This window comes from Gekko japonicus, unplaced genomic scaffold (genome assembly GCF_001447785.1).
Source record: "Gekko japonicus isolate JY-2015 unplaced genomic scaffold, Gekko_japonicus_V1.1 scaffold2220, whole genome shotgun sequence".
In the NCBI taxonomy this organism is placed as follows: Eukaryota; Metazoa; Chordata; class Lepidosauria; order Squamata; family Gekkonidae; genus Gekko; species Gekko japonicus.
In genome coordinates, this window is record NW_015163671.1 from 106,750 (window position 1) to 178,838 (window position 72,089).

The 72,089-nt window shown below is 41.5% G+C and overlaps 3 protein-coding genes across 4 annotated transcripts in view; 2 read left to right on the forward strand and 1 right to left on the reverse strand.

The window, feature by feature from the left end:
• ASB14 (ankyrin repeat and SOCS box containing 14) overlaps nucleotides 1-3,948 on the forward strand; it is a 19,941-nt gene extending 15,993 nt beyond the window's left edge. The window contains exons 8-11 of one of the 2 annotated variants that reach the window (XM_015407754.1): nucleotides 1-109; nucleotides 442-982; nucleotides 1,701-1,854; nucleotides 3,549-3,945. The exon at nucleotides 1-109 is cut by the window's left edge and continues 63 nt beyond it. In XM_015407754.1, the coding sequence (XP_015263240.1) occupies nucleotides 1-109; nucleotides 442-982; nucleotides 1,701-1,854; nucleotides 3,549-3,727 (983 nt within the window). In that variant the 3' untranslated portion in view covers nucleotides 3,728-3,945. Of the gene's footprint in view, nucleotides 110-441; nucleotides 983-1,700; nucleotides 1,855-3,548 lie in introns of both variants that reach the window. The other variant, XM_015407755.1, reaches the window with a different exon arrangement.
• Nucleotides 3,949-14,174: 10,226 nt separating this feature from the next.
• Nucleotides 14,175-53,054, reverse strand: APPL1 (adaptor protein, phosphotyrosine interaction, PH domain and leucine zipper containing 1). The gene is made up of 22 exons (XM_015407753.1): nucleotides 52,923-53,054; nucleotides 38,957-39,055; nucleotides 38,162-38,221; nucleotides 36,562-36,633; nucleotides 34,428-34,515; nucleotides 33,828-33,869; nucleotides 33,049-33,107; nucleotides 32,103-32,249; nucleotides 31,429-31,511; nucleotides 31,174-31,332; nucleotides 29,258-29,446; nucleotides 28,012-28,054; nucleotides 26,280-26,336; nucleotides 24,666-24,757; nucleotides 23,705-23,887; nucleotides 20,755-20,804; nucleotides 19,094-19,268; nucleotides 18,961-18,997; nucleotides 17,810-17,956; nucleotides 17,633-17,683; nucleotides 16,588-16,677; nucleotides 14,175-16,113 (listed from the first exon to the last, which is right to left on the reverse strand). Exons 1-22 carry the CDS (start codon nucleotides 52,974-52,976, stop codon nucleotides 15,967-15,969), a joined length of 2,124 nt encoding a protein of 707 aa, XP_015263239.1. The 5' UTR covers nucleotides 52,977-53,054; the 3' UTR covers nucleotides 14,175-15,966.
• Nucleotides 53,055-66,892: 13,838 nt separating this feature from the next.
• On the forward strand, nucleotides 66,893-70,241 carry HESX1 (HESX homeobox 1). Its single transcript, XM_015407757.1, has 4 exons — nucleotides 66,893-67,082; nucleotides 67,266-67,465; nucleotides 67,817-67,918; nucleotides 70,143-70,241. Exons 1-4 carry the CDS (start codon nucleotides 66,893-66,895, stop codon nucleotides 70,239-70,241), a joined length of 591 nt encoding a protein of 196 aa, XP_015263243.1.
• Nucleotides 70,242-72,089: the final 1,848 nt, after the last annotated feature.

The following is a 72,089-nucleotide window of genomic DNA, read 5'->3' on the forward strand; positions in this document are numbered from 1 at the left end:
GAAATCCAGATTCTGTCTCACTTCTCCTAGAATATGGGGCTGATGCCAATGTTCCAAGGCACTCCGGTCACCTGCCTATCCACAGAGCTGCTTATAGAGGACACTTATTGTGAGTTAGAAAATGTGGACTCAGTTTATGAGCTTTGCAAATATCAGTTGGAGTGGGGGGAGGTGGCAAAACAGAAAGGAAAGTCTTGGTAGTAATTTAATCAGTCTTGCGATTTGCCATATATGTTAAGAAATCAACAATGCCTTGTCAATAAATACCTTGCCAGATCCCCTCCCCAAGTTTCCCAGTGACACACAACCGTGTCCTGGTCATGCTACTGTTAATCTACAAGTATGTTGTAATCAGTATGAACAAACTAGAATTCCTATGTGTAAGCGCAAGAGAACTGCATGTTTTCTGATGAATCATGGTTTGGTTTTGCTCCTCCCTAGAGTTTTACAGATCTTGGTTCCTGTGACCGATTACTCTGCCATAAAGGAGAGTGGAATCAGTCCAGTTCACTCAGCAGCTGCAGGAGGCCATGCTCAGTGCCTTGAGTTCCTTCTCAAATCTGGATTTGATGCCAATTTTATGTTGCATCAGAGAGTCCGCAAAGGTTACGATGATGAAAGGAAGTCACCTTTGTATTTTGCTGTCTCTAATGGGGATATTAACTCTGCTCGGCTGCTCCTGGAAGCTGGAGCCTTACCCAACCAAGACCCTGTTAACTGTCTCCAGGTGGCCTTAAGAATGGGCAACTATGAGCTTGTGAACCTCCTCCTTCGCCATGGGGCCAACGTGAACTACTACTGCAGGGTTAATACAACACATTTCCCATCAGCTCTGCAGTACGCACTGAAAGATGAAGTCATGTTAAGAATGTTGTTGAATTATGGCTATGATGTCAACCGTTGCTTTGACTGTTCTCACGGAGACAAGAATTCCCAGTACATGTTTGAAGGATGGACCTCTACGGTTATTAAAGACAATATGGTAAGTACTCCAAATAGGTGTCTTACCTCTTCCATACTCAGCCACTTGCTTCCCCTCTGGCTGTGTTCCTACTGGTTTTCCTCAAAAACCAGAAGCAAGCTTGACTAGTGGGATGAAACTTTCCAAAAAACATAAGGGCACAGTTGCAGGGGAAACATTGGCTGGGAGGCAGGCAGAAGGACTGAGTAGCCCCATCTGCCCTATTTTCCCTTGTGAAAAAACCCAGCCTACTATTTGTGTTGCAAAAGCAGCACAGGATTAGGAACCCTCTATATTTCTTCTAACATGTCTTTCGAAATTGTTGTTGTTGTTAGCCATTCAGTCGAGTCCAATTCTTGACAATTCTATGGGCCAGCTCTCATCACGTTTTCTGATCTTGTACTGTTTCTTTGAGTTGTTCCATGCTCAGGCTAGTGTTGACTTTTATGGTGTCTAGTCACCATGTTCTTTGGCAGCCCCGTTTCCTTTCGCTGCTAACCAATCAAAGCATAATTGCTTTTTCTAGTGAGTTGTTCCACATAACATGGTCGAAATAAGAGTAAATGACAACTATCTGTTCTGATAGTTTTACTAAATTGCACTGCTGGTGTCTGACTTTCATTAAAGGAATTTTGCTTTGTGGATTAGGCTGAGAGTCCATTGGATTTGTTCTTTGGGGGAATCTGCATAATGTTGAATTCTGTGGTCTTAACAAAACTTTTATTTTTCTCTTTTTTAGTTCTGTGAAGTGATCACTCTAGCATGGTTAAAGCACCTCTCTGGAAAAATAGTACGTGTGATGCTAGATTATGTGGATCATGTAAGACTCTGCTGTAAACTTCAGGGTGTTCTTCAAGAGCAAAAACTGTGGCCAGAAATCAATACAATTTTGAGTAAGTATCAGATATAGTTATGCTGCATAGAGAAATACAAGTTTTGTAGCCCTCCAGTCACCAACATCCTCACCTTTAGCCCAGCATTGAAATCACTGGCTAATGTGGCTGAAAGGGTCCAGCACATTTGGATTTGATAACTCAGAGCCACAATAATTTCTATAATTGATCTGGGGTTACATGGGAAGCAGAACTATCTACACTAAACTTATTAGTATATTGTAAGATACCAAAACAAGTTTGTACATCTGCATTCTTCAGATGAAGTATGAGTTAGTGTAGCTCAGTAATTGTTGGCTTCTCTGTTAGCTTTTCTTCTTCCCATAAGCAAAATTCAAAATAAAATATTAACTGACAGAGCACCAACACAGTAGCCAGAAACTTCCAGGCATGGAAGCATGGCTTCCCCACCTCCTGCTGCAGACCAAACTTCTACCTGAAATGCTGCTCATGGAAAATGGGAAGCTCCCCAGGAGCAGCTTGGGAGGTAGAGTCAAAAGGGTGCCACAGGAGAACAGATGTAAGGGGGAGGGGACCTTGCAGGCAGGGATTTTTTTGACGGGATTCAACCCTTTGAGTCTTGCTGGCATTTTGTTTTACTCCACTACAGTACTTTTATAGCTTAGTGTCGTTTTATTCCACTTGAAGCTGCATACTTCATTGGTTATTGTAGTCAGCTACAGTTAACCAATAAGCGCACTGTTTTTGTACTGGAGTTTATATAATAGAGACTCCAACCAATCAGTCCTTGTCCACACTTCTGCATTCAGAATAGTCATGTGTATAACAGTGAAGAGATAACACTAACAACTGGGGCAGCATGGATCACATACAGTGGGGGAAATGGACCCAAATACAATCCACCAGTTTAGAGAAATTAGTATGAACTCTGACAAGGAGGGGGATCTGAAAGTGCGCTTCTGTTTGCAGAAGTATTTTTCACTGAAACGTTTAATCACAGGAAGACCCATTCACATTCTGTTAGTGGAAGGCTATACTTAACCCTCTGTTGGGCACTATATACGCAATCGTATAGCAGTAAGGAGTACACACATGCAGCTCTGACTGCTGAAAGCAGTTTTCACTCTAGGCAGAATACTTCTGCACTTAAAGGGTCTGTTGAAGAATGGGCTTTATATGGTGAGTCCTGCTTCCCTTTGTAAAGCTCCTTGAAAGATTCAAAGGAATCAACTGTCTAGCTAAGGTTATCCTACAAGAGAAGAATGTTGTAGCGTATTTAACTAGTTTTCAATTGTGTAAAGCTTGCATTTTATAAGCTGCCTTGGGCACTGTGGAAAGGTGGGATATAAACATTTTAAATGTTATCCATTAATAGAAAACAGATTCCGACCATTTGTGTAGCTCTTAAAACAGCAATTCAGATTGTAAAGTGCTTATTAGCTCAGAAATAATCTCCTTGATTTCCCTTGAATCACTCTATAAACTCTTCTTATCCTGAAAGCTTTGGAGAAGTAGATTTTTTATATCATTAAGGCCCTCGTCAGAATTCTGTGGGGGGAAATCATTCCCATTTTACAGATGAGAATTGTTAACACGTAGGGAATTCTACACAGCCATACAGACAGAGGTCCTCAGGACTAATGTGAGATTATAAGGTGTACACTTTGTCTAAAGCAGAAGTTCCAAGATTACCCTACAAAGTTTCTTATATTGTTATGTTTCTTCATTTTAAGCAAACATCCGCCCTTTGAAGCACCTTTGCCGTCTGAAAATCCGGAAGTGCTTGGGACGCTTGCGTCTACGTTGTCCTGTCTTCCTGACATTTCTGCCACTACCAAATCGCCTGAAAGAATATATACTCTATAAGGAATATGATCTCTATGGAGAAGGAAATCTGAAAGGCAACTGTTAATTCAAGATCATAAATTAGTTTTGGTTAATATCTTACAGCTATGTAGATCTTATGTAATTGTTTTCTCTATGTAATATTGACTCTGTTTTTTATGTAATGTATGCACAAGCAAGCAGCTTAAAAACTCACTGGATATTAAAACAAAATCTGTTGCAGAATAAACTCATAATAATCTCAAACTTCAGTGAAGAACAAAGTTTCTGGAAGGGATTTTTGCCACTTTCCCTGACTATCCCCCCACCCTCGCACATAAAGTCGGGGGGGGGCTGCTGCACGAAGAGGAAGGATTTTCCATCGCTTCCAATGGAAGTTATGGTAGTTATGTAAACTGAGCTCACACTCCCACAAAAATGAAGGATGCTGATTTCAGTCCTGTCTCGTTACGTCTTATTCCAGATTCTCCTCAGTATTCGGTGGGCAGGTGGTACAGGGAGCTGCAGTGGGGTACAGAAAGAGGCAAAACTTGCAAATAAGAACATAAGAGAAGTCAATGTTGGATCAGGCCAAAAATACCAGGTGCCATCAGGAGGTTCACCAGAGGGGCCAGGACACTAGAAGCCCTCCCACTGTTGCCCACCCCCCAAGCACCAAGAATACAGAGCATCACTTGCCCCAGACTGAGGGTTTCTATCTATGCCTTGTGGCTAATAGCTACCGAGGGACCTCTGCTCCATATGTTTATCCAGTTCCTTCTTGAAGCCGCCCATGCTTGTAGCCACCACCACCTCCTGTGGCAGTGAATTCCATGTGTTAATCACAGTTTGCGTGAAGAAGTACTTCCTTTTATCCGTTCTAACCCGACTGCTCCGCAAATTTATTGAGTGCCCACGAGTTCATGTACTATGCATAATCTTGTAAATCTCTATCATGCCACCCCTCAGTGATCATTTCTCCAAGCTAAAGAGCCCAAAGCGCTTTAACCTTTCCTCATAGGGAAAGTGTTCCAACCCTTTTAGCATTCTAGTTGCCCTTTTCCCAATGCTATAATATCATTTTTGAGGTGTGGTGACCAGAATTGCACACAGTATTCCAAATGAGATCACACCATCAATTAATACAAGGGCATTATGATACTGGCTGATTTGTTTTCAGTTCCCTTCCTAATAATCCCCAGCATAGTGTTGGCCTTTTTTATTGCAGTCGCACACTGTCTCGACATTTTCAGTGAATTATCTACTACAACTCCAAGATCTCTCTCTTGGTCAGTCTCTGGCAGTTTGGACCCCATCAATGTGTATTTATAGTTAGAATTTTTGGCCCCAATGTGCATCACTTTGCACTTGGCCACACTGAACCCCATTTGCTGCATTGATGCCCACTCGCCCATCCTCAACAGATCCCTTTGGAGTGCCTCACAATCTTCCCTGGTTTTCACCACCTTGAACAATTTCGTGTCATCCGCAAATTTAGCCACTTCATGCTTACTCCCAACGCCAAATCATCCTTCGGTAAACCTTTTATCTCTGGGTCATCCAATGGCCCCACTGCCTCCCTGTCTGTTTTCCTGCTTCTAATGTATTTTAAGAAAGTTTTACTGTTGGTCTTTATGTTTTTTGCAATATGTACCAGAAAAACATCTACTTCTGCTTCATTGACTATGCTAAAGCCTTTGACTGTGTGGATCACAACAAACTATGGCAGGTCCTTAAAGAGATGGGAGTACCAGACCACCTTACATGTCTCTTGAGAAACCTGTATAAGGGTCAAGAAGCGACAGTTAGAACCGGATACGGAACAACTGATTGGTTCAGCATAGGAAAAGGAGTACGAAAAGGATGTATATTGTCACCTTGCTTATTTAATATATATGCAGAGTACATCATGCGAAATGCTGGCCTGGATGAATCACAAGCAGGAATTAAGATTTCTGGGGAAAAGATCAACAACCTCATATATGCAGACGATACCACTCTAATGGCAGAAAGGGAAGAGGACCTAAAGAGCCTCTTGCTCCCGAGCGCCGAAGAATAGATTCTTTTGAACTATGGTGCTGGAGAAGACTCTTGAGAGTTCCTTGGACTGCAAGGAGATCAAATCAGTCAATCCTCAAAGAAATCAACCCTGACTGTTCCCTGGAAGGCCAGATAATGAAACTGAAGCTCAAATACTTTGGCCACCAAATGAGAAGGGAGCACTCACTGGAGAAGACCCTGATGCTGGGAAAGATTGAAGGTCAAAGAAGACGGGGACGGCAAAGGATGAGATGGTTAGACAGTGTCATAGATGCAACGAACATGAAATTGAGTGAACTTCAGAGGACAGCAGAAGACAGGAGGGCCTGGCATGACCTGGTCCATGGGGTCCTGGTCCATAGAGTCGCGAAGAGTCGGACTCAACTGTGCAACTGAACAACAACCACCTCATATTCCCTTTTTGCCTGCCTGATCAGACTTGCATTTTATTTGCCATAGCCTATGTTTCCTTTTATCAACCTCACTGAGACTAGCTTACCACCGCTTAAAGGAATCCTTCTTACCTTTTACAGCTTCCATTACTTTGTTTGTTAACCATGCAGGACTTTTTTTATACCTATTTGTGCCTTTTCTAACCTGTGATATATATTTTATCTGAGCTTCTAGGATTGTAGTTTTAAATAGTCTCTAAGCTTCCCCAATGGTTTCGACCCTTCTTACTTTTCCTTTCAGTTTCCTCCTCATATGTCCCCTCATTTCAGAGAAGCTACCCCTTTTAAAGTTAAAAGTGGTTGTGTTGGTCTTTTTGGGCAACTCCCTATTTATACAAACGTTAAACTCAATAACATTATGGTCACTGTTCCCAAGTGGTACAATCCCTTCTACATCTCTCACCAGGTCTTAGGACCAAATCCAGGATTGCCGCCCCCCAGGAGGTTCTGTGATCATCTGCTCCATAGCACAGTCATTAAGAATGTCTAGAAACTCAATATCTTTTTCCCGACTTGAAGACATATTGACCCAATCAATGTGTGGGTATTATGATAAAGTTATGTCGTCTAGCCGCTATGTTTAACTGATTCATCATTTTATAATCCTCCTCTACCTTTTGATCTGGTGGGCGATAAACTCCCAGTGTTAAGCTTCCTTTTGGGCCCACTATTTCAACCCATACGATTTCCAGAAGTGAATCAAATTCTCTTACTCTCTCAGTCTTAGTGGACTGTATACCCTCTCTGACATACAGAGCCACCCCACCTCCAACCCTTCCCCCCCTACCCTTCTGATATAATTTATAACCAGGAATCACCATATCCCACTGATTTTCCTCATCCCACCAAATTTCTGAAATACCCACAATGTCTATTTCCCCCCCACACCAAGCATTCCAACTCCCCAATTTTACCTCAGACACTTCTAACATTTGTATATAAACATCTATAATTTCCCATGCATGTTAAGCCCGCAATATTCCTCCTGCTGCCTCGAGACCTTGCTGGGTAGTCCATATTGTTTGCCACAGTCTCAGTGGACAATTTTAATCCATTTCCCTGTAGAAAAGTAACAGCCACCCCTTCATCTCTTTGAGATGAGCAATCCCGAACCAGAGACTTTTCATCTGCTGGCTTCCCCCCCAATATTCAGTTTAAAAACTGCTCTGCCACCTTTATGATTTTAAGCGCCAGCAGCCTGGTTCCGTCTCAGGACAAGTGGAGACAGCTTCCTATTGTCTCAAAAAGCATCCCAGTGTCTGACGAACGTGAACCCTTCCTCCCTACACCATCGTCTCATCCACGCATTGAGACTCCTCATTTGTGCCTGTCTCTCCGGCCCTGCTTGTGGAACAGGTAGCACTTCTGAGAAGGCTACCTTGGAGGCCCTGGCCTTGTGTCTCCTACCAGCAGCCTAAGTTTTTCTTCCAGGGTCTCACGTCTGCATTTCCCCACATCATTGGTGCCAACATGTACCATGACCAATGGATCCTCCCCAGCTCTGTCTACCAGCCTATCTAGAACACACATAATGTTCACTACCTTTGCACCAGGCAGGCAAGTCACCATACGGTCAGTACGTGGATTTGCCACTCAGCTGTCCACCTGCCTAAGGATCGAATCACCAACTACCAAGAGCCCCCCGCCCTCCCTGTACAGGGATGGTTCCTTGGTGTGAAAGGATACCCATTCACCAGCTGAAGAAGAGGTCCCTCTTGAGGGCACATTCCCCTTATACTCAGCATGGTGCCCTGTTTCCTCTTGACCCTCATGCAACCTGACAGTGGTGGGGCTGCCATTTTCAGAGTGGGACATATCCAACAAGTCCCTGAGCGTCTTCTCCATGCGTCTGACTGTCTCTGCTTCTCCAGGTCAGCCACCTTCGTCTCAAGGGTGCAAAGTCGTTCTCTAAGAACCAGGAGCTCCTTGCACCGGGCACACACCCAAGACTTCTGTCCAGTGGGCAGACAGTCATACACGTGACACTCCGTGCAAAACACTGGATAGCCCCTAACCCCCTGCTGGCATTCTGCCTTCATAATTGCTTTTTAAAAATAATTATATATAATCGCCTTTTAAAGCTCTTTGTATTTATGTGGCTCTCCTTGTGGAAAGTCTACTTACCTTACAGGGAACACAAGGAGACTAGGGCCCTGGCTTTCTGGTCCTTCCTGGGCTTTTTACAGAGCCCCTGGGCTAAGAGCCACAGGCCAAGAGCTCGTGCCTCTGGCAAGGTGCAGCCTTAAATAGAAGCCTCACCCAGTACAGGGCATGGCTAGCAGCTACTCAAATTACACCCAGGCAATCCAATTACAGTCAAACACCTTTCTCACCCTTTCTCAAGCAGCCAGGACTCTGCAACAAGTTAAACTCACCCACACACTTCCAAACACTATCCTCCCACACAGTACCCTCAGCTAAATCTCCTCAGCTGAAAGCAAATAAAAAACACTCACCCCTCTAGCAGCTCTGTCTCCTGCTGCTTCTCAGAGCTCAGCTGGGTCAGCCAAAATAGAACCTCTTACAAGTGGCCTGGCCAGGAGATACAATAATCTGTAGCAGTACTCTTGCTGATATTCTCTGTTCTAAATCAAACACTTGCTTTACATTCCATTGGCTCAAAGTAGCTTTGTTCTGCAGATTCATCAGTTCTAAAGAGTATTCACACACTACAATTGCATAGAATAGTACAAGTGTGCACAGGATTGTTATTTAGTACTTACCAAATGATCACAGATCTCACAGTAGACTATAACAGGCAGAAACAAATCTACATAAATCACTACAAATGAGACATGTTTGATTACAAAGCATTTTAAAGGCTGTAAATCAAATGTACCACAACATTGCCATATATACTCACCTCAATTATATCCCCCACCCCCAAAAAAAGCAATGTTTTCCTTGTATCACCAGGGACATGGGGATCAAATTCGCAGAGCAAATGCTGCTCTGCCATTCTATTAAATATAAAATAGACATCATTCCAGCTCTTACTTTTATTAAGTATAGTAAGTGATTCTCTGACTATATCATATATATGTAAGATTCTTGAATGACCAACAGTTAAAATAACAAGGATTTCAGGGATGTTTGAAAATTTGGGTATGGTTAGAAACAACTGTAAACAAACTGTATTCATATTATTTACTACAGAAACTCATACACTATAGTTATAACTAAATGTTGCTTAAGTCCTCTTATTTTATTAGTATACAGGTTTCAGTCTGCAATTGAAAATATCGTTGACAATCATTAGAAATTATTAATACAAATATTTAGGGACTTAAAAACATTGCAAAAATTACAGTCACGGAACAGGACCAAACCATTACATTACTGTAAGTATTTGACCGATTTACGACATTATAAAAATCACTCAAGTTAATTTTACAAACTTCTTGCCTTGCTTGCAGTTATGCAAAGTTAGTTCTTTAAATGACAATTTGGATTACTTTTCCTCTGAAATGAGGGCACATTTTAACTTAATTTATTGTTTGAGTAATATATTTGCAGGATGTCTAAAACATGACCACAAATAGTGATTAAAACTGGGAGAACAAAAAAAAAATTTGATCATGTTTTGTGTGTATATCATGTGCAAACAAGAAACAGTAATGCCTGCACTAGATTAGGGGGAAAAGGAAAGCTTGGTAGGATTTAAAATACCGTATTTTTCGGACCATAAGACGCACCTGACCATAAGACGCACCTAGTTTTTAAAGGAGGAAAACAGGGGAAAAAACATTCTGAACCCTGGGGCTGTCATTCCAGTTCCTGAACACTCCTGGCCCTGTCATTCCAGTTCCTGAACACTCCTGGCACACCCTGGGGCTGTCAATCTACTCTGTGGCCTGTCATTCCAGTTCCTGAACACTCCTGGCACACCCTGGGGTTCTCATTCCACTTCGTGGCCCTGTCATTCCAGTTCCTGAACACTCCTGGCACACCCTGGGGCTGTCAATCCACTCCGTGGCCCTGTCATTCCAGTTCCTGAACACTTCTGGCACACCCTGGGGCTGTCATTCCACTCTTGGCCCTGCCATTCCAGTTCCTGAACACTCCTGCTCCACCCTGGGGCTGTCAATCCACTCTGTGACCTGTCATTCCAGTTCCTGAACACTCCTGCTCCACCCTGAGGTTGTCATTCCAATCCGTGGCACCACGATTTCTGTGGTGCAGGCCTTGGCCATGGACAAGGCATATTATTTAATGGTGATGTTGGGTTGACACAGTGCAAAAATCGTAAGGATCCAAGAGGATCCGTGGGTAAAAACCATGTTTTTGCAGAATGGTGTTGCCACAGAGCCGTGGCACTGTGATTTCTGTGGTGCAGGCCGTGGCCATGGCCATGATATGTGATTTGATGTTGTGTTGGGGGTGACCCAGTTAAAAAACCCTGAGGATCCATGAGGATCCGTGCTTTGGAACCATGTTTTTGCAGAATGGTGTTGCCACAGAGCCGTGGCACTGTGATTTCTGTGGTGCAGGCCGTGGCCATGGCCATGATATGTGATTTGATGTTGTGTTTGGGGTGACCCAGTTAAAAAACCCTGAGGATCCATGAGGATCCGTGCTTTGGAACCATGTTTTTGCAGAATGGTGTTGCCACAGAGCCGTGGCACTGTGATTTCTGTGGTGCAGGCCGTGGCCATGGCCATGATATGTGATTTGATGTTGTGTTGGGGGTGACCCAGTTAAAAAACCCTGAGGATCCATGAGGATCCGTGCTTTGGAACCATGTTTTTGCAGAATGGTGTTGCCACAGAGCCGTGGCACCGTGACTTCTGTGGTGCAGGCCGTGGCCATGGCCATGATATGTGATTTGATGTTGTGTTTGGGGTGACCCAGTTAAAAAACCCTGAGGATCCATGAGGATCCGTGCTTTGGAACCATGTTTTTGCAGAATGGTGTTGCCACAGAGCCGTGGCACTGTGATTTCTGTGGTGCAGGCCGTGGCCATGGCCATGATATGTGATTTGATGTTGTGTTTGGGGTGACCCAGTTAAAAAACCCTGAGGATCCATGAGGATCCGTGCTTTGGAACCATGTTTTTGCAGAATGGTGTTGCCACAGAGCCGTGGCACCGTGCTTTCTGTGGTGCAGGCCGTGGCCATGGCCATGATATGTGATTTGATGTTGTGTTTGGGGTGACCCAGTTAAAAAACCCTGAGGATCCATGAGGATCCGTGCTTTGGAACCATGTTTTTGCAGAATGGTGTTGCCACAGAGCCGTGGCACCGTGCTTTCTGTGGTGCAGGCCGTGGCCATGGCCATGATATGTGATTTGATGTTGTGTTTGGGGTGACCCAGTTAAAAAACCCTGAGGATCCATGAGGATCCGTGCTTTGGAACCATGTTTTTGCAGAATGGTGTTGCCACAGAGCCGTGGCACCGTGCTTTCTGTGGTGCAGGCCGTGGCCATGGCCATGATATGTGATTTGATGTTGTGTTTGGGGTGACCCAGTTAAAAAACCCTGAGGATCCATGAGGATCCGTGCTTTGGAACCATGTTTTTGCAGAATGGTGTTGCCACAGAGCCGTGGCACCGTGCTTTCTGTGGTGCAGGCCGTGGCCATGGCCATGATATGTGATTTGATGTTGTGTTTGGGGTGACCCAGTTAAAAAACCCTGAGGATCCATGAGGATCCGTGCTTTGGAACCATGTTTTTGCAGAATGGTGTTGCCACAGAGCCGTGGCACCGTGCTTTCTGTGGTGCAGGCCGTGGCCATGGCCATGATATGTGATTTGATGTTGTGTTTGGGGTGACCCAGTTAAAAAACCCTGAGGATCCATGAGGATCCGTGCTTTGGAACCATGTTTTTGCAGAATGGTGTTGCCACAGAGCCGTGGCACCGTGCTTTCTGTGGTGCAGGCCGTGGCCATGGCCATGATATGTGATTTGATGTTGTGTTTGGGGTGACCCAGTTAAAAAACCCTGAGGATCCATGAGGATCCGTGCTTTGGAACCATGTTTTTGCAGAATGGTGTTGCCACAGAGCCGTGGCACCGTGCTTTCTGTGGTGCAGGCCGTGGCCATGGCCATGATATGTGATTTGATGTTGTGTTTGGGGTGACCCAGTTAAAAAACCCTGAGGATCCATGAGGATCCGTGCTTTGGAACCATGTTTTTGCAGAATGGTGTTGCCACAGAGCCGTGGCACCGTGCTTTCTGTGGTGCAGGCCGTGGCCATGGCCATGATATGTGATTTGATGTTGTGTTTGGGGTGACCCAGTTAAAAAACCCTGGGATGCACAAGCCCTGCGACTCACACATGGCTGGCTGGCTGAGCGTGGGAAGGAGAGAGAGCCCTGCTGGCTGGACGCTTGCAATACTCTTAACTTTTGCCATGGGCATGTCCCACATTCGGTTCATAAGACGCACACTCTTTTTCCATCACTTTTTTTTGAAGAAAAAGTGCGTCTTATGGTCCGAAAAATACGGTACACATTTTAAAAAAAGATGTTTACCACTGCTAAATCTCTCATTTCCTTCTCCAATTTTGTACTAAAATTGGATCAATACTACTTTACAAAAACTCATAGTAAACATATGAGCCAGAAGTTGTGTTCTACTCTTCAGCTGCGTTAAAGCACTGATGTAGTCGGAGATGGGGGAAAAACCCTTAATTTATTGTTAAAATACAATGGAACATACTTTCATGAATACCAGAACAATGTTTCACATACAACAGTTTTTCTACATGAAGAATCTCTGGATAGGAAAATACATATTTACTATACAGCATTAAATATGGCACGAGTGGTTCTTTACCATCAGTGTCCCAATCAGACAATCAAATTACATGCTTCTCTGTTCAGACACTGGGCTGCATCCTGCATTTCCCTTCCCCAGCAGTCCTTTCCAACCCTCTTCCAGAGCTGCTCTGAGAGAACTGGCGGAAAAGGTGATTTTGCTACATGCATGGCTGTTAGACCCTGAAAATAAACTTTCCCAAGGTCAGAAGACACTGTCGGGGAAAGAGAATGCAGGAAAGACGGTTGCCAGCAACATCCACTGATGGATCCAAACCACTATATCCAACAGAAAAATAAAGATAGAAAGCACATGCTCAGATCTTGCATATCTTTCTAACAAGAGATGGAAAACCTCAGCCCTACTTCCAGGACTAGATTTAGTAAAATGTCCCCTAATATACAAGCCATTAATCAATGCAGTGGTGGCACATTTATACATTTTTTTAGCCCCAGAAACCATGTATATTCTTGTTCTACACACACTCAGAATGGTTATGGCATGTGCATATGTTAACTCCCCACTAGTTTAACGTTTCCAAAGACAAGGTTTGAGTACGCAAATAACTGACAGCTTCCAATTCCATGAACAGCAAATGCGAAAGCCCTTCTAAAACTTAACTGACAATTGGTAGAGGGGTAAAACCCATCAGTTTTATTATTGAGGAAATACAGATATTATGCACATTATAATACAGTGTATGAACATAACATCTTTACATATATACACACACACACAAAGATTGCAGGCAACAACTGGCAGAGGTTAATCTGAAAACATAAGACTAAACATTGTCTATCATAGAAACTGATTATTCACTTCAACACAAATTTAAAATTCACACAGTGTAACATTATATATGGCTTTATTAAGCTAAAAAAGGTAATATAATTATGATGGGCTTTGCCAAATTAGAAAGTAAGCTGCCCCCCGATATAAAACTATGGCCCCGGTCACACGGAGCATTAGGCACGCTAGAGAGACGGAAGATAGGCGGATTTTCCGGGCGCAATCTCACCGCCATATCTGGGAAGCGTAGAGCTCCCATGGCGCACCCGAGGCTTCCCGCCGAAGATGCGGGGTAAAAAACTAGTACCTCGGAGGTAGTAGTTTCCGGAAACCGCGGGGCAAGGGCGGGCGTCTGGTCGCGTTTCTGGTGGTAGTTCTGGCGCCCGCCCATGTCCCCTCGCAAAAAGGTTTTTTCCCCCCAAGTCTCCATGGATGCACACAAGCACCCAACGGAGCGTGCGCACATTTCAGTTTTAAAAACAAAACACAACCCCGTTTGCCGCGCTGCTCCACTTCTTTGCTGCGTGTGATTGGCACCTCCCCCCTAACCATGGGAGCTCGATAGGACCTCAACCCGAAGCCTGATCGTGCAGTCGCGCGTTAGTTTGCTCCGGGGCAAACAGCCACGCCTCCCCCCCCCCCGCATTTTCCTGCCCGTGTGGCCGAGGCATAGTTTAGTATTCCTTTACCACAAGTAAATGAAGCAGCATTAAATGTATTTCATCAGCTTTATGCATGACTTGATAATTGCAGAAACTCAAGGTGGTGGTGGAAGGGGGAGAAACTGCTAACAGCTGCAGCCCCTAAATTTACTGGCACCATATCATCCAGCCCCTTTTGATAGATACTCATAGAGCTTCTTGGGAAACAGTATCAGAGTTCTATGGGAGAACTTCCTCCACAGGTCTCAGGAGTGGGTAGCATAATGGATACTTCAAAAGGTCTCAGATATCTAATGATTCATGATGCATTTTTGTTTTTTCCTTCAGAGTGGTTTTTTCCCCATTTCAGCTACAGAAAGTTAGGTATGTCAAGGCAGTTTTTTGAGCAATCCTTACGGCAGTTTTTAAAAAAATATAACCCTGCTTGGATGAAAGGGGATAGGATATAGGCTTCCTTTGTTCACATTATAAATGATACACAGAGCCTGCAGCAGAACACACAGGAGACTAAATGTTGGCCTCTGATATTCTGAACAGCTTCCATGGATTAAGCCCATTTTACAGATTGCTTTTAGTGAAACTAACAGCTCGATCATTTCGGATGTATGACGTTATAATTTCTAGTTGTTAATGTATGGGAGTCAGAAATGGAGTTTCCTAGTTACTGCAATTAGTACAATATAAAAGCTAATCATTTGTATTAAGAGTCCTCTGGTGCAGGAGGAAAATGCTGACATCTGATATATTTTAAGACGTTACTTTTTTTCTAAATAAAAACAGAGATCAGCCTTCTGTTCTCAGCAGTTTAGCAGATTTATGCAAGCTACACAAGCACTTATGTGGCACGCCAAGCTGTTTAGCAAAGTTGTCCAGCAAAACAGCTGTCAACAAAATTAGACAGCTGTATATCTGATTTTAATTCATATATCTCAATGGTTAGTTTATAAATTCTTTGAGCAAACAGTTCTATCAATATTCTCAAACCTAACTCCAAAGATTTACTGAATGCCACTAACGCATTGCAAGCTCATTGTCAATTACTTGGACACACATATACTGTTCTCATCTTTAAATGGAAACATTTGTTACATGGACAATTACACCCACTCCAATTGCTAGCCTGCATTAGTTTTGCAGTCACCATTCAAGGAAGTCATCAAAAATATGTTGAGAAGCTAAGGCCAATAACATCCATTGCAATTTCAAATAAAAGTGACGAAAATCATTTCATCTAAAACACTATCGTGATTTTTCTGGTTTTGCACTACTTATTTTCCCCGGGCCATTTAGAATCATTTAGCAGCAAATAGCAAGATACCTATTTAAAGCACATTTTGAAAATGAAGAGTAAACTCATACTTAATTTATGCAGATATTTACGTCATTAAGATCGCCCTGGTAACCAAAAAAAGTCCATAAACTCCAATTCTGCTACAACCATTAAACATTATTCCTTACAGTATGAAAGAAAGTCCGTATCTACATTATGCAAGTGCAGGAAAAGAAAAATGAAAGTTCAAAATATGAAGTCTCATCTAATAAAGGAAACCCTCCACCTTTGTTTCTTCTGCATTCTATGCCATCTCATCTCAGACAACATGTCCAAAGACGACTCCGGAAGTCAGCTCATGCTTCAGATTCAAGTTTCTTCTTCCCTTCTTCTCCCAAATCACTGTCTTCTGACTGGCTACTAAGGACAACAAATTGGCCCTCTCCAGCACTCTGATTAGATCTACTAGAAGCAGCTATTAGACGGCTTTGCTCTTCCAAGTCCTGAAAGGAAAAAAGGTATTGACTTGGATACTCTCTATTTAAATAGGTTACCCAAGTACCTCTCATTATTGTGTGCATCTGAACAGCACAGTTATTTTCAGCAGCAAACCCCCCTAAATCTCCAGGTATTTCCCAACACAGAGCTAGCAACCCAGCCTCAAATCTACTACAAGTCAGATTCGTTGGGGAGCCTAGGGTTCTGATATTAGGAAAGATAAAGGAAGTGCTATCCATTTTTCCCCACCAGGCATTATTTTTGTAAGTCTACTGCATGTGACCAAGCCCAGATGTGTATAAAGGAGTCTCTGAATGACAGACAGTATTTACCCACACTTCCCATCAGCTCTATTCTTTTGATACAGCCTTAGGACAAATCTTTTTCCTTCATAACAGCAGTTCAAAACAAGCCAATAAGTGTAATGTCTCCTGAAGAAAAAACACGAACCTGAAAATTAGACATTAATGCTAACATACCTTTTCAATTTGCTTTTGTTTGCTGAGCTCCTTTTGTTGTTTCTCTTTCACCCTCTCTATTTCTTTCTGTTTTTCTGAGGTTCTGCGATCCTTATGAAAAAAAAAGCATAATGAGGGTTAATAACTGATTAAATTCACATAATCAAATAGGTGGAGTAAATTTACATTATGGTATGTTTTGCTACTGAAAAAGTCTTACCATCAAAGAAATGATGCAAGTAGCCAATCTTTTAACAAATGTCTGCCGATGCCCTTCAAGACTAACTGTATGCAGGATCTTGCCAAGTGACACCCCAATCAAAGTACAGAAGAAAAATAAACCACCACACCAACCACATTTTTACACCACATACTGCAGGCCACACTGCTAGTTTACAAGGGATATTTTGCCCTCTCTGCACTGCTGTGATATTTTCTACAAATCTTTTATTAGACATAGAGTTTATGCTCAGAGATGATGGCCTTCATGTCTATAAACCACTGAAGTACATGAGAATCTAAAGAAGCACATTCTCAAAAGACATCTTTTGGATAGGGATTTTTATAAACCTGAAAAGTAGTTGCAGGAAACTTGGTTTTTCTAGGTAAGGGAAGATTAAAAACAATATCCTGTAATGGCCTAAGGAATTCTAAAACAATCCTCCAGGGGTCATTTCGTAGAAAAAGAGCTAGGGGAACTCATTAGCATAACTCATTAGCATATGCCACACCCCTCACATCACCGGAAGTGTGTCATAAGGCCACACCTCCTGACATCACCGGAAATGTGTCATAAGGCCACACACCCCGCCCCCAACGGTCCCGGCCGCTGGTGCCGGCCTTGCAGCTCCACTGCCGAGCCCCATGAGGGGCCCGGCGGTGGACCTGCAAGGCCGGCGGGAGTGCAAGAAAGCCCCGCAAAGGCCCTCCCTGGCCCCAGGCAGGCAGGGGTGGAGAGTCCCTTAAGGAGGAGGCTTAGCTAGGTGGTCTTCAGATTTCCTTTAGCTCTACAGTCCTATGGTACGTTCACAAAACCTATTGATTTTATAGCCACTGAAAAGCTTACCACTTCAGCATGAAATGCAATCTGTTTTGCAAGTCCTACGGAGTCACATATCTAAATGGGAATAAATTAGAAGACACTAAGAATGATAAAGATGACCATCTTTTAATTTGTCTTTAAATCAATTCTCTAAAGTTTCAGAGTGGTTTGATATACTCAAGAAATTTATTGTAGCAGTACCTTTTCCCCTTCATTGTTTGATTCAAATATATAGCATACTGAAGTCGGTCTGCTATCTGGTCTCCCTGATGAAGTTCGAAGCACAAATCCGAAAAGGCGTTTGTTTTCCTGATGTGTAGCATACAGAGCTATATTTGGCAAAGGAAACTTTTTAACAAAAACAAAAATGAAATTTAAAATTCATTGGATACCAGACAGCAATGTACTGTAGCTTACTTTGAAAATATATGAGCTTACAAAAGAAGAAAAGTAATCAACATGAAACAGGTGTGGAGTAAAATGGTTTAACATTAAGTTTGAATGCTCAAGGGATTGCTACAGTTTAATTTTGTTCGGCTGAAGAGATGTCCATTTACTCCTTAAGAATAAATTACAATAGGCATATAAAACATATGACATGACACACATTTTTTAGGCTTGACCAATACCACCATAACTATTTTTGAATATTTAAATACTCACAATTATTCAATTGTCTTACAAAAACCCTTTAAGACAAGATAATACCATTACACTTTTAACAATCAGGGGAGGGGAGGGGAGCTGAGGCTCAGAAAGTGGCATGCCCAAGATCAGCGTGTGAGTTTATGGTTCAGATTTGAACCAGAGATATCTCAGCTCACAATGATAGCCTCTGGCAGTTTTTGTACTAGCGCACAACTTTCTACAGTTATGTACAAAAAAGACATACCTCATAACATTTTATAGAACTACAACGAGCAAAGGAAAACGGGTCTGGAAGTACAGATTCTTCTTGCCCCCTTTTATCTTCTGCAGTCTACCCCCTTCCCCACAACAACAACAAACAGCTTCTAAGGGTTTGGGAACCTTCGGGAATAAAGTGGGATGCAGCGAAGGAGGCTACAGCTCAAGTAGAAACTGCCCAATGGAGTAAACACCTCCACATGTGCAGGCACAAAAACAAACTAGCAGAAGTGCCTTTGGATTCAACCCCATGTTGCAGTGATGTTGCATTGAAAGTACTTCAGAATGGAGTGCCTGCTACTTCATGGTAAATTACACACAGGCTTATTTTGGATTTACTCTGATTTTTGTTGTAATGTATGGTTGACAAAAAGGAGAAAGCACAGGCTGCACTGAAACATCAGAATAATTTCCTAAATTTGATTGCTTTGATATTAGCAACTTACCCTGAGTCTTGTAACTTGTGTCTGTGGATCAATTAACCTAGAAGTGTTAATTTAAAAAGTTACTGTACACAGAAAAAGAACTACATTAAATTTGCTTCACAAAGTGTGTGTTAGTTTTGCAAAGTACACTTACTTTAAACAGTCACATGTGACTAACAGATGTGATTCTGTCATTCTGAAAATGTTATGTATAGCTCGAGCTGCTAGTATTTGGCGCATAGTTTCATAAACCACATCAGGATTTTCATCAGACTTCACTTCCATGGATCCAAGGAATCTTACAATAAATAACTGATGAAGGATAGAATCTGTAACAAACATACATGAAACAAACGGCATAAACTAATTCTGGAATTTCCAGTATAATATTGCTCTTCGTATGTCCAACAGAATTTTCATGTGATGCAAGCCATATTTATAACCACAGGACACCCTCCAACTCTTTGTATACTTTAATAAAAATACATTTACTAAAAATCCAAAACAGACCTAAGTTGTAAAGTTTTTGCACCAATATATTTGAAAGCAGCCCCTTTGGGGACTACTTTCAAATATATTGGTGCAAACACATATTAAAAGATTAGATAGGAACTCAATATAAATTTTAGCAAGTGTGAAGCAATCATGCAACCTGGGAGTATATGGGAACAATACAGTACTCAACATAACCAACACTTTCATAAAAAGGGAAGAGTCAACAATATCCGGTGAAAAGATGGTGCGGTCCTGTAATTTATCCCATTTTTGTCTCATTTTTCCTCCAGAATTACAGGGTGACAGTCTGTTTTCCCTACTATTTTATCATAATGCAGTGAAATAGGCTGAGGAAAGAGAGTGAGTGTGCATGTGTCTGGCCCACTAAGCTTCATGGCTGAGAAGGTATTTGAACCGGCATCTCCTTAATTCTAGTTTAACCCCTACACAACACTATGACACTCTAAGAATTTACTATCTTCCCTTACTGCTGCCCCCTTCCTTTTACGGAACCACTGCAAAGGCCTTCATGGATAATAATTGTATCCGTGCGGAACTACCTGCACAACAATACAAACTGAAGCTCAGACAAATTCAAGACTAACCAGGCACCAACTAGATTGATTGCTTACGGCAAGGCAGCAAGTGTACAGAGCAACGGCTTAAAATTTGAGTCAGATGGATCTAGGGATACAGTAACAGTTACTAGGGAGGCCTGAGCTTCACACTCCAGCCCCAATAAGTATGTTGCTGGGCCAGGATGAATGACTCCAACATTATCAATGAAATACAAACAAAATCAAGCCGCATGAGGAGTAAAAGGATCCAATAACAAAAAGCTGTGGTTAGCTGGTTCACTGAACCTTGCATAGCATTTCTGGAGAATCTGTGGCCTACCACTCTTTTGCAAAATTCTGCTTTCCTTACAGCCCTTCACAAAGGCTCAGACTATCCTGTGGACTAATGCACTTACTTTCATTATTTCCTTTCCTAGCTCATGGACAGGCATCTCAAGCTGAACATTCAATTGCACTGCACAATCTGCTTGCCTTGGAGAAACCCATATAGAAAAATAAACATCTGAAACCTCGTGCCACAGAGGGAATATTTGATCATGTGCTTATGTACCAAGTAAAGTTTCAGCATAAAACTACTTGCCTATGTGCTCTTTTCATCCTTCTCACAGTCATATACGAAATTATTTCTTGTAATTATTTTAATTCAGAACTCACTGCTTCAAATGAACACTCTACTCTTCAAAGACATTAACCTACAGGTTATATTAAATGCATTTCAGATTTAACTGAAATTCTGCATTACCTTCTGTTTCTGATTTAACCCCTCCAGATTCTCCAAAAGGGTTTGTACGCCTGTCAAGAAACCCAAAAATACTGTATCAGAAATCAGTGTATAAGCATCACTAATAATCTGTGTGCACTGTAATGAAAGAAGCAAACAAAATCTCAAGGCTGTAGATTTTGAAAGATTCATAACAATGAGCTTCAGAATACAGCATCACTGGAGATTATTTATACAAACTGCTCAGCAGGTAGCAAGTGGAAGGACACCCCCCACCCTACTCAGCACTGCTCTACTTGAAGATCACAGCCAACCCTGGACCAAACTGTCATCTTAATTCTGGTCTGGCAAAAGAGTTGATTTTCTTTCACTTTGGGGGTGATGGGGGGGAGGCAATCTTGATCTAGGCCCAGCAAAAGACACTGCTTTACACAAAACTGCATGCTGTCCCATTTGTTATCTATGGAAATTATTTGCTTACAAGAAGTCACCATTTCAAGTCCAGTGTTCTAAAACTATTAATAGGATTTCAATATTAATCAAGAGAAACATGGCTATATCTGACTCTCAAACACCATTATTCAAATTATATGCAAGTGAAAATACTCTAGGCTTCCAGTCTTAGAGGCAAAGGAAAGGTGTTACCAAAAAGGCAGAGGTGAAGAAGGTGAACTAGACATTGCATAAAAAGAGGACATGAAATTCTTTTAATGAGGTAATCTACTTTGTAACACAGAGGAAAAGAAATCCAAGGCACATTCTATAATTATCCAAAAGGAAGATGACAGCGAACATAAAAAAGGTTATTCGCTAAAGTTTATTATTGCACATACCTGAACTTTTATATGAATTTAAACTACCCGCTGTTTTTTCTGGAAGTACTTCCGAGAAAAGGGGGGATTAATTTTCCTTTCAGGTAAATATGTAATTTTTGACAAATGGCAAGAAACATGTAAATCTGAATGTTAGATTATTTAAGCATGAGCTCCATGAGGAACAAATCACCAACCTCACCTAAATTGTGCTACAAATACATTAAAAACAATTACATGGGGAACTTCAGATATAGGTATGTTAGTCCAACAAATACTATGATGAATTTAACCTGTCACTGCATTTGGGTGTTTTCTTACTGGAGTTTATAAAAGCCATTCAGACTAACTAACTGAAAACATCTCTTCAGTGGAATTAGCCTTATCTGAAAAGTCTCTCATGGCCATTAAACTTCATGAGAATTGAGCTAGAAAATTATCACCCCAAGGATTTCAATTCCACAGAAAGCTGCCCCATACTACAAAGCTCAGCAGCAGCATTTCCAAGTGAAGCTGTTTGTAACTCCCCAAGAACAAAGTTCAAGAGACATCCAGAGTCAAGTGAAGTTCTGCTGTGGCCATTCCACCTTGGTACCAGCACAGACAACCATCACCATCAAAGCTACGTCATGGACACTTGTTATTAAAGAGACTCCATGCTGCTTCTACTACTAACAGTTCAGCCAGACTAGCTCTTCTTTGCTTTGGTTCAGAAAAGGATAATGGCGCCATCTCAGTCATAGATAGCAATCATTTTCTGTCTGGGTTAGCCTTCAGTGGCCTGTTATCTGCAGAGTACAACAAGCATAACAAACAGTGGCTCTCTTCACTGCCAATTCTATTCAGACTAGAAGTGTCTGTTTGCATTGCTCCAGGACACGTAGTATGACCATTATGCCTGAAAGCTTCTTCCTTATCAATCTTCCTCTGTCCCGCATTAAGGCTTGTTTTCATGTTGCAACAGTACATTCACTGGAACGAACTAGATCATGCCTACTGCTTGATCAATGTATCAAACTGCTGCCAAACATCTTTTGCATGATGTAGTCTGGTTATAGCTCTGTTTATGGGGGAGGCAAACATTTCTAATGCTATAAAGAATCCTCACACACAAATATTTTAATTTTAAACCATATTTTTGAACAAGACTGAATCTGATGGGAGGGGAGATATACTCAACACAATTGCTTGTTTATCTCCCTATCAAATGTTACTCCAGAAGCCTAGATCATTTTCACTCACCTTTTTAGCTTAGGAAGAGAGTCATCAGTATGCCATCACCACCTGGAAGCAGGGCTATCACATTTCTCTTGAGTTTCCAAGAGGAAATACCCAAGGTGCTGAGGCAAGCAAGCAATAGGAAAGGAAAATATACTTTTTAAAAAACAAAAACGTTAAAGACCAAGCAGGATGAAAAAAACTGCCAAAAGGAATGAGACAGTGCACACAGAATCGGAAATTCCTGAAATTTACAGAATTGTGTTAGATTCTTCTTCTCTTACCTCACGTGATCTCATGCAGACAAAATTCTCCTGGACCCTTAGCCACAGTCCTCAGGATTATGGCTTTCCCTCTGCTAGCCTGGCCCTTTCTATGCATAAATTCTACCCACTGGCTCAACTACAAATAAGAGCTATATCAGTGCCAAGTTTAAAAGTGGTTCACACTAATCTGGACTCATTCTTAACCAGGGATTTGGACCATTTCTCAAAACTTGGTAGAGTTGCCAGCTCTGGCTTGGGAAATTCCTGGAGATTTGGGGGTGGAGCTAGGAGAGGGCTTAGTGCCATGCAGGACACCCTCCGAAGCAGCCATTTTCTCCAGAGGAACTGTCACCTGGAGATCAGTTGTAATTCTGGGAGATCTCCAGGCCCCACCTGAAGTTTGACAACCCTAAAACTTGGTATTAAACCCTAGTTAAAAGTGAATTCTGCTTATAGTCAGCAATGACAACTAGCTGTATTGGCATAACCCTTAAATCATAGTTAAGGCTGTCAGAGAGAGCAAGGGAAACTCATGCTAAGGGAAGCACTGGGAACAGAGCATATGATCCAGCCCACATTCATTCCTTGAACTGAAGGCATGATAGATTGTAGGATAGCATCATCAACCTTCAGTTTTGCTTTTGTAACAGCAAACACTTTTGTCTTACATCCTACCTGCCTGACTGTCCTGAGGATTTTGCCTGGCCAGGTTGATCTTCGCTCACTGGAGAAATGATGTCAAACTGTATAGGTGTGTCAGGTGCAACAAGTGAATCCAAAGAAAGCGCTGACAGAGATGCTGAATCAGATCCCAAAGACCCAGTGCTGCTAGTACGATTTGTGGGAGGACGGGACTGTCTAAAAAAATGAAGCAAACCAGAAGAAAATATGTTAAATTATGCAGTATGCCAAGCATTAAGGGGGGGGGGGAAGCAGCACTGAAGTCATCATCATAACATAAATCTATTCTGTATTACTTTAGCAGACTGACAATCTGAAAACATTTAGCGGCAGAAAAACCCACTTCAAGGAGTAGGATTCTCCTACAAAAACAGATTCAGGATCACTGCATGATGAAGGCAAATCTTACTTTTTCTGGTAAGAAAATGGACTTGTCCACAGGATGGGGCAGGGCCATGGGGGAGGTTGTTGTGGACAAGATGCCCCTTCCAAGGATTCCTGCAGTCCCGTTCCCCCCCCCATACTCCCTCCTTCTTTCTTTAGCCTCAGAGCAGGCAAGGGCCTTGTGTGCCACCATGCCAGTTCTAGGGCTTGATTGGGGAGAGTCCAGAACACCCTCCCTGCCCCCACCCGGCCACTCCCTCCTCTGTTGAGGTATGGCCTATTGTACGCCCAAGTATGAGGCATGAAGGACCCATGCAGAGTGAACAAAAAAGACTAACTAAACAAATACTTTAACAGTTAAGTAAGAGAACAGTTATGAAACTAGAAGGAAATTAACACAGGGTACTCTACAAGCATGCAGTGCAAAACTTCCATGGAAGAATGCCAGCTAGAGAACAATCAAGTTCCCAAACATAATTGATTTTCAAGTAACTTCAGCAATCAGACAACTAGAGCTCAGTGGAACCACCTTGGTCTACAGAGCCTGATTTTTAAACACTTTGCAACTTACACTGCTGGCCTCATGCTCTCATGTCTCTGCTGGAAGGAAGGTGAGGGGGTGACCGCCTCTAGAGCTGACTGATTTACACGTGCAGCAATTTCCTATGTTGGTTTTTTTTGGGGGGGGGGGAATAAAACCACAATTAAATATTTCCCTTTAAATAAATATTGTCCATTGTTAGTATTTACACAGGAGACCACCAAGGAATATCAGGGCCACTACACAGATGCAGGCAATGGCAAGCCACCTTTGAACGTCTCTTGCCTTGAAAACGGCAAGGGTTGCCATAAGTCATCTGTGACTTGAAGGCAAAAAAAAAAAATTACAATTGCATGTGGGCAATACAGACTTCTTGCAACCATGTGTCATGAGAGCTCCATCACAATCATACCCCACACTTTCATATTTTAATTGCTTCTATGAACACTTACACAGGATTTTTGCTACACCACAGGGTAACTGCCTTGTCTAATTAGACATTAGCAGAAAGACAAGAGTATCAAACACATATTACTAAACAAAAAGTTCAGACTATGGAGGAAACCATTCACATGTCTCAAGGCTGTTTCATATACTTATTTATTTAATTAGATTTATATCCCCCCCTCCCCGCAAGCCAGCTCAAGGCGAGTCACAACAGTTGGAATAACAATACAATAATACAGTACAAACAGAATTAATATGTTAAAATCAACAGCACACACACACACATATATGTAAGCTAATTCAGATCAAACTCTACAGTGAAAATGTGTTGTTTCTGATGTATTTGCTTTGCATAGCACCAGATATGCCTCTTTCTCACATATATATAGACATATTATGAGCTTGGTCTTGTCACACATTATCTATCTGAGCTAGCAATTCGGACAAGGCTTAGCCCATCCACTAGTCCACAGCCAACAGACATCAGCAAAGGCTGTGCACCCCATTGTCAACATGCCTGGCCAGGTGCTCTATCATCAAACTGGGTGTATAAAAAGCTTTAGCCTTGACAGACCTCCTGTCTTAGTTTGTGGCCTCAAATTTCTAGTTAAGTTTCTACCGTGCAGATTGATCCACACATTTTGTTAATTAAAAAACAATACACAAATTATTTAAAATGAAAAAGTTAATCTTGAGTAATCAGGACTATACTGTCATAATAGTCCTACTAAGTTCCACAGACCTCTGTCAACTCAGCACTGTCAGAGTAATTTCGTGAAAGATTTTTTTCATACTTATCACTACTCCATGCTGTGATTTGTATTATATCATACCCCTTTGATGAGGCCAGCTTCAAGTTTCTAGATTTAATACTTTTTCTGCTGTGTTAAATCTTCAGAATGTCAAAAATTCAGCTACATTGAAGACATTCTTATATTGGCTCAGTTCAAATTTCATAATACACCATAGTTTAACATGAAATAACAACACAGTGGCCTGATTCAGACAAGAGAGAATGAAGTGTTTTGAACATAAACATCAGTTTTAAAAGGAAGGTTCATAAACCTTGCTGTGAACAACTGGTTCAGAAAACATTCCTCTTGATCCTCCTCTTGATCAACAGACTGAATTTTGTTCCAAGGGTCATCTGACAGTGAAGTTTACACATAAAAGTTAATTTTAACATGACAATATTACCTCTGGGTTTTCACTTAGGTATATCTGTTTAGAGATGTTGTTTATTGTACATATCCACTGAAAAAGAAAGTAAAATGGTACAATGAAATATACAATAATTCATACTGGTTTTCCCATGTCATGACTCATGTCTATTAGTCAAATTTCTCATCCCTTTCCTCCATGTCATTTTCTGCACATTTTCATATTTGTTTATGGGTTGGTACCAGCAATCCATCAGCAGAAGGTGCTGATGGTTACAGATTCCCCTCCCTCAGTCCCTTCTGAAAACAGAAAGTTTACTCCTTGGACTGCCAGACTGACATGAAATAACAACCATCTGGGTCAGTGGACTGCAGTGAAGATGGGGGTGAAATCACCCTTCCCAACTCCTCTATCTGCACAGGCAGGAAGGGTCTTGCAGCTTCAGGAATCAGTTTTAGAAGCACCAGAAGAGATTGCTGGGTGGGAAATGAAATCAAGGAAGATCTGAGCTCCCTGTACAAATATTGCTGGAACCAACCCTACATACTTAAGCAGCTTATTTGTTTAAAGAAATTCAAAATGTGGTGAAACATACACCTGAATGCATGACAGAATGTATAATTGCAAAAAAGTCACATAAACACACCAGAAAATTACATTCTACAGTAAAAATGAGTAAATGGCTCTTATCTAGTCAGAAGCATATGGTACCTTTAAAAGAACTGAGACTATTTACTGCATCCTCCATCAATCAGTTGCTGACAACTTACTGTTGAACTCACAGGAGAACTAAACCAATAAGTAGTTTTGCTGTAGAATTTAAAGCCTCTGGCCAAAAAGGATCAACAGGCATCCCAATTCTACACAAATCAGTGTAACACTGCTAATAACACTATGCCCTATCCTAAATGAATGCATGTTGTTGTTGTTCAGTTGCACAGTCGAGTCCGACTCTTTGCAACCCCATGGACCACATCACACCAGGCCCTCCTGTCTTCTGTCGTGCTCCGGAGTTCGCTTAATTTCATGTTTGTTGCCTCGATAACACTGTCTAACCATCTCGTCCTTTGCAGTCCCCTTCTTCTTTGACCTTCAATCTGCATATCTGACAGTAAATCCTATTTTACTAGTACCACAATGCTGGGAGCACCAACAGCCTAGAGACACATAACTGGATTACAATACACAGGAATGAAGTTATAACATCTAAAGTTCTGGCAGTTTCTTTTTGCCACTCTTCATAATTTCTAAACAGAGTGACTAGGTTCCACTAGTAATTTCCCTGAATGGAAGACATTTCTGTCTGTGAAGTTTGGCTTCCTCATCTCCCACTGCAGCCCAAAATGCCCCTCCAAAATGTTGTTGCTGGGAAACAGGGAACCCCACAGGAACAACATGAGGGGGGAGTCAGAGATCTGCTGCAGAAGGGGGCAACTGGCAAAAGCCACCTCCCCTTCTGTCCATGAAAATTCTCCATGGGATCTGATCCTGTATTTTTTATGCTGCCCTTAAAAGAGTGATAGAAAAACTGCCTTACAGCTATTTGGAAGTTTTGTTTAGTGTCAAATTTAACTTGGATGGTCAAGGTAAAAACAACAACAACAACACAACCTTATTTGGATAACAGTTCTAACTCCTTCCAGAGATGAAGTTATGTTAGTCTGTTGTAGGAAACACAACTAAGGGTTTTATGAACACAAATGTAGTGTGGAATAAGCTTTTATGGGTCACTTTTGTGATTTTACAACTGCTTTTTTGGTAAGTATACCTCCTCATAATCTTTTTTGCTCTCTGCCTGCAAAATAGAAGACCTAGAAGAAAAACAAAGAAGGAAAAATAATTGGGATTTACTTTTTCAAGACAGGGACTTTCACAATGTATTTTCTAGCATCTTTCATTTTGCTATATGCTATTCCAGATCTATGTTGAAAGGACTCATGTATATGCATTAATAAATGCTTGACCCTGAATATTAGTTTATATATTCATTATACATTAGTGCTCTCTAAATGCCAAATAGATTTTCAAATACATATCTGGACTATAGGATCTGTGTTAAGGGGAAAGTTCTAGATGTGCCCCTCACACAGCCGTATTCTACAGGTATCTACTTGCTAGTGCAGCTGAGCAAGGGGGGAAATGCCAGACACTACAGGGAGTTTACCTCTGGGAGATTTTTGCCACAATTGTGCAACACACTCAGCTTATAATAAGTAGAGAGATGGCAGATAAAGAAAAGAAATAGGAAGAATGCCCCTCATGACCTAAAGATGGTGATGATTTGATGCTGGAAGATCATGGAGTTTGATCCTATCAGCTTATCTTCTCGGTCCTGCATAATTCCCGCCCTCTACCTGCAATCCTCATCCTGTGTGGCTATTGTTCATGCAGGTATTATGGTACTCATCAAAGCCTTTTAAGTGGTCAAAAGAGGCCCCTTCTCCCACACTTGAATATATGCAAACATATACACTAGTATCCAACCCATATAGCAGTCTGTACCTTTTGATCAGAAGTCACTTGGGGGGGGGGTCATACCCTCACAACCTTATTGAGGAAAAAAGGTGTGCTTACCAAAGAACATCCCTCACCAAGTGCACGTTAATTTAATTGGCATTAAACAATCTGGGGCATAATGCCAACAGTGCCAACATATTATTCCAAAGTATAGCATATACAACTAACAAATACTAAACAGGCTTAATAATCCAAAAGTCTAACTCTGAACGCATACACTAGTATTCTGAACTTCAAAATATATATAAGCTGTCAGTGCACAGAGCAATCAAAATCCTAATAACGACATTAATACTAATTTTATTGTATTTAACAGAGACAGTGTTTTGTCAGCAATGACACATTTGATGTACTTGTCACTTTCCCATTCTGCTGAAAGATAACAAATACTGGTGTGCACCTCCGAAGACATCTCTTTAGCTGTTAGTCTCTGCAAAGATACAATTAAGTAGCTTGCATCCCCCCCTCCAATTGAATAGTTGAGAATGAATACAAACTTTTTGCCATCAAAAGATGTTATCTGAAAGCAGTATCTTCTGTCTTCACAGTCCACAGCCATGACTGAACAGTTGTCTATATCCATAACAAGTCCTCCAGCTACATCTCCTCGTGCCTGGCTCATTAAGTTTCCACCCTGAGTGAAATAAAACTGCCTGTCCCAACTGGAAGACACGAGCCCTGTTTTACTGACAAAAAGAAAGCAGATGGACTTAAGCATTGGGCGTGTGCTACTGCCAACTGCCCTCCCCGCAGCAGAATACTATAATGAAGAATTAATTTATTTACCCACAAACCAAAAATGTGGACTCTCATTGATAGTCTGGCACAATTTTGTTCAGTTATTAACCATTTGCTAAGTTTGAATTATGTGAAATTATCTACGACTCCTCAGAGACCAAGGACAACTTAAAACTGTGAGGGAAATATTAAAAAAAATTATTTCAGACCATGTTGAAATAAATAAATGGTATACTAAATAACACCTGAAGTATGCTTACATGAAACTGTACTATGAAGGATAGGTAAATTTTAAATTGTAGTGCTTAATGCACAGTTGCTCCTTTTATTAGGGGAAAGGAAAATCCTCCAACATCTACTATCACTCCTATGTGTCATGGAGTGTTAATTTCCACTCAACAGTTGGAGGAGTCTCACTGTCTCTCCTATGAGGTATTGGAAGGTTTTAGTCACAATGACAAATCAGGGTGTGCTGCTACAAAAAAAACATGAGCCAAGAGGATCCTCGGGTTTGTCAAAATCACGTGCAGCATACACTTTAAGACCTTTGACCAATTTCTATAGGAAAACCCATTTACTAACTTTCCCCAGGAATGAGTAAGAATTATTCAAGGAGAAGGCATGTAAAAAGCTTCCTTGACTAGTGGTAAGTCTCATGAAAGGTTGCTCTAACAATGGGGGAAAGTTTGGCAAGAATACACATAGAAAATTCCACCTAATCAACACCCTCAATGAAGAACACCTAGAAAGGGTACATAAATGAATAATAAATCTCTGGCACATTAAGACAGCAAAAGTAGAGCAACAGAAACATTTAAAAGGCAACAGTTTACTTGCCAACATCATCTAAAATTTGCCCTCTCTTCTAAAAGCAATTTTGTTTCTTTCAGGGCATGTAAACACAGGTTATCTGGCCAGACTGAATTCAATGGTGTTGAGAAGCTGTGTTTTTTTCTCCATTTCCCCCAGCACATCTTGATGCACTCATATACTTTCTGGGGTTTCCCCAGCTTTTCTCCTTTTCAAATCTGCTTTGTTGGAAAGTTTATGGAAAGTAAAGCCTTGATAGTGGCCATGTAGGTGAGAAAGTTTGGATTTCCCCATCCACATAGGAGCTATTTCCCCAACACTGTTTCCACAATGGTCATTCCTCCCTCTGCCACCAGGGGGCTTGGTATGTTTGTTTGTTTTTAAATAGTAACTGAATATAGTTACATTGACACAACATTATAACAATATGTGAAACAGGGTCTCTGAATTCCCAGCCCTTGTTCACGAAAATCTCTATAATAAATAATAAACAAACAAATCTCTAACCCCTTCCATTGCAAGGAACAGGCATATCTTCTCAACAAAAGGAAGACTTCCTTTTTAAATGAAAGCTGGAAATTCAGAGAACTTGTGCTTATTGTTATACTGCTATAATGAAAGTCAATTTCAGATTTAAAAGGGAAACAATTACCATACTGGAGGACTGGGGTTGGGAAACCTGCTGTACAGAAGTACCCACCCATTGCCACTGCACTGATCAGCAGCCACACTAGCCACGGAAGAACCACACAAGTCCATCCATATGCAAAAGCCACCTCATTCAATTTCTTTGTCTATGCCTTACATTGCTACTGAAAGTATTCATTTAGTTATTTCAGGATAATTCATCTGTAACGGTTCTCACTTTCTTGCATTAAGATAACCAGCTTTCCGAGTAAGGTTCCGTTGGCTAGGAAATTTTGTAGTATCAGGGTCAGGCAAATACAGCGGGTCACTGGCTACCTCCAAGTCTTCTATAGTCTGCTGCATAGTCTCTACTTCACGATCCATTTCCCTGCGAACACTAAAAAGTACAGAACAAATGTTCAATGCCTCATGTAACCACAGATAATGGCTAAAAAGAGGCAGGCCATTCATTTTATAGAGAAAATTAACTTACTCCTGCACACTTGTTCCAATGTTTGTTAAAAACTCTTCTAGCTGTTCAGTAAGATTTTCTGATCCCATCTTGAAGAAGCTTATCTTTTAGAACAGAGAATGCACAAATTTAGCTGCAAGTAATTAATTTCTTCCCACACATCTAAATTGTGTTTCTGTTTTGTAGTAGGTATATATATAGACATAGGAAATCAGTTCAGTTGCATTGTACAATTAAGATTAAGAGAAAGCTGAGAGGAAAACCACTATCAATAAGTCTTCGGTTCTCAATTATACAAGGTTTCTCCATACTGTGAGAAATAATTGCCTGCTATAAGGAGGGACAGCTTCTTCTGGACAAACTGTGTGTGTATACACACACACTCCTTCTTCTCACCAGAAACACCAGACAGGCTCAGCAGCTGAGAGCCCTCAACCTCCCATCAAGTATTTCTGAAGTGTATTATTACAAGGTGACACTAATGTCTTTACTTAAAGAGAAAAGAATGAAGACGGGCGAGCTGAGCATCCTGTTGACAGATGAAAAACTTTTCCATACAATAGCCTACAGCACTCTGTATTACCTACTGTTGTTAGGCTACATTTACTACAGCGTATATTTGACCTCACATGCTCTTTTATTTACCCAAACCGTACATACATAGTTTCAGAACACCAGCTTTTTAAGACATTCACCTGAGCTTGCATGTATCCTAATAAAGGTTCTAACATAGCGATTTTCTTCTTGTACTGAAGAGTATTTAATGCACAGAAATAATGCATCATAGTCTGATGTTGTTTCTTCCTGGAAGTATACACATCTTCTGTAACTTCATATTTGACCTTAGAAGAAGAAGAACTTTGATTGAAGGCATAGGAAATGACATGAGTGAAGGTTTTCTTATGTTCCACTGGAGACCAGACATATATGTTGCAATTAAAAGGGATGTACTGCATCACCAACCTAGCAGTTCGAAAGCAAGAAATTGCAAGTAAATAGGTACCGCTTCGGTGGGAAGGTAACAGTGCTCCGCGGGCCTTGGCGTTTAGTCATGCTGGCCACATGACCACGGAAACGTCTTTGCTCAGTGCTGGCTCTTCGGCTTGGAAACGGAGATGAGCACTGCAACCCTAGAGTCAGATTCAACTGGCTTTTGAACAAGGGAAACCTTTACCTGTACCGCATCACTATTTATTACAACATGGGTTCCTTTTAATTATCTGAGGACAGTCTAAAAGCAGAACAACCCAATTATTTTCAGGATTAATATATTCTTCTCCATACTGGCTTATAATCACCACCTATACAATGGGAAGGTAGCCTTCTTTTTCTTCATACTACTTCCAGGACTGCCAGACAGACTTGGTATGGAAAGCAGTGCAGTATGTGGCATTTTAAAATTATTAGGTATTATGACAGAATCACAGAGTTGGAAGGGGCCATACAGACCATCTAATCCAACCCCCTGCCCAATGCAGGACCAGCCTAAAGCATCACTGACAAATATTCGTCCAGCCTCTTCTTGAAAGCTATCAGTGAAGGGGAGCTAACCACCTCGGTAGGCAGCTGATTCCACCTTTGAACCACTTACAAATCATTCTATAAATGAAACATACAGGCTGTATTGAAAATTGGTCAGACCTTCTCATTTTCTCTTTTTTTTGACAGACGACTATATCTGGTGATGGCAGCATCATGATCTGCAAAAGAAAATTATATTTTTATTCTGTACTTCCATCGAAGAGTTTCTACATTACGTACCCTCTTAGCAACACCGAAATTTATAAACGTTAGGGGAAAATAAGATATATTTTTCACAGAAGAAAGTTCACTGCCCACCACAGAACTTCTTTTAACCAACATGAAAGTTTTAATTATAAAAAGCAGACTTTATTTTGAATATATCAACATAATCAAAATAATTATAGTACTACTATTACCTGTGTTACCAATCCTTCCAGAAATATTTGCACAGACTAAATCCCCTGAGACTCTAATTCACTAATCATATTTCATCAATGTTATTTCCTTTTTCTAGTTCACAGGATGAAGACCCCTCCAAAAAACCTTTAATATCAGGGATTTGCCAGACATTTTCCCCAGACACCCCATTTAAAATTTGCCATGACTTCAGATTTTGAGACCAAAGGATAATTATTTTAGCTGACAAATCAGCAAACTATCAGCCTAATCCTAATAGGAGTTATACCCTTCTAAATCCATGGTAGTCACCAGGTTTACAAGGGCATAATTCTTGTTAAGACTAAATTATAAGTTTCTGAAGTCAGAAATAAAGGTGCTGTTAATGTTTCAAGTGCCCTGAAAAACATAAACCACAAGATTCGTAAATTCTGACTATTTACAATCCAACCTCAGGTCATAAATTTACAAAAGGAAATTAATCTTTAAGTTATACTTACCATTGCTTGAGATCTGGAAAACTTCTTTTAAAGTCAATATCTCTGAAATGCATATATATTAAGGTACAACACAACATTAGTGTAGTTTTGCTGATAACATAAACAATACAAATAAAGCAGATTAACTGATTTCAGATGTCTGTTGCTACTGCTCCTTAAATATCTAACTGTACCCTAATAATCAAACTCCAAAAATTACTTACAACTTGGGGCTTTATATGGCAATATAAAAGTTTTTATTCAATAATAAAAGTATATTTGCTCAAATTTTGTTTACTTTTCTTCTTTAAGCATGATCAAAGTTCACTATAGTCATAACTTAAACATTCACAACAATATATAGTAATACACATAAGAAGATGGTCATTTCATTTATTCCTAACAGGTCACTGGGTTTAGACCATAAACCATGACCATTTGCTTACAATCATTCCTATAGATGACAATCATTCTCTGCATCACTCTCTTTACACAAAATTAAAGTTCAGTTGACATTCAACAGCCAGAAAAAGTTAGGTGCAGAAATAACAGGAAAACATGTTAACTGTTACAGAACGAACCCTTATGTATAAATATAGTTTGTAATGTTAACTACTGTACCTTTTAAATCCCTTTCTTTAAACTGAGTAATGGGAAACATCATGGCATCGGCTAACTGAGTTGACAGAACAGCATGACACGAACTGAGCTAATGAAAGGGGGGGAAGGAACAGGTCAGTAATTTTGACTACAAATATGTAGGATTACCTCTGCTTTACAGTGACCTGGATTTAAGTATCTCAGTAGCTGAAATTAATGGAGCTTTAAAATACAGCTCAATTTCAGCAGGCTCACACACTTAGTTTTTACTAAAATGCAAGAGTTTTTAATCAGATATTTTCATAAGTAATGCTAAGAATGCCTTTTGGTCTGCACTAGGAGCTCAAATATTGTTCATTCAGTATCTTCCTCCATGGGCTTGTTTTTTTGCCAGTTCTTTGTGCTCAAACACACATTTTCCCCTTATTCTGTTTCCCTTTACTAGTCATTATTTGTGGAGCTCTTAAAAAGCTAGTACTGTTCAATTGGTTGGGTTTTTTTTAAAAAAAATGTATAACTGTGGTTGACCTTCTCCAGTGCTTAGTTTTGTTTTACTTTTAATATTTACTCCTAAATTAGATTGTAAAGCAATTGGCAGAACTTGTCTTTTTATGTATTTTGTATGGTGCATTTTTTTTTTGTATTCCACAAATAAATAGTAATACAGAAAGCACACATGAAGCTTCCTTATACTATATCAGACCATCAGTCTATTAAAGTCAGTATTGTCTACTGGCAGTGTCTCAGTCAGAGGACTTTCTCATCACCTACTGCCAGACCCTTTACTGGAAATGCCAGTGTTTGAACCTGAGACCTTCTGCATGCCAAGCAGATGCTCTACCACTGAGCCGTGGCCCACTTGTACATTTTTGATACTGTGGCTTTTAAATTTAATTTCATAAATGTGGAAAATCAGAATATCACTCATAACATCACTTCTGAAAATGCTCTTAGTCTTTAGTTAGAAACCACATATGTTCATATAAAATGTATGCCATATATCCTTTCTGTTATATTCATATTACACATTAACTTACTCAGCTGTGAAATGATGTCACTGAAAACATAGATTTCAATTCACCAACCCCAACATATTGCCTTTTATCTACAATGTTTAACATAATGGGGCACCAGTTCTAAACACCCCCCCTATACAATGGCAACATTAACTGTATGAAAAGGGGAAGAACTGTCATAGTTTTAACTAAAAGAGCTAGACTCAAATCCAGTGGCACAGTGGCAGCAGTGGAACCCAGAGGAAGCCTCACCTATGGGCCAAAAAGTAGCAGTTCCTCCAGGAGCAGGCAAGGCACCTCGCACTAGCAGCCTGATGGGCCTAGCAGAAGTGGGGGCGCACCACCTGCAGGAGAGTCTCTCTCATCAGGCAACAGCTGAGCATAGCAGCAGGAGGTTTGCCATCCCAGGGCATTAGCTGGGAGCATGGGGCCTCTGGCTATACCTATGCAAAACCAGCTGGGATAGGGCAAGGCAAGGAAGGGGTTAAGAGAGGAACAAGACTCAGAGAAGGGAGGAGCAGTTCTGGGCTTGGCCAGCACAGCTGAAGTCCCAGGGATAAAAGGGGAAATGTCAGAAGAAACAGAAAAGATGAGGAAGGCAAGCGGACTAGGAAAGGCTGAGAGGGTATAAAGGTAAGAAGAGGAACCTAAATTAGGAGCTGGACAAGATAAGGTTTCCAAAATTGGGAAGGCCTAGTAGAACTGCCCCAAAGCAGAGATGCAGCTTAGCCCCCAGAGGTTTTGAAGGGGCAAGAGTGGGTGGGTAAAAGAAACTGCACTCATGACGAAGGCATGTGTGGACACTGCCAATTCCAATACAGAGACGTTTAAAGAGCACCATTGTACCCAGTGATTCTCTGCTGCCCATGGAAGTCAGTTTCCACAGAGACCAACAAGTTTTTCCAGGTATGACCTTTCAAGAGTCAAAGCACCCCTCATCAGAGAGAGCTTTGACTCTTGAAAGTTTATACCGTGAAAATCTTACTAGTCTCTAAGGTGCTACCTCGTCTACTGCTGACCAATATGGTTGCCTTCTGAAACAGTTTAATTAAAAGTTCAGTATGTTTTGGACTACTGTAAAAAAATCACTATGGCTTACCATACATGAGTGCCAGTCTAGACAACATACTCAGCCTTACCTCATCTATCACTTTTGCAAACTGCTGCAGAGTAGAATTCATAACTTCATCATCACCACCCAAAGGAAAGCGCTACCAAAACACAACATACGCACACTGCTTTTTACTTCCAAATAAACCTTGGTTGACTTTTTTCCTGTTACAATTCAGATTAGAGATCTAACGACATGCACTAATATGAAAAGGTATTTATAGCTTTGCAGAACAAAAGCTCACAGAAGAAAGTAATTCTGTCAGGATATTGTGGGCCAGGAAAAAGATATTGTCTACAACTTGCCTCCAATAGGTTAGAATGTTAGCCAGTTTTAGCAGGGTATACTGTACATTTGAGCTCCTGAGCACCTAATTAAATTCTATTAATTTAACTAAAAATGACCAGGTTGCTATAAAATTTATTTATTTATTTCAATTTCTATCCCGCTTTCCCCACAAATGGGTTCAGGGGGAGTTACGTCGTCACACAAAAATTGTGACAACAATAACATTAAAAACATTTTAAAACAATGCTAAAAACAACAATCACTGTGAAAGCCTCATTAGCTATGTTCAGTTTAGGCTGATCAGAAGCCAGCGATTTCACTAGGGAAGGCCAGAGATGGATTTTGGATATCTGCTGCCTCAGCCAAAAGCCCGACAGAACAGCTCCGTTTTACAGGCCCTGCGGAATTGTAACAAATCTCGCAGGGCCGTGATCTCAAGTGGGAGCTTGTTCCACCAGGTTGGGATCAGGGCAGACATCCTTGGGGCCAGGGACAACCAGTAGATGTTGGTCAGTTGAGCGCAATGCTCTGCAGGGCACAAACTGAGATATTTATTTTTTTTATATAGTGGAAATGCTAGTTTCAGTTTAGAATGACAACTTCTTTACCATTCACTTCTGTCATGATCTGGACTGTGCCACCAGAGGCCTAGCAGGACCAGGGAGCCTGGCTAGTACTAGGGGAGGCTGAGCCTACAAACCCCAGAAGGCCTTGGGAATTTTGGCGCTGATTTTGACCAATAGGGAAGAAGAGGGCTGGGGAACAAAAGAGCTGGTACAAGAGGAAAAGCTGTTCTTCCCAGGAAACAGGACCAGAAGAAAGAGGCTGTTGTGGGGAAGAAACCCTCATCCAGAGGGAAGGGTGAGTAGTCTAAGGCCACTTGAGATAGTGAGCTAGAGACAGTATATTCAGACACGTTAGGGCATTTGATTCCTTTTCTTTTCACCCACTTACTGTTATTATTCCTGCACCTTATTTGTTGGACCTCCTATAAAATAAACCTTTTCCTTGTTGTTTACTCTGCCTGGTCCTCACACCTATTATTCGGCCAAAAGGGAGGTCTGAAGGTCTTGGGAGGGTGCTCTGGGCCTTCTCAAGGGATCCTGAGTGGTGGCAGCGTCAGGTGGCACCCCATCTGAGCAGTGACAACTTCTTATGCCAGTATTTTCATATGCAAGAATTAAGCAAGCAAAGCTTTTCAGAGCATGGAGAAAGAGGGCATGGGAAAAAATCACTTGTTTAATTTCTGCATGCTAGGATACTACTATAAGACACCTTAAGAAGTTGGCAATACTAATCAGAACTTAAACCTAATATCTCATTCCATATGAGGACTATACCTGCTGCTCGTATTCTTTCAGAAGCTTCGAAGTTAAATGTGTTGCTGCACTTAATTCATTCTATTAAAAATACAAAGACAACAACTGATTTCTTATTCTGCTTGATAATGAAAAATACTATGGATTTCATACATACACCACTCTTTGTTTTAGCATGTAGGATGGCCATAATGGGATGATGCTTACAATGTTCTGAAATGGCTGGTCATTCTAATGCTTAGCTCATCTGCAACATAACCCATCTATTAAAGTTGTCAATTTTAACCCTACATGTAACAAACTGTAACTGCAGGTAGTTGCAGATAAATTATGCCAACAATATATGATCAAATTCAGATTGTTTGGAGACTTGTCAAGCCAACAGAAAATGGGCCAACATTCAAAACAGCACGCAAACATACACAGTACTTACAGAATCATAATCTACAATGACTTAAATATTTGCCTAATAAGTATTGATGATGCAGTGCATAAATCTAGATAGTTTCAGATTAGAAGCAAGCCACATCTCTGAAGCGTTTTGAAAAGTTCATTCAGTTTTATAAGAATGATCCTAAATGAAGATGTGTCACATAACTTCAGTCCAGCAAACAATCCTACCTTTCTTATGACAAAATCGAGCCATAAGTAACACGGAAATGCTACAGCAAAAACCCAGGCCAACTTTGTTAGCACACAAAGACTTTTTTTTAAGCTGAGCTGATGAAATACAAGACTGAAATAACATTAGAACAACATTCAAATCCTATCAGTTGCACTGTTTTGAAAAGCTGATTCAAGTTGCAGTAACATTACCTGGGCATCATAAATTCGGTGCATGGCTTTATATAACTGGTTAATGTAACGAGATATTGCCGCAGCATCTTCTTCAAATACACCCAGCAAAGACCGAGTCTAAATAAAGAGAATGTATTTTTATAGTATTGCAATATAGAATAACAGCTAGATTCAAAGAGTTCTCTCTTGAGCACCCAAGAACTAAGTGGGAAGAAAAATGAATGTTACTATATGTTTGGCATGTATTTACGGGCTTCCAAACAGAAAGCACCCCACTCCTCAAAGCCAGAGTGAGACAGAGCCTTACTTTGTACCAGCTCAGATGGCACAGGTACAAATAAGCCTATAGCCTATAAGCATGGGCATGAACTGGCTCACAAGCCAAAATTCAAGATGAACTTGGGCCTGTTTGGAGCCCCTGAACCGATGTTCAAGGAAGGCACCTTCCCCGAACATTTACTGGACTTTTGTCTGGTTCAATTCAGCTGTTCAGGGCCATTTAAACCTAACAGCAGATGCCCCGCTGTTAGATTGAAATGACTACAAATGACCACTGGTTTCACTACCCCCTACTTTAAAGCCGGGGGGGGGGGAGCGAAACAGACAGGTTAAATGGCGGCCAGCCATTTAACCCTTCCTGGGTAATCCTCCCCTCTTTTCTCTCTCTCTTTTAATGTATAACTTTTATAATTATAACATATATTATGCTTATTTCAAATCTTAAACACGTGAGTCTTACATACAATATTTCCAATATTTACATCTCCACAATTATTGGACATTTCCCTAAATTAATTTCCCAATCCACTTATACATTCTTAACCATAGTTCTTTATGTATTTATTCATCTTTCCCTTGTAATAAATTAGTTAACCTGTCCATTTCCGCCAGTTCAAACAAGTTCTGGACAAGTTCTTCCCTTGACGGGATTCTGTCAGCTTTCCAATATTTAGCAACCAAAATTCTAGCTGCTGTTAAAATATATACTATCATACATACATCTTGTTTATTATACCCATCTGGAAAGATGTTCAATAGGAATATTTCTGGTTCAAGGTGTAGTTCGATACCTATCATTTCTTGTATAATCCTTTGGATCTCTAAACCAATACTTTTTTATTTTGCTGCATGTCCACCACATATGGTAATATGTTCCCACATTCTTCTTACATTTCCAACAATTACTCGATAGCTTTGAGTAACATTTAGTTAATTAATCTGGTGACCAGTGCCATCTGTAAAACATTTTGTATATGTTTTCCTTGTAGGAAATGGGTCTAGTAATCTTTATTATTTTCCATATTTTTGCCCAATCATCCATATAGATATCATGATATCATGTTTTGCACCCAGGTTACAATCCTCCCCCCTTCTCCTGTCTACAGAGTGAACTGAACTTACTGGTCTGGCTCAGGTCAGGAGCTGCCCCAAATCAAATCAGATTTCTTAGGTTCGTACCCATCCCTAATAGCCTATGTGGTTCGGATAGCCTTTAGTATGCTGGACACTTAGATTTTCAAAGTCCCTCACAAAAAGCTCATAAAAAACTAAGCAGTAGTTTAAGCTGCTGTTAAAGCCTTTATTAGGCAGCAGTTATAGCCACTATGAATTAAGCACCATCTCAGATATGACAATCATAAAAAATCCCCAGCCCAGTCGGCAAGAAAGGGATAACACCACTGGACTACATTTTTTAAAAACTCCACTGTTTCTCAGCCTCTGTTATGCAGTAGATCCTAGCCATTCCTAGGGAATCTGTTTCCTAGATCACTGTGAATGGTAAAATCCACTCTGACTGGGAAACAGGGTTCTGATGTCTCCTAATAATACCCCATTTCTTACAAAATGTAATGATGTAATGACCAGAGTAACAAAGTAAAAGGGTCTGGAGACCTTGTGGAGAGTGCTCAAATTCTGAACAGTGAATAAGCAGCATATCCAAATCCATGAAAGGGAATGCAGTGGCTCAGAGGTTAAGATGCTGAAGCTGCAGATCAGGAGGTCTGTAGCTTGGCAGTTTGAGACCCGAGTGCCGCATCATGGAGTGAGCTCATGTCTCTGGCCCCAGCTCCTGCCAACCTAGCTGTTCGAAAGCAAGGAACTGTATAAATATGTACCACTTTGGTGGGAAGGTAACAATGTTCCGTGCACCTCGGCAGCCACATGACCACAGCCACATGACCACAGACACGTCCTTGGACAGAGCTGGCTCTTTGGCTTGAAAATGGAGATGAGCACCACCCCCTAGAGTCAGATTTGACTAGCTTTCGAGCAAAGGAAACCTTTACCTTTTTATCTTTACCAAGTCCATGAAGGACTAAGGTCTACTGTACATGCCATCTTGAAGGATAACAAAAGACTACAACAATGGACAGTATATGAACACACATGATGCTGCCTTATGCTGAAACAGATCCTTGGTCCATCCAAATCAGTACTATCTACTCAGACTGGCAGCAGCTCTCCAGGGTTTCAGGCAGAAGTCTTTCACATCACCTCCTTCCTTGTTCTTTGAACTGAAGATGCTGGGAATTGAACCTGGGACCTTCTCCATGCTAAGCTACTACTGAGCTACAAACCCTCCCCAAAAAGTAACAAACATACACAAACACTGCAATTGTGTGATGCACAGTGATACAAGCCATCCCATTAAGACTGTCGAACTCTTGCTCAAGGGCTATTCACTTAATTTCCTGATTATTAGAATTCAGGCAGCAAGTTACATAACTGCTATTTAAGAGAGCTTGCCTGTCAAACTGAAAAATTAATTGCTGCCTCATATGCTTCAGCAGCCTTCTGAAGCATTATTTGTGGCTCTTTTGTTCACTGGCTTGGATCCTGCAGTGGACTTCCCCGGACAGAAGCGATTTCCCTCCCTATGCAGCCCAAAATGTCCCCAGAAATGCTGCTCTTGGAGGAAGGGGACACCAGGAACAGCAGGGAAGGGAGTCAAAGGTCTGCAGAAGAGGGGATTGGCAGAAATCACACACCCCTTCCACCTGCAAAAATCCTCTGTGTGATCCACTCCACTGCTTATCGTTTTATATTAATGTTTTAGTGTTAGTATTCGTTTTACGCTACTAATTGCTGCCTTGCATATCCCACATTAGACAAAAAGGTGGGATGGAAAAATTTTAAATAAATATGGATGTTAATACCAGACCTTTTTTTCTCACTACTTAGCAAAGCAAGTATTCACAGGATTTTTTAAAAATTCGGCAACTAAAAAAAATGACGTTTTGTGAAATTCTTTGTTTCAATTTAAGCCGGGGAGCAAGACCTGAGCAAGGCTGTTAATGATAGGATGTTTTGGAGGACCCTAGTTCATAGAGTCACCATAAGTTGGATACAACTTGAAAGCATACATAGGCGAGGGAGAGGGTTTATCATGCCTTAAAAACCCTCCAAGAATAAAGATCTAGATTTCTATACTACCTCCTACAAGCGACTCCTAAGTTACTACTCTAGCAAGAGGTAGTCGCACTGTAAAGAGTAAGCAGGAAATCTGATATAGAATTATAGAGTTGGAAGGAACCTCCAGGGTCATCTAGTCCAACCTCCTGCACAAAGTTTAGCAGAAAACTCTTCTGATTTAGTTTCAACCCGTTGGTTCTGGTCTGACCTTCTGGGGCAACAGAAAACAACTCCACTTCATCATCTATAATGACAGTGATTCAAGTACTTGAAGATGGAGATCATATCACCTCACCTCTCCCGGCTAAACAAAACCAGCTCCTTCAACCTTTCCTCATAGGACTTGGTCTCCAGACACCTCACCATCTTCGTTGCACTCCTCTGGACATGTTCCAGCTTGTCTAAATCTTCCTTAAATTGTGGTAACCAAAACTGAACACAAAACTCTAGATGACATCTAACCAGAGCAGAGTAAAGTGGTACCATCACTTTGCATGATCTGGACACGATACTTCTGTTGATACAGCCCAAAATTGCATTTGCCTTTTTGTCAAGATCATCACACTGTTGACGCATCTTCAGTGTACGGTCTACTAAGACCCCTACATCCTTTTAGCACATTCTACTGCCAAAACAAGTCTCCCCCAATCTATAATTATGCATTTGATTTTTCCTACCTAAATGGAGAACTTCACATTTATCCCCATTGAAATTCACTTTATTTGTTTTAGTCCAATTTTCCAGCCTGTCAAGATCATCCTGTATCCTGACACTGTCTTCTACCGTATTCGCTTTCACTCCCAATTGAGTATCATCTGCAAATTTAATAAGCATTCCCTCTATTCCTTCATCCAAATAGCTGATAAATATGTTGAACAAAACAGGTCCCAGGACAGATCTTTGAGGCACTCCACTTGTCTCTCCTCTACAAGAGGATGAGGAGCCATTCACAAGCACTCTTTGGGTGCAATCTGTCAACCAGTTTCAGATCCACCTAACAGTCACAGGATCTGTAATGATTCCATTTTTGGTGTGTGTGTTCCTTTAAATGTTTAGTTTGACTGCAGTAATATGAGAAGAGTGATAGAGGGAGATAAGTGTGATATGATTGGCTGATGACTGAGAGTGTGGAAGGAGATGTTCTGAGAGGAATCTCTGTGTGTGTGTTTATGGTAGATTCTGTGTGTAAGGTTTGAAGAGTGAGCATGATCTGTGTGACTGGAATTTTGAGTCTAGTTCTGTGTGAATAAGACCAACAGTTTAGTTTGTGTGACTAAGAGAGTTGATTGTATTCAGTGTGAACAAAACAAAGAGACTGTACGGCTATATATATAAGAGGGAGAGAGTATACTGAGTGTATAAGCCTGTCAAAGTGGAGTTTGGAGGTTGAGAGCCTGTTTGCACCACCAAGCTTTGCCAGTTATATTTACAAGTTCCTTTCTTCAGCAACTGTTCAAAATAACCAGAAACCTATTTTGTTCTTTATTAAATAAATCAATTTTTGTTTAAACTTATCCCAGAAATCAGTACAGTACTTCCTCAGGGCCACATAGTCCTCTGACGTGCCCAGACTCTAGGTCATACTACCAAAAGAGAAAGAATTGGAATTTTTAATTTCTGGTGGCAGCAGAAAACTACCAAGTTTATATACACAGAGAATGTTTAAAGGTAAAACAGTCCCCCCAATAAGCGAGGACATCACAGGATCCAAACCACATATGTAGACTAAGTAACTGTAAAACACTTAGTCACAATGCAACTTTAAGAGTTTCTGAGGACTGTGCTGGTGATACAATCTATCTTCTGTGCAAACATCTGTGATATATGATTTGTCTTTTGTACTGCTGCCACTGAATCATTTTGAGCTGTGGATTATCTTTAACCTGCTAACTTCCCTCAAATACACATGCAACATGTTTATTGACTGCCTCATTTATTAATTAAAATATTTATGTAATGTCCTTTCCACTATCTACAGCAGCTAAAGGAAGCTGACAAAACTTCTTACACAAGGCAGAGCTTCCCTCCTCCATGGGAGAGTGCCGCATAACACTGGAAGTGCCACTGAAGAACAGGCTTGTGTTGTGGCCAAACAGACAACTCAGCCAGAAGATGACCCCGGGGGATCTGAGGGGGTCAAGAGGCCCTTAACTAGTTATGATAAGCATTAAAGAAGAGCTCCTTAATTTTGTAAAACCAGAACTGTTATTATCAGAATGCTATTTTGTTTCCAGATCCAGCAAAAACAATCCTAGCTGCCCTTAACAACTTTAAAACCACCACTTGATACCTCCTAGGAACCGTGGCAACATAATTAAGGAGAACTATTTCAGGGCTCAAGTGGTTAAGACGCTGAACGGCAGGCTATGGAAGGTCGGTAGTTCAGCAGTTCGAGACCCGAGTGTGCCACATGATGGAGTGAGCGCCCGTCTCTAGTTCCAGCTCCTACCAACCTAGCAGTTCAAAAGCAGGAAATTGCAAGTAGATAAATAGGTACCACCTCAGTGGGAAGGTAACAGCGTTCCGTGCGCCTTGGTGTTTAGTCATGCCGGCCACATGACCACGGAAATGTCTTCGGACAGCGCTGGCTCTTCGGCTTTGAAACGGAGATGAGCACCACAACCCTAGAGTCGGATTCGACTGGCTTTCAAGCAAGGGAACCTTTACTTTATTTCAGGGTTAAGTGAAACCTCAAAGCCTAAATCCTGCCTTAGTTTAACTACTATAATTTCCCCAATGATTTTTGTGCAGTCACTTTTCCACCATAAATGTATAAGGTTTGTGTTAGATCTGCAATACCAATAAAAGTCTGATGAAGATTTATATATTGTAGATCATCTCTGTGGTATAAGATACCACTGGTGTATCATTTTCACTACATTTTATTTAAATAAAAGGCATACTGAAAAGGCAGAATGCACTGAAAGCGAAAACTTCCAAACTTTGTTTGAAACATTGTAACTAATGTCTTTATTCTGTTTCAACTGAAATATTGGTGGGTTGATAACTTTAAAGTAATAAGCCAAATATTTTAGAGAAGACATGTCTTCCTTCCTGAGAAATTAACTCATCAAACTGAGTAAGGTTTCTCAAGGCTCAGCCATTATGAATTTCTTTTAATCAAAAAGCTCTTCAGTTGTAAGTACTCAACAACTGATATTGTGTCATTATCTAGCAGGGAGACTGGCAAACGATATGATTCTATTTGTAAGGAACAAGATTCAAATGAGTACCTAATCCAAATAACTCCCACCTTTTAGGAAACCTCAGCTGAAAACCCAGTAACTTAACTAGTTCTCTTATGGCCAAGGTTAATGGGGACAATCCAAAAGACGGTTTTCTTTTATAAAGATCCCACTTGTACCACAGGGTGTTAATAACAAAACTCTCACATTCATAAACTGTTTTCCTTTCAGATTTTTAATCCAAATGAAAGATTTTAACAGTAGTTAAACAGTAGAACAGAGGCTTGTTCAATAGCTATTTTGGAAGGATCTGAGTTGTTTATAATTCACCTGCTCACCCAAGTTAATTATGCAGCACCCTGCAATAATTTTATATGTTGTATTCCTATATTGGACTATCTGCATTGAGCAATTGACCAATTTGGGGTCAATTTTATTTATACAAGTACTTTTATGATAGATGTATACCATGCTAAGATCTCAGGCATATGTTTAATGAGACCCAGGTGACTGACTGACCTCAGCCAAACCTTAATGGTTGGTTTGATTTCTCTCTGCTGTTTATCACTTGTTAAGGGCCTATGGTAGAAGCCCAGGGATTTTACCTTGAGTGCAGGATGTGCAGTGACTCATTTTTTTGCTTTCAGAAGCAACAAGTGGGTGAAAGGACTGCTTAAAATCTCAAAATGCCCCCCATTTACACCCCGAAGTTCTGAATCCCACTTCCCAAATTAGTAAAGCACTTTTGGTAGTATAAGATAATCATTGGTGTAGTGGTTTGGCGTAGTGGCTAGGAGAACAGACTCTAATCTGGGAAAACCAGGTTTGATTCCCCACTTCTCTACATGTGGCTGCTGGTGTGACCTTGGGTCAGTTACAAGTTCTTTCAGAGCTGTTCTCTCAAGAGCAGTCCTCAAAAGAGCTCTCTCAGCCCCACCTACCTCACAGGGTGTCTGTTGTGAGGAAGGGAAGAGAAAGGAGATTGTAAACCACTTTGAGACTCCTTTAGGTAGTGAAGGGTGGAGTATAAATTCAATCGTTTCTTCTTCCTCTTCATTCTGAAACAACCTTTCTCCCTTACAGACCTTGGGATTTCAGTCTCAATTAGGCATGCATTGGTGTTTTCATAGAACAAAGATGAGACATATTTCCTGACAAAACTCCTAACAAACAATTTTTCCACAGGATTGACTCAAGGCTGACAGAAGCCTGTGATGGTACTACACCAATGGCATTAACTGAGATAGAAATGAATCCTTATTAACTTACTATGTCCTGGATTCTCTGCTCCATCTCACACAAACTACAAGAACCATGACTCAAAAACTCATATGGGAAAAGAACATTTAAGCCTATTCTTCTATGCCCCTTCTCCAACTTAACTAGAGTCTTTGAAGCAACAGGTGATACCTCGGGGGGGGGGAGATGGGTACAGCAGTTGTACCCATCTTTTTCTGCTTGAGATGCTAACTGCAGGTTCAGGAGAGCCACTGAGGACCAAAAGACATGATTTGCCCAAACTGTGCCAGCATATAGGTCCGTCACTCAACTTACAATCAGATGTACACTGTACCTAGGGGGGACCTCACCTTAAACAGCACTCACTTGGCACTGCAAAGGGGGGGGGGAGCGCTACTGGTTTCTCTCCCACCCTGCTTTCACCATTGAAACTAGTGTTGTTCTAGGCAAGTTCCTTTGTGGTGCTTCTGACTCACTGTGAGCTGGGTATGCACACAGCGCACATTGGGCAAATCTTGTATTTTGGCCCTTAATTCAAGGAAGGGGCATGGGAGAAATGCCTTAAATGTTTCCTCTCCAGTGACTCAGCCCCCACATTGGGCTGCTAATCAGCATTTAAAAAAATAAAGATTCTAATCATGCAACTCCTGTTATCATGTCTAGTTTGGCTCAGAGATTATGCAATATTAGAAACAGCTATATTCCTTTTACCTATATAACTAATAGTAATGTGTGTCCCCCATCTGTGGATACCTAAATCTGCAGATCAGGGCCACACTGACGCTAAACAGATTTTCTGCACACTTGGGGGACTCCCTAGGTTTGCAGAAAAATCTGAAATGTTAAAAAATACATTGGGGGTTTAAATCCCCCCCAAATTAAAAAGCGTTATTTGCACATGTGCAGACATAGTTATTGGTAGAGTTGGCGGTGACAGCTGCAAGAAGCTGTGCTGGGTCCGGCTGACACCAGGCACGGAGGGTGCCAGGAGCCATGCCCAGCCAATGCTAGGTGCAGAGGATGCCAAGAGCCATGCCAGTCCTAGAGTGGCTTCCAGGCTCTGCTGCTGCTGCCACTGGGCTCAAGGTTGGGTGGTGGGGCCTGGAGCCACTCCAGGCTCTGCAATGGGGGAGAGATGGGATTCCCTGTGTGAGTCTTTCGGGGGGGGGCCATGTGTAAACATTAATGCTTATATTTGTGCATCTGAAGTAAGTTGCAAAGTTTCCTATATAATATCCATCTGAATACTATGTTTCCTTAACTATCATCTTGCTGCTTAAGCTTATGAATTTGATACTGTGGGTTCTTGGTGCCCACAGCTGACTACAGTGGTTCACTCTTCTCCCTAGTGAATGCTAGACTACGGATATATAGCCAGGAATGACATATTTCTGTACATTTATTAGTGATTTTAACTCACCACTTGCAACTGAATTTGGGTACTTTATCTAGCAATGGATCAGAGCCGAAGATTTTCTTCTGCTATAGGAATCTGCCTTTATCAGAAAAACAGCATTGTTCTTTAACACACTACAAAACTTTGGCAAGGTCAAAAACCAGTTTGGAGATATGGTTCAAAAACCTTTCAAGGTGAAATCAGGGAGGGAGGAGTATATCCTTTGCACACACATAACATTTCTCTCTTGTTCTGAACTACTAACTGCTTTTTGAACTCCAGGAAAGAAATAATTTGAGGGTTCTGGAAGAAAACGTGTGTGTGTACATATAATGTGCCCAGAGCTATTGAAACCAAGGGTCTACCAAATTCAGCTTTTTATTGCCAGAGGCTTCTGAGAAATCTACAAGCAGGGCATGAAGACAACAATCTTTTTCATGTTTGTTCCTTAGAAGCTGGAATTTAGAGGTTATACTACCTCTGTATGTGGAGGCTTAATTTAGATAGCAACATTAGCAAGGGATAGACATAGGTTTCATATTAAACTGGGCCACTGGTCTGATTCAGCACAGCTGGCTTGGGTGCATTTTAGAAGAAGAAGAGATTGGATTTATACCCCGCCCTTCACTACCCAAAGGTGTCTCAGAGCGGTTTACAAACTCCTTTCCCTTCCCCTCCCCACGACAGACACCCTGTGAAGTAGGTGGGGCTGAGAGACACTGCTCTTTTTCAAGAACAGCTCTTATCAGAGCTACAGCTTGCCCAAGGCCATCCAGCCAGGTGCAAGTGGAGGAGTGGGGAATCAAACCCGGTTCTCCCAGATTAGACCACTACACCAAACTGGCTCACCTTCTTCAAAAGCCATTTAAGTCACTGTTCATCACCATAGTGTGTGGAAGAAACTTCAGTAAGCTAATTATGTACTGTGTGTAAACAGGCACTCCTGACTGCCTAAACATATTGACAATTTCATTTGGCAATCCCAGCACTGAAACTGATCGGCAGTAACTTTGGAACAGACACATTAACGGCAGAATCTTATGCAGAACTCCAGCGTACATCCATCCATTTCAATGTAAACCCAATGGCTATTTCTATAGTTATGTGGACCAAAATTTTTCCCTCTTCCAGAATGAGAACAGAAAAGCAGGAACATGATTACTCAATGCTGCATTAACAACAGTATGTTGGTGACCCTCTCCCAATGTAGTAAATGGGCTCCAATCAACATTTCTGTATTTTTAATGAATTATCTGGAGGCCAAAGACATTCTCGTGCCAGAACAAGGCAAGAGTATTTGTAACATCTGAAGAAGCATACTAAGTGCTCTTAATATGGCCTCCCAGATCCTAGTGCATGTTCTCAAATTCTTATGAATCCCTCAATCACAACATTAGTAACAGGGAACAAACTTCCTTGAAGACTGTGTCTCTCCCCTAGCCATCTTCCCCTTCATTGTTCAGACACAGGGAAATCTGGTGTATTTTAGTATAGTCTATCTGTTTGTGTACAGTAGCGGCAGAAAACAGTAGAGGTGGCTAGTACTTGTGTGAATTTAATACCCTAAAATATATCCCAGAGTACTGTGCGATGCAATGGATAACAGATACACTGAAATTTGTCGAGACACAAACAAATTTGGAAAGGAAAAGCAAAAGGTTTTAAAATCACTGTCCTGGTACGCAAAGCTACATGAATGTGAGCAAAAGTTCAGCCTCTCTTAAGTCTGAATATTTAACTGATTATCTGAATTTATTATATTGATTATATATAACAATGGATGCTACTTAGTATTAAACCCTTCCTTCCTCTTGCCTCAACAAAATACCAAATCTAGTGAGCGTAAGAAGCTTCTGAAGTGTTTCACATACATAGGGGTTTTTTTTGCAATTTCCTGCCAGTTGTCTTTCCAGAGAAAGAAAAAGGGGGGAGGGGGGAAAGAAATGAAGACATAGTATTGTGATGGACAGGAGGCTGACCCTGAAAGGAATAACAGTCATTCAGCTGTTTCATCCCTGAGCCTATCGGAGTACTGCTCCAGCATCCAACCGTCTTTCGAAGTGGGGAAGGGAATGTTGGAAGCACAGTGTTCAGTTCTGCCTGAGGGGACAGTGAAGTCATAGTTTGGGCCCACCTCAGCAAAAGAGCAGAAAGTTTGAAGGGCAACTCTGCCTGGTAGTGTGGCAGAGTGGTTTAACTTGTATGGAGATAGCGATAGAAAGCTGTGAGGCCTGTCTCCGGTAATGAGCATACCTTGTACAGTTTAGTCTGACCTCTTGGGGGAAAGTAGGCAGGCGTGGGTGGAATCCTGCATGTGAAAGGATCTAAGTTAGCGAAAGCCTGTTTATACCTGCAAGAATCAAAGAGAATTCAAACCACACTATGAAGCCATAACTAGGTTAAATTCACGTGCCTCTGCCAGGCTTCTCCTTTGACTGTCTTAACACTTGTGCTGCTGATCTGTTCTTTAAAAACAACCTGCATGTAAACAAAACTTCTTTGTTATTTGCATACAACTCCTGTCTCAGTGATCTCTGTGTTCTTTTTGCTCACCACAAAACTTAACCTCAAGACAGCAAACCCTGGCTACCCTGACAACATCTGGCAATTGAGGGGAAGGTGTACAGTTCTAAACAAACCTGGTTCCGAAAATCGTAACAGGCTTTGTGGGTTCCTTTGGTCCCAAGAAAGGGTCTGCACAAGCACCTTGCTTAGAGCCATCTAGGGAATTCAGGGCAGAGATGAGGTTTGAGTCAGGAACTTCCTGCCTCATATCTCATTCACCATTCTCCTCTGCTCCATTTTACCCTTACAGCAACCATGTGAAGTGGGTTAGGCTGGAGTGTGTGACTGACCCAAGGTCACCTAATGAGCAGTCATGGCAGAGTGGAAATTTGAACCTTGATCTCACAGATCCTAGCATGAAACTAACCACTACACAACACTGCCTTTCACAGGATGCTACTGAGCAACAGCAAGTAGCTGGGCCTGCCATTGGTTATTACAGAGCCTGGCCCTGATGAGTTCTCCCTCAAAAGCCAAAACAACCCTGGAAAGGGTCCTTGCCCTCTCCCCCTGCCTTTTACTGACAGACACCAAGGCCTGAAAGCCAACAATACTATTGTGGTTGCCTAGCAACTTCCACAATAGCCACTGTTAAGGGCATCTGTTTCTTAAAGGTACAGACACTGCTTCTATCATTGTGGGGGGTTAATCCCCCATTTTTATATTTCAGATTTTTCTGAAAACCTATGGGTTTTGCGCGTGTGTAGAATTTGGGGTCCCTATCTCTGGGGCCATATTTGGGGTCCCTATCTCTGGGGCCATATTGATAATTATATACATGAAAGATAATTTAATGTTTTCAAATATTTACTGTTTTGCAGAAGAACATAATATGACTTTCATCAAAATTAAGTATGATAGTTCAGGGGGTGTACAGGATGCAGAAAATGCAAAGTGATTAAATATGAGTAGCAGCACTGTCTCAATACAGGCTAATCTAACAAAACAGTACCTGTCTTCCATGACATCGCCACATTAATGTTACTTCTGTTACTAACACTATGATGTAGACCACAGAACAGTCCTAAGAGAGCTGTGGAGATGATAAGAAATGTTTACAGATCTTTCCATATTAAGCAATCATAGATAATTAAAACCAACTCTTCAAAGGAAACAGAAGTTGCCGGTTAGCATCACCCATTTACTGGTATGGTTACAGTACAAATACATTAACCATTAAAAGGTCAGCATCAAGTATTTTTATAAAACTCTACTCTTGCCTTTTGAAAAGGAATAAGAAAAAAACTGTCTGCTTGATAAAGACAGATTGCAGCTAATAGTATCTCAATGGAGACCACATTTATAGGATTGCCCTGAAATACAATTCTAATCCTAAACACACTTTTATTTAGGACTTACAATGAGATTGCCCTGAAATACAATTCTAATCATAAACACACTTTTATTTAGGACTTACAATTAGACTTCCACACAAATATGCATAGGACACAGGCATGTATGAAGCACTAATCTATGAACAGGTTTCACTACAATGATATTTACTTAACACAGTATTGAAAATGGTAACTTCAAAGCTACTTACAAACTAATCCACCTATTGCAGTTGTAGGAGGAAGGGAGTAGTGAAAGAAACCAAGGCATCAATTTAAATATTTATACAACCACTTTAAAAAGGTATTCACCTTTGCCAACAGTTGACTGAAGCCTCAGAAAAATATGGGAGAGATTCACAACACATCCCAGACATGATCTCCACAAATTCTATACCTTCTCTTCATGTATTGACCTCCAAGGACTGAAAAATAAGGGGAGATGTCTCCTTTCGGTCCTTGGATGACGTCTTTGAAACCATATCCTGCATTTTCAGTCTCACCTACTCTTAAAGAAGGATCCTAACCCACGCTAAATATTGCCCCATAAGCAGGCAGATTTTGCCATATATTTTCCAACACATCACAGTCTGAACCTGACGCGTAGTGCTCGTGTGTATGCGATTTCTTACCACGCGGCAAGATGACACAGAAGACCAAACTACCCCAGAGAAAGACCTGGGACAACTGAGTGGCCCGCGGGTTAGGACTACCATACCACTATCCAAAATCAGTATAAGGGAGTGACCGAGGCCCCCGGGGGCTGCTTGACGCAGCTACCCAAGTCCCTCCTCGCTCCACCACCTGCTGCGAGGCCCGAGCTGGCTAGCCGGTTGCCTTCGCCGCTGGCTTACCTGGGGACTGTCCTCCAGCGCCTCCTCGATGGGCAGCTTGTCTATCCCAGGCATGTCGACGGCTGAGTCTTCACACACCGACCCCTCGCGCCGCACCCAGCTGACCAGCTTGCCTTCTCCGCGCAACCACAACAAGACAGCCCAGCCAAGCTCAGGAAATCCCGCCCCGGCACTTCCACAGTGGGGCGCGGACCCGACGCTTCTTCCCATTGGCTGACAAAGCGTTCAGTCTACTCGCAAAGAGAAGGCGGGCGCTCGGTTCGGCCCCGGTCGAGCGATCCGGTCGTGAGGTTTAGCGCGCGACGGTCTCCTCCGTGTTTCTCATGGAAGGAAACGTACCTGGCTGCGCCTTACGGCAAAGCGAGCCGGAGCACGGCCATTATTCAGCCGTGTTGTGTTTTCTGCCAACTGACCAGCCAGCCACAAGCCTTTGTCGTTTTCTGTCATAGCTCGGTCTCGCCTTAATTTCCCCCTATTTTTAAAAAATTATTAAATTTCCGTTAATGAAATAAATTGCAGTTGAAAGAGAAAACGAAAATTAAAGTAATTTCTTACCTTTAAAAAAAAACCCACTAACGTGGAGTTCTCTTAGTACCTTCTCTGCTTGTCAAATATAGAATGAGAGATATTGGGCAGTGCAGGTCTTAAAAGAACGAGCTGTAAACTCTACATTGCCCAATCACGAATCTCAGTGTAGGTTGATTCATTCACATGTATGTACGTCTGTGGCTTGAGCAAACTTGGCTGGCAGGCAGGCAGGCAGGCAAACATGAACTGCGGCCATTTTAAATCATGTTGAAATGATCAAAGTACCTAGGCGAATCATCCATTCAACCACTACCTCCTATCTTCAGTATCACATGCATAACAGGTGGAAACTATATTACTAGGATGTTGTCTGAATTATTGTGGCAGCATGTGTGAATTGTGACTCCCTGAACACTTAAAGAAATGCAGTGCAAATACAAAGTGCAATGCAAATACATGCTGGGCATGATCTTCACGGCGGGGGTGAAGGTTGACCGGATCACTACAGAGGTAGTGCCATGGTCAGACCACCGGGCCCTGAAGGCCCATCTGAAGGTTCCATCCCGACCTTGTTTAGGCGGCGAGCGGATTTTTGCTCGCCCACAGCGCCAAATGGACCCTTTGTGGCTCCAGATGGCCCTGCGGGATCCGAGGCCCCCTGGTGGCTCGTTGGATGAGCTGGTGGAGGACTGGCATGTCCAGCTCTCCTCGGCCATCGACGAGATCGCTCCCAGGCGCCCTCTCTGCACTCGTGTTAGGTATACCCAAGAGTTGCGCGAGCTAAAGTGAGAACTGAGACGGCTAGAGAGACGGTGGTGCCGAGCTCGCGATGAGGCATCTAGAGCATCTTATAGGACGGTTATGAAAGCCTATGAGATGGCAGTCGAAGCCGCAAAGAGAGATTTCTATGCGACCACGATTGCATCTGCTAGCTCACGGCCAGCCCAATTATTTAGCACAATTCGGTCTTTGACAGCTCTGCCACAGGGCAGGCAAAATGTTAGGGAGTTGGATATTGGCTGTGAGGCATTTGCGAGCTATTTTGCAGATAAAGTCTTGGTGCTTTGCCACGATCTCCCCGCCACAATTGAAACAGTGAGCGAACTTGAGGCCCCTTGCACGTCTTTGGCGCCGGGTTTAGAGTGTTTTGACCAACTCAGTCTGGAGGAAGTTGACAGATTGCTCGTATCTGTGCGTCCAACCACATGCGACCTTGATCTGTGCCCCTCTTGGCTCATTAAAGCGGGCTACGAGGGGTTTCGGGGTGCCCTGCGGGAGATTATCAACATGTCCCTCTTGGAGGGACAGTTCCCTGGGGCACTCAAGGAAGTGATGGTCCACCCCCTCTTGAAAAAGCCAACTCTGGACCGAATTGGCCAACTATTGGCCGGTGTCCAATTTGCCCTATTTGGGCAAACTCATCAAGAGGGCGGTGGCGTTACAGCTACAGAGCTTTCTGGAGGATGCTTCTGTCCTCGATCCCTACCAGTCCGGCTTTCGTCCGGGTCATGGGACGGAGACGGTGCTGGTCGCCCTGACTGTCGATCTCCGTAGACATCTAAATTGGGGTGGTATGGCAGCGCTGGTGTTGTTAGATCTGTCAGCTGCGTTCGACATGGTCGACCACCAGTTGCTGGCCCACCGCCTCGCTGACGCGGGGATTCAGGGGCTTGCCCTTCAATGGTTTGCCTCTTTTTTCCAAGGTCGGGGACAAAGGGTGGCGATAGGGGACCAGTGGTCCTAGAGACATCCCCTTGAGTGTGGGGTGCCTCATGGGGCTGTGCTGTCCCCGATGTTGTTTAACATCTACATGTGCTCCCTTGCCCAGATTGCCCGGAGTTGTAGGTTTGGGTGTCATCAATATGCCAATGACACCCAGCTCTATCTGATGCTGGGCAGGCGGCCAGACTCTGCCCCGAATGACCTTCATTGGGCATTACAGGCTGTGGCTGGGTGGCTCAGACTGAGCTGGTTGAAACTAAACCCGGCAAAGATGGAGGTCCTGGGCCTGAGTCGGATCGGTTCAGGGTTGGGGCTCCTTCTCCTGACCTTTGATGGGGTGCCTCTGGTGCCAGCGTCGGAGGTTAGGAGTTTAGGTGTGCGCCTGGACTCCTCTTTAACGATGGAGGCCCAGGTGGCAGCCACTGCCAAGTCGGCCTTTTATCATCTTCAGCTGGCTCAGCAGTTGGTCCCCTTCCTTAACCGCGATGAACTGGCCACTGTGATCCATGTGACGGTTACCTCGAGGCTAGACTACTGTAATGCTCTCTACATGGGGCTGCCTTTGTCGCAAATCCGGAAGCTGCAGCTAGTGCAAATTGCTGCAGCCAGGCTGTTGATAGGTCTCGCTAGGAGGGACCACATTCAGCCTGTGCTGAAAGCGCTGCACTGGCTGCCAATAGCATACCAAATTCGCTTCAAAGTGCTGGTTCTTACCTTTAAAGCCCTTTATGGCCAGATCCAGCCTAACTGAGGGACTACCTTTCTCCATATGTTCCCCCAAGGGCACTACGGTCGGGGAGTCGTCATCTCCTGGAAATTCCAGGCCCCAGGGACATTAAATTTGCATTGACCAGAGCCAGGGGATTCTCGGTGGCGGCTCCTACCTGGTGGAAGGAGCTCCGGGAGGAGATCCGGGCCTTGCGGGATCTTTCTCATTTCCGCAGGGCCTGCAAGACGGAGCTCTTCCACCAGGCTTTTGAGTAGGAGCCACCACCACCACTACTCCATCATTGCTATCTATGCACCATTGCACCATCACCACCACTATCTGGTTCCTTCGGGGTGTGAGGTGACCTGGCAGGAGAAGGGATGACAGACTATGGGAATGTTATCGTTGGGATTAAGACCTACCTCATCTTGTGACAAATGGAGCACTGATATTTTGCTATTGTATTTTATTGTTTTATTGTTATGTTGGTTTTATTTGTTTTAATCTTGGCACTTTGTGCCTCTTGTTAGCCTCCCTGAGCCTTCGGGGTAGGGTGGGATATAGATTCAAAGATAAATAAATAAAATAAAAAGTGTCATTGTCAGTAGATTCCAGAATGATCAGTCCCACTCACAAATCGATGGCTACATAGGAGAACAGGGTCTTTGTTCATCCCGTGACCTTTGGAACTCCTAGCACCCGGCTGCTAACACAAGAAAATGTGCATTAACTGAATGGAAACAGAGACTGCTATTTGCAACTTAACCTAACACAGCAGCCTTCAGCCGGGGAATCACTGAGTTGCATGACAGGAAAGTCGTTACATTGGAGCCATATTACAAGGGGACAGAGATGTTTAATAGTCTACGTTTTTCACTGGGTCTCAAGGTGGATTACAAGTATGATAAAATTATTCAGTCAATCAGCAAATGAATTACAAAATATAACAACATTTGAATCTTACAGTAAAGATTCCTAGCCAAACAAATTAATGCAGTGGGGCTGGGACTGAAGAACAGGGCTGGGGCAAGATAAGGCAAGCAGACATAACTGTCTAAAGCCATTTGACCATGCAGGAAAAATGTATCCCTAACAGAAGTCGTCTCCTGAGTTGATCTGTTACTAGCGAGAGGACAGTTGTACATTCTAAGCCTGCACAGAGGCTTGGAGGACAAGATGAAGTGAGGCCTGACAGGTGAGAAACAGAAAGATGCAAGAGGATGGGGTCTGTGAAGCTGCCTGTGTTAAAGAACCCTTCTGCTGCTGAGTGACCTTACCTTACCATTCTGCTGCTTCAGTGGGTTCTGGTGGGCTGCATACAGGATCACAGCTACTGGGTCTTGGTTCAATATTGATAAAGGGGCTGGGCTGGTCGTTCAGTAGTGTCAGTTCATGCCTGTGCAACTGCATGACCATCAGGTCATGGTGAGGCCTTTGGCACTTTCGTCTCAGAGCGGATGTCCAGATTGCTACTTGAGACCTGATCATGAAAAACTAAAACTGCAGTTTTCTTCCTCAAATAGGAAGAATGTGTCAAAAGTGTGTAGCGGCTGTGTCATCAAGCAGAATCACAACATTTCTTCTGAATATCTTTCTCATTTAATTTAAGAAATGACAGATACCTTAATTCAATACCTACATCTCCTACTGCATAAGCAAATTTCAGATATTGCTTTAGTCGTAAAATGTCCCTAAAGAGCATGCATATCTTAGATTTTTAAAGTGAGATCAAATTTACATGTGTATCTTGCTCTCAGAGAGCCGGCGTGGTATAAGCGGTTACATCATCAGGCTAGGATCTGGGTGACCCAGGTTTGAATCCCCACTCTGCCATAGGAGCTTGCTGGGTGATCTTGGGCTGGTTACACATTCTCAGCCTAATCTACCTCACAGGGGGTTTTGTGAGGGATAAAATGGAGGAGAGGAGAAGATTATAAACTACCTTGAGTCACCATTTTTTTTGGGGGGGGGAAATGGGGTAAACATTAACTAAATAAAGTTTGTTTCAGAGGGTAGCCATGTTGGTCTGCAGCAGAAGAACTAGATTTGAGTCCAGTAGCGCCTCAGAGACCAACAAGAGTTGTCCAAAAATCAGTTCAGCACTGTCTGTAGCAATGTTCCCTCTAAGATGAGTTAGTGTGAGCTAGCTCACTGTTTTTTAGCCTCTGGCTCACACCTTTATTGTCTCAGCTCAGGAAGGAGGGCTCCAGAGCAAACTAGTTTATGCAGCAGCCAAATCGCTCGCTCACAACGTTAATGCCAGTAGCTCAAAAAGTAGAATTTTTGCTCACAAGACTCCACACCTTAGAGGGAACATGGGTGTGTAGTATATTGTTTACAGTAAATGCCGTATAGAAAGTATATTTTCCTGCTTTCCATTTCCTTCTGTGGAATCTAGTTTTCAATAAGCAGTCCCAGACCAATTGAAAGACTAATTAATCAGCTTTGATTCAACAGTTTCAAAATAATTTATGGCACGCTACTTTGAATTTATGGATTAACACCGTTGTTTATTTCATTCTTTCCCATACTATGAGTCAAGGAAACTTTGTATATAAACAGAATTTGCCCCCCCCCCCCGTGCCTTTGAAAATAACTATTTGATTAATATCTACTGCCAAGAGGTTATTAACCAACACTAGATGGCAGCATTATAGAGCTTTAGCTATTGTTTATAACAGTAAACTAAAAAGCTGTCACTTCACAGGGGTTTTTTAATTGGGAAAAATGTATACAAAAAGGATACAAATAATTCATCTGTTATTTCACCATGTCATTTCACCAATTGGATTTGTAAGTTCTTATTTTAAACGAGAACTAGAATTCCTCCACTGTAAGGCAGGTGACCATTCACATTTTGAATCGCATTTTCAGTGAAATATATGTTAAATTTAATTTTCCAGTTTTGAAGACTGACTAGTCAATTTCTTAATCCTAGGACCCTGAAGGAGAGCCTCTGTATTTACATTGCCTGTACACAGAGAAAAGTGGAGTGTGGCCTTCTAAGCACAGTGCCACAAAAGGAACAATGTAGAAACCAAAAGGAGATGCAGAATGAAATAAGAAGCAGAACATAATCAGGATTCAACTGGTGGGGCCAAAAAAGGGAGAGACAAAGTATTAGAGATTTCTCCATACCATTCACCTGTGACATGATCAGCATTTGGAGAATCACAGTAGGCCTACCTGAGATGTCATAGTCCATATATGGGCAAAAAGTAGAAGTCACAAAGCACAGGGCCGCCCTGCCTCGTTCTGCAGCAGCGCCCAGAGAACTTGAACACTGACTTTTACATGGACTCCTAGGAGCCAGACACAACGATCTGATGACGTAGAGGCTTCCTGGAGCCTCTTCAGTTAGGCATTTATGTTTTAAAGTTTACTTATATGTTGTGTATTGCCTTTTCTTTTTTTAATTGTGACCTATCTTGAACAAGGATAATATCCTAATAGTTAACAAATTTAACACTGGCTTCTCTCCAAATGCCAAAGCCAACAAAACCAGCATCTATTCTGGGGATTGTTTGGGATCATTGTTCCTTGAGATTTCCTTCCCCCCCCCTTTTGTATTTTTCATATGCACATGTGTGCGCATGTCCACACAACTGGAAGTCATGGTGACCTCTGGTGACTGTGTATGCACCTGGAAGTCATGGCAACCTCTGGTGACTGACCCCTACTGGGGGCCTGGAGGATATTCAGAGAGGTGCCAGAATAAAGCCTGCCCCCATCTCCTGCCTCTGGTATTTCTTGGAGGTCTCCCATCCAAGTACTTGCCAGAGTCAACCCTGCTTAGCTTCTGAGATCTGATGAGATCAGGCTTGCCTGGGCTACCCAGGTCAGGGCATTCCTTGAGATTTCTAAAAGTTAGGCAAGTCAGCACATTCAGTCACACCTAAATGAAAAGCTCTTTTTGCCACACATGACATCCTGAAAGAGGTAGTAAATAATCATATTTCACTTACTTTTAGAGAAATAGCACAGTTTGCAAGATTTTGAGGAATAAAGTTTACTCACTCCAGTCTAGGATATCTTCAACAGAAATAGTTGGATTTGCCATTTCAAATCCTCCCAGAGACTCCTTCTGGTATAGGTAAAGGTAAAGGTTCCCTTGCTCGAAAGCCAGTCGAATCCGACTCTAGGGTTGCGGTGCTCATCTCCGTTTCAAAGCTGAAGAGCCAGCGCTGTCCGAAGGCGTTTCCGTGGTCATGTGGCCAGCATGACTAGACACCGAGGCGCACGGAACGCTGTTACCTCCCCACCGAAGTGGTACCTATTTATCTACTTGCAATTTCTTGCTTTCGAACTGTTAGGTTGGCAGGAGCTGGAACTAGAGATGGGAGCTCACTCCACCATGCGGCACCCAGGTCTCGAACTGCTAAACTACTGACCTTCCACAGCCTGGAGTTCAGCGTCTTAACCACTTGAGCCACCGCAGCTCCCCTTCTGGTATAGCCCTCCCTTAAACTATTTGGTCATCCATTGCTTAAGTTCATTCTTACATGGCAGGGACTCTGGTCCTCGGAACAGGTACTAATTGGATGTGCAGTGAGAAGTGTCCCATCCACACATAAGGCCCCAAGGTTTAGCCAAAGTTTTCCCAAGGAGCTCAGCCACAGAAGCTCCAGAGCATTAAAAACAGGAGAAATCCCGCCTACCTGGTCACAAGCTAAAATAATAGTACTTCCTAAGAAAGGACGGGACAACCTACTCCCCCAATCGTATCGACCTATATCCCTTTTAAATTCCGATTACAAACTGTTTACGACAATATTAACAAATAGACTCAATAACTTCATTGGAAACTACATCCATATTAATCAGTCAGGTTTTATCCCTAATCGGGATATAACAGATAATATCCGAAAGACACTAGGAGTTATCCAATTTTGTAAAAAATATACCACGGATACAGGCCTTCTCTCTTTAGACATAGAGAAGGCGTTTGACAAGGTAGAACCTATCTTTTTAACAGCAGTATTACACCACATGGGATTTGGACCTAATTTCAAAAAAACAATTAACGCCCTATACGCCAATCCCACAGCACAGGTAGTTATTAACAATATCCATTCACAAGATTTTCAGTTATCAAGAGGCACACGTCAAGGTTGTCCCTTGTCACCCTTACTTTTTGCGTTAACAATTGAACCCCTTGCGAATAATATCCGACAAGATATGCAAATAACTGGAATTCATATAAATAAATCAGTATACAAAATAAGTCTTTTTGTGGATGATTTTGTGTTATACATTTCAAATCCGCATACTACACTCCCTAAGATAGAAGCTAAATTAACGGAATTCGCAACTATGTCAGGTTTATATGTAAATCAAACGAAAACATTGTTTTATCCAATACATGTAACTGAAAAGACAAAATTTCATATTTCAAATAACTATTCATATACATGGGTTAAGACAGATTGGACATACTTAGGAGTAAGAATACCCCTAAAATTACAAGACATATTTAAAATTAATTACGTAACTCTAGTGGATAAAACCTCACAACTATTTGAACAATGGAACAAAGATAATTTAACATGGATAGAGCGCATCTTAACAATAAAATCGAACGTATTTCCCAAGTATTTATACCTTTTTAGAGCCTTACCAATACCAATACAAACATCACACTTTAACTCGTGGCAAAACAAATGGAAAAACTTCATTTGGAACAACCGCAAGCCAAGAATTTCTTATACCACTCTCCAACGACCATCTAAATTGGGTGGTTTGGCTATTCCACATCTCAAAAAGTATTATGAAGCAGCCATACTTACAAACATAGTTCGCATACAAACATCGGAGCCAAAACCGGAATGGATCAATATTGAAGAACACTACATAGACTCCACAAACTACGTATCAGCCTTGTGGCAGAAACATCCCGTACGATCCAAAATCATTTCAGAGTATAATTTAACTCAAGCTTTATTTGGGGTGTGGAACGCCAAACGCTTAACACTGACATCCAAAATATCCATGGCATCAACATTTATTGGACAAGAATGGTTTCCACCCGCACGAGACCCCAATACCTACCGATTGTGGAAAGCAGCAAACATTACCACATTACACGACCTTGTTTACAAGCAACATCTAAAAGAAAAAGCAAAATTAGATTCTTTGGCACAAACAAAACTCCCATGGTTTGAATATATGCAGATTATGCACTTCTTTAATACTGCAGAGATAAAAGAAGCTTGCCGTAGACCCTATACAAATTTTGAAAAATTACTACTTACACCTACCAATAAGGGAAAAGGCATACTTTCTAAAATCTATAAACTATTGATAGACCCAGGACCTACAGTATTACCATCTTATGTTAAAGCATGGGAAAAAGATTTAGCTGTAGAACTTCCTGAACCCTTTTGGGAAAACATATGGAATTCATACGCATCAAAGTCAAAAGCTATAAATATCCAGCAACAAAATTTCAAATTAATAACAAGGTGGTACCTCACACCAGTGAAGTTACACAAGATTAACAAAACATGTTCACCACTCTGCTGGAGAGAATGTGGCAAAATAGGTACCTATTATCATTGTTGGTGGGATTGTTTTAAGGTTAAAGTATTTTGGAATAAAGTTTTGTATCATATTGAGAAATTAACCACTCATCGCATCCCGAGAAAACCAGAGATTATACTATTAAACTATTGGAAAGATTTTTCTATTCCAACACACTCAAAAGAACTGATTACAATATTGTTAGCTTCGGCTCACTCAACAATAGCGCAAACATGGAAAAACAGCAAACAAATTCCGATAAAACTTTGGTATTCGAAAATATGGGAACACTTCCTTATGGATAAAATTTCAGAAAAATTAGCGGCGGTGGAAGACTATACCAAATCTCTGGCTTTCTTTGGTAGATGGCGCCCTATTTTGGAAAACCTAGAACTCATATTAGAAAATGTGAAATCAACACAGAAATCACAATACTATGCGTTTATTCAAAGAGAGTGGGCTTTATAAGCATTAATCTAAGGACGAGCTTATTTATTCTTATTTTTGTATAAACTTCAAGAGTTACGTTATAATAGTTTAATGGATTGGAACAATAATGTTAATTAATTAAGGAATTTGTAATAGTTTGGATGGTTGTTACTGTTTGAATTTTGAATGTTAATGTTGTTTAATATTATATAAGAAAAATGAATAAAATTTATTTGGAAAAAAAAAAAGAAGAAGCTCCAGAGCAGAAAGAATACGAAGACTGGAAAGCAAAACCATTGCCTGTCTTCAAAACATAAGTTCCAGTTGTCAGGTGGTGCTGGTGTTGACTCCAGCCCTTTTCTCCCTTCTTGGTGTCCCAAAACATCAAACCAGAGGAACAGAAGAGAAGCTCCAGAGCAGAAAGAATACGAAGACTGGAAAGCAAAACCATTGCCTGTCTTCAAAACATAAGTTCCAGTTGTCAGGTGGTGCTGGTGTTGACTCCAGCCCTTTTCTCCCTTCTTGGTGTCCCAAAACATCAAACCAGAGGCCCAGAAGGACTGCAGATGAACCCTGTAAAAATCCACACACCAGCCATCTTGTCAGTGACAGCGGATCTTTAAACAGCTAGCCAACTCACTTTCAGCGATCTGGTGTCTCTGCCCTAGGGGTGGGAAAGGGGAAAGGTAGGGTGCTATTGGTCCCTCATGGGCTTAGCCATACCCCCATAAGGCTTCTGAAAGTGGAAGGCCATCAGGGATCCCACAAGCATGGCTTGGTCCTTTAAAAGGCCTGATGGAGAAGGCCGAGGAGGATCTGACAACAGAGGCTTTCAGCACAAAATAGTAGAGCCAGAGGAAAGTAGGTGGTCCAGGGAGGTCACTTCATCCAAGGCATATTCTGGTGAGCAACATCCAAGGCCTCAGATCTGACACCAGTATATAAGGATAATAGTATCATGTCCGGAGCTATGATCATATTACATTGGGAATCACGGGAAATAAGTATTGTTGCAAGAGAAAACATGTGAAGGCTAGCCAAGCAAACTCAGTAGACTCGGAGCCACAAGCATACTCTGAACTTAATTTGAGCCACAAAACCAGCAGTCAAAAGCAATAGCAATAGCTAGGGATGCCAAGTCCCCCCGGGGGGGTGGGGAAACCCCCACCCAAGAGGCCCGTTCCCCGCCACCGCCGGATCGGGCCCCCGGGGGGAACCCCACCCCCAAAGCACGTCACATGGAAGTGACGCAAGCACGTCGGGGACGTTGGGGGCGGGGCCACAATCATCCGAGGGAAAACTCTATGGTTTTCCCTCGGATTATTGTGGCCCCGCCTTCAACATCCCCGATGTGCTTGCCTCACTTCCATGTGATGTGCTTGCGGCGCGCACGCGTGAAGACTCCCAGAGCATGGCTGGACTCCCCCGCTCCGGAACAGGTAAGCACTTGGCAACCCTAGCAATAGATCCTGGAACACGAGCTGCCTCACAGTAATTGGGAAACAAATTCAGAAGAAGCTGGTGTACATTCTGGCACAATATTGTGAGACATAGCAAGTACTTGCTACATTAATTCTATATGGGAGACTAGGAATAAAAGGAAATATATTACTACAGTTGCTTTAAGTCCAGTTGCTGACTGTCTGGATAAATAAAAAACCTTGTCATTATAGAGGATTAAAGGGATATTATTTACCAGGTAATATTATTTCTGTGCCATAAAAAGTTTTAGCTACCCATTTCTATGCATTAAGCCTCTATTAAAGAGACACGACATTTTTCTCCAGGTCTACTAGCAACTCTAACACCAGAGGTAGTCACCTGTTTTGTCCTGTCTCCCTCATCCCAAAAAAACTCACTGTCTGCTCTTAAAGGTGTTGGTGTCCTGGCAAACAAAAGCTGAAGGAAGAGAAGGGCAGTTCTTGGCCAAATGTGCTGGGAGCAGTCTAAGCCCCAGCAATGCTGCTGCTGCTGCTGCTGCTGCTGCTGCTGCTGCTGCTGCTGCTGCTGCTGCTGCTGCTGCTGCTGCTGCTGCCTCCACCTCCAGAAATTGCTTTGGACCCAGCTGATGCCTGTGCAAGTCCAAGAGACGAGGACAGGTATAAAAGCATAATTGCCTTCTGCCATAGTACATGCCCCAGTGGTGCAAAGGTCTGCCTCAATTGATTGGCAGAGAACCAGTCTATGTGCCACAGTTCAGCATACGTGCCAGGGATTGCCAACCCCTGATCTATACCAAGAAGAGATGGGAATCTGACTGGAATCAATATGGTAGGGAACTGAGAGAGAGTGCTGTCTAGCCAGTGCCATGCTGAAGTCTGTTAGTTAATTGTAGTCACTGAACTGAGTACAGTTGTTTAGCAATCATCTTGCCCAGACCTAATCATGGTCAGCTCTACAGATGCCATCCTCCAGGTGGGACCTGAGGAACCCCCAGAATTACAGTTAACTGCCAGAGAAAATGGATGCTTTGGACGGTGGACTCTATCGCACTGTACCCCACTGAGGTCCCTGTCCTGCCCAGGCCCCATCTCCAAATTTGCAGGACTTCCCCAACCTGGATGTGGCAACCCTATTTCCCCACCCCCTGTTGGTGGCCAGGGGGGACCTGGCAACTGTAGCCCTGGTTAGTATTTAGATGGGAGGCCACCAAGGAAGTCCAGGGTCGCGAAGCAGAGGCAGACAATGGCAAACCACTTCTGAACATCTCTTGCCTTGAAAGCCTCATGGGGTCACCATAAGTCAGCCACCCCTTGACAGAAAAATATATATCTTGTTTTACTACTGTTTCCGACCTGAAAGGAAAATTACAGTAGCTGGTTCCAATTCAAGCTTATTTTGTTTGTAGAAAACAGGGCTGTTGATAATGACAACTCCATGACATAGTAGTGGCACCTTGGATAAAGACTACAGGGTTCAAAAGTAAAATTACCCATATTTTGTCTTCCTGAGTAAAGGAACTATTCCTGGGGGAATTAAGTTTCCCAGCGATACCTTTAAAATATGGGGGAAATTGCATAGTTCCAAAACAGATTGCAGCATTTTTTGCAGCACTGCTATTTTAATTATTAATGTACTATACTTTAATTATTTCTGTTTGATTGTTATTAAAAACTATCTGGTTATGACTGCCACAAAGATATAATGTCCTGTGATGAACAAGTCAATATTATGTCTTCAAACATCACTGGAATAGGGTACAATCCCGCTTCAATCGAATGAAAGGATCATCTGCTCTTTACTTCAATGGGATTGTTCTCAAAAGTTCTGTACAAGTATTTGGTAGACTCCTCTGAGAATTTCAGCCATGTGCTACCTTTTGATAAAGCTGCATCAAAATAATTGAAGTTGGAATAAAAAGCAAACAAATGCCTACCTTTCTAAAGTGCTTGGTTCAACTGTTCCTGTTAACTAATCCAGGCTCTTGGAAGACAATTACACAAGGCTCTGACAACATTGCCAACCCACTGCTCTGTGTCTCATGCCAAACACCATTGTCATTTCATTGACCATGTTCACCGTTACATATGCATATGAAAAACAGAAGCTTTTTCATCAGGATTACCCTAATAGCATTAAGAGATTATATTTTAAATTTCATTGGAAGAAAATTCACTTAAATGAGATTACTTATTACTTGACTGGTTTCCTATCATGCAGTTATGTTTAGGTAAGTGGAGTCCATTAGAGTATTGTTTTTTTTAAAGAAAAACCTGATTTTATACATTAATGATTTCAAATAAAAGAGAAGTGCTATGTTTGTGCACTGGTTCTTTTGAGAAAGTTAAGTCTGATGTTCTGGTTAGACGAGATAACACTTTTTGTTCCTCTTGGTGCCCCCCCCTGGAGTCACCATTAGTTGCTAATTACTTGCAAACAAATAAACAATTAACTCCTCGTGCCTCTTGGTGGGAGAATCTTCATTGACATGCTAAAACTTTCTAATAAAAGATTTTAATTAATGACGTGGAGAATCCAACCCCTTGTCAACAAAGCTATAAGGAGGACCTGCAAGACAGACTTGAAGTACGGTGCATTTGGTACCTAGACTGACGCTACAAGAATGGCAGGCCGATCACTATGTTCTGCTGATCCCGCCTCTCATAATCTTCAGAACAAATCCAGTCTCGGGGAAAATAAAAATACATCCTGTTCATTTTCCATTGAAAGCATTTTGGGGCTGGAGCAGAAAAAAGATGGTACTCAACCTGCAAAGCCTCACAGGCCATGGGTGGATAAATGGAATGATTTAGGTAAGACAGCAACTTAAAATCCTTCTCTTCTTTTCTTTATGCCTTATGTAGGGATGTGTATTATTAATAGTGACAACTCAGGAAATAAACCGTACAGAAAATGGCAGATTGTCCTTAGTTAAATTTAGCAATGCAATGTTTCACCAGATAATCTTGTAAAATCCCACATTTGTGACTTTTCAGGAGAAGACTGTAACCCCTGTTTGCGTATCCCTGCTATTTCCTATGCAATCCCATTGTTTCATGCAAGCAACTACCCAGATGCAGAAGAAAGAGTTCTGAAATGTGAAAACTATTTTGCAGTCAATGAAAGGCTTTCTTACAAAAGGGAATTGAGTTGGTACCGTGGTAGGAGGCCAAGGACTGCATTCACTCGAAACCAGGTAAAGATTCAGTACATTTAACCTATTCATAAGTGTAAGAATGGATGTTTTGCTTAGTACATTGTTTAGTAAGAGGGCATTTATTAGTAAGAAACCAGAAGAGCTTGTTGTACAAAAGTCTGTAGAACTGACCATTTACTGAATAAAAAAAGATTTCCAAATGTTAATATGCAATTAGCATTGCTGTTTGTCCAAAATAACTTCATTGATTTCCCTTGACCTACTCTGGATCTTTTTAAGATTAGAATCTGACTCAGATTCTAATAAAAAAAATCAGGTCTACTTCTACCAATTAGCATAACTTTTTCTGTTGTGAAATAAAAGAATAGAGTTTCTCTTCATTCTCCTTAGATTGAACTACTGGAAAATGTTTTTAGAGTGAATTCCTATCCTGGAATTGATGTCAGAGAAGAACTAGCCCAAAAATTAGATTTAGATGAAGACAGAATCCAGGTAACTTTTTAAAATTATTAATGGCACATTTATGTCAAGTATGATTTCTGTACAGTTCAGTACAAGTAATAGCAATATAATCATTTACAGTGGAAATTATGATCTCTAGAATTACACAGAGGAAGACTAGAACTCTTTTCCTCCCTTCCCACTCCCTAACACTACATTCATTCGCATTAATACAATGTTAATGTGAAATAAGTGCATTTCCATTGTCCAGGTCTATTGCCAAGCTTTTTCTGCTAGGCAGAACACTCACCTTTCCAGGCGAGACCTCAAATAAATGAATGGAAAATGAATCAACAGACACTCTCATAACCTCCTCACCAAACCCAAATGTTTGTCTGAAATGTAGGGTTTCTGAATTAATTATCAGAAATACACATTCTACCATACTCACAGTCATAGTGATAGGGGATATTTTTACGACACACGATAGTAGTCTTCAGAATTAAAGGGGAAATCATGGGTGGGTGGAACCAAGTTCATTAAACACATGGCATTGGGAGTTCTACCTGCTTGGGAAAGTACTATAAGTACTTTTTAAAAAAAGGTAGACATTTTTGTGTTCTAAAGAGTAGCTCTCATTCTTTAAATAAAAGTGTTATAAATTAAATAGCCAGTTTAAAAATAAAACTAGATGGACATGAATAAATGTTTCAACTGCAGGCAATTTACATACTGGCTCTACCCTGGCTACAGCTCTGCCTTTGTCTACCAGACAATAATTCTGATGCCAACATTTAAGAGTTTGGAATAAATACAGTGAAACAGGAGTCCGGTGGCACCTGAAAGTCTTAACAAAAATTTGTTTCAGCGTAATGAGTCAGAGTTAACTTCTCAAAAGCTTATGCCAGAATACATTTCATTAGGATTTAAGGTTCCATTGGACAGCTACAGGCAAACACAGCTACCCCACCTGGAATGTTCATCACAGAATATATACAGGCATACTCTTATCAGAGATTTATATTAGCATAAATATTATGTTTCCCAAATCTGACGAAGGGAGCTTTCACTGTCGAAAGCTTATAACCTGAAAATCTTGCGGGTCTCTTAAGGTGCCCCTGGACTCGGCCCTAGCTCTTCTACTGCAGATCAACACGGCTGCCCTTTGCAACATTCTTCAGACTTTCTCTTATGGTGTAATGAGAAAATGAAAAAAAATATTTGCTATAAGTACAAAGTAGAGAAAGTCCATGTAGCAACCTCAGAACATCTTCAATGTGTAATTTAAAAACACATGTGAATGGCAACTTTAAGCCTAATCAAATACCATTTTTATTTAATCTATATTCAGACCAGCTGAATTCACACAAGAAGCAGTGGAGATGGGGAAGTGGGATCACGCCCACTGGTTCTGCTGCTCACCTACATGCATTCAAGCTTAGGGTTCCCAGCCCCCCAACGGGGCCTGGAGATCTCCCAGAATTAGAACTGGTCTCCAGATGACAAAGGTCAGTTCCCCTGGAGAAAATGGCTTACTTGGAGGGTGGACTCTGTGGCAGTATATCCCACTGAGGACCTGCCTCTTCCCAAACCTCTTCCTCCATCCCCAGGCTGCACCCCCAAAATCTCCAGGTTATTTCCCAGTCCAGAGTTGGCAGCCCAAATTCAGCATGTACATGCATACAAACTGTACACACAGTTTCTCTCACTATGAACCGTGATGCTGCTTTTCAGTATCTATTAGACATTATTGCTAATAGAATTTAAAATTAATAGAATTTAAAATTAATATTAATAGAAATTAAAATTAATAGAAAATTAAAATGAATAGAAAACTCTTCCTTATTTCCTCTGTTTTTGCATCATCGTGTTTTTGACTACTCTGCTTCAGGTGGACTTTCTGTGCAATATCACTTAAAGCTAAAGATGTTTTAACTTAGCATCCAAATAGTGAATTTCTCGTATATATAGGTAAGACTAGTATGGTGTAGTAATTATAGTTTTGGACTAGGATCTGAGAAACCCAGATTCAAATCCTCACTGTGGCATGAAAGATTGCTAGGTGACCTTGGCCAGCAACACCATCAGCCTAACCTACCTCACAAGGTTGTTGTGAGGATAAAACGGACAATGTAAGCCACTTTGGATTCCCATTGGGGAGAAAGGTGGGGCATAAATGAAGTAAACAAAATTGTCCAGATCTCTCTTCTTTATGTGGTACTATATTATTAAGGTGAACGACAGATTACAAGTATGCCTTTTCTATAACTTTCAGATCTGGTTCCAGAATCGCCGGGCAAAGATGAAGAGATCACACAGAGAATCTCAGTTCCTAGTGGTGAAAAATGCTTTCCCACAAAATATGATAAAATAGGATGAATCCACAGAAATCACAAGTATATGGTAGAATTTGGTGAAGTGTTCACAAACTGAAAGTGGCATTAAAGAATCATGACACTGTTTCTAAAATTTACTAGGACGCACTTCAGGCAGTTTTCAAAGAATGTAACAATTTTACTGTGGAAAATAAACTGTGAATACAACCTTTGCTTGGTTCTTGTTAATATTTAATTTGACAATAACATTTCCTCTAGCAATTTGATTGACAGTTATTTTTGCAAAAAAAAAAAAAAAAGCAGCTGCAAAGGTATTTTTTTAGTTAACTGACCAAAGGTGGTGATGCACTTGCTTTGCTGCTGGACTAAATGATAAAGATTGTATGTACATCCGTGGACCTTTCCATATTTATATGAGATGCTGTACATTTCTTTGGTGGTGGTTGTTTGTGTTGTTATTACTATAGAAACTTGCAGAGTCTGTGAAATCAGGATTCCTCTAGGTGGTCCTAAGGGCTAATCTGTCTGCAGGTGGTTTTCTTTTCTTTTTTAAAGGCAACAGCAGCATCAAAAGGGGAGGGGGAGAGTGGGGGCTGTTGTTGAAAAAAAAATGAGTAAAAAACCACATGTGCCACATTGCTTGCACAGTTGTCTGGATTGTGACCATATTTAAAAGGAGGGGGAAATGTTAAAAACATAAAACTTGCTCTCATTCAAATCCTCTCCTGTGATTATGGAAAATAAACATGACATGCACAAGAATTGTGTTCAGTGTTTCCAATGATTTACAAAAATTAAATAAATTGTTTTCAACACTTGCAATGATTTAGTAAAATTAAATAAAGAGAACAAAATTTCTTAAAGTAATATGTTTCTTTGGATTACTCATAGAAATAGACACATGTACTGAGAATTTATAAGATAAAAACTAGGAGTATAGACAACGTTTAGAGAATTCTGTACTAAAGAGAAAGCTGATTTTAAAAGGAATAGCAGTGAGTCCTTTAAAGCTTTGTACTGTTCAGTATTTTCTCAATGTATCTAGTAGATGATAACTCTGAACCACATCCTTTCTAGAGAATGTAATTAATGTAATATTAATAATTTCACCATATGTGTTATTTATAAAATTAATTGACACATCCCCATATAATGCTATTTGAGTTGTGAATATGCTGAAACAACGACCAATAATTTTGTGTAGAGGTTAAATTGTCAGGCTAGGATATGGAATAACCAAGTTTATTCTGGGGGGGATTCTTGCTGGGTGATGTTGGGCCACAATCTGTTTACGTTTTTCATATTAAAATATTATCTGTGCAACTCTTAGAAATCTGGACCTTCTAACATGTAAACCCTCTTTTTTGTGGATTTCTCTTAGGCCTTCTGAAGAAACGTCCTCTATATTTTCTCAAAAATGAACAACAAAGTAGGTCAGATCCAAGTTATTAAGCATTATTCAAAACAAAAAGGATTGAAAAATCCCTGACCTGGATAGGCCAGGCAAGCCCGACCTGGTCAGCTAAGCAGGGCCGACCGACCCTGGCAAGTACTTGGAAGGGAGACCTCCAAGGAACACAAGGGCTGGGACGCAGAGACAGGCAATAGTAAGTCACCAGCAATAGCAAGCTACCTCTCTGAAACATCCAAGCACCACTCTGAAACATCCAGCCACCATGACTTCCAGGCACACACACACACATGCACTCACAAAAACAAAACAAAAAAAGGATTGAAAAAGGTGGCCATGGATCAAGAAGTAAAGGGAAGAAATGAACAAAATCCAGACATGTAATTTCATTCATATGTATCCCACCTTGATCCCCAAATAGAGACACAAAGCAATTCACAACAAAAAGTGTAGTGAATTAAAAAAAAACCCAACC

Excerpts from the sequence above, each read along its gene's own strand:
- APPL1 (XM_015407753.1), bottom strand. The coding sequence starts at position 52,976 with ATGCCTGGGATAGACAAGCTGCCCATCGAGGAGGCGCTGGAGGACAGT. Across the intron at positions 32,250-33,048 it reads AAAAAAGAGAAAATGAGAAG|GTCAAATATGAAGTTACAGA; the intron begins GTCTGACCAATT and ends TCTTCTTCTAAG. Across the intron at positions 31,512-32,102 it reads TAGGATACATGCAAGCTCAG|ATAAGCTTCTTCAAGATGGG; the intron begins GTGAATGTCTTA and ends CTGTTCTAAAAG.
- HESX1 (XM_015407757.1), top strand. The coding sequence starts at position 66,893 with ATGGCAGGCCGATCACTATGTTCTGCTGATCCCGCCTCTCATAATCTT. Across the intron at positions 67,466-67,816 it reads CTGCATTCACTCGAAACCAG|ATTGAACTACTGGAAAATGT; the intron begins GTAAAGATTCAG and ends CATTCTCCTTAG. Across the intron at positions 67,919-70,142 it reads TAGATGAAGACAGAATCCAG|ATCTGGTTCCAGAATCGCCG; the intron begins GTAACTTTTTAA and ends TATAACTTTCAG.